The sequence below is a fragment of the Canis aureus genome, unplaced genomic scaffold (assembly GCF_053574225.1).
Source record: "Canis aureus isolate CA01 unplaced genomic scaffold, VMU_Caureus_v.1.0 ptg000212l_RagTag, whole genome shotgun sequence".
Taxonomy (NCBI): Eukaryota; Metazoa; Chordata; class Mammalia; order Carnivora; family Canidae; genus Canis; species Canis aureus.
Genome location: NW_027554483.1, coordinates 85473 through 157561, shown reverse-complemented (window position 1 = coordinate 157561; position 72089 = coordinate 85473). Strand labels below are relative to the sequence as shown.

Genomic DNA, 72089 nt, shown 5'->3' with positions numbered 1-72089 from the left:
CCGCGGAGGAGGGGAGGGCCGCTCGCCACGGACCCAGGGCCTTCGGGAAAGGCCGGCGAGAGTGTCCGCCGCGTCCGAGGACCCCGGTCCCGCCAGCGCCGCGAGGCAAGAAGGCGGGAGGCCGGGGTCGGGCCGGAGTCCGCACCACCCCCAACCCCGGCGCGCGCCCCCCGCGCACCCGCCACGACGGCCGGGCGCGGAGGAGCCGGGGAGGGAGGGGCCCGCGGGCAGAACGAGAAGAGCGGTCGCATCCGCCGTGGACGCCCGTCCCTCGTCTGACGCGGCTTAGGCCCGGCCCAGGAGAGCACGAGATCACCACATCGATCGATCGGCAGCAAGCTGCGGCCCCGAGGGGGCTTCCCGAGGAGCAAAAGCCCAGCGAGGACGGCGACCGGGGGGACCTGCTTCCGCCTCACCGGCAAGCCCCTCGACCCCCGGGGGGGGGGCAGGAGCGACCGGACAACCCCAGACACAGCGGGGGACGCCTGACACGCGGCACGGAGCCTTGCGAGACAGGGGTTGTCACGGCCAACGGCCGGGTGCCCACGGCGTGGAGCGCACGGGGGTAAAAGACCCACCGCCACCTGCCCACACCGCCCTCCCTCGGGTGCCGGAGACCGGAGGGCGACACCGCGACCCGGGCCACCTGGAGTCCAGCACGAGAGCCGGCGCGCAGGCCCAGGCGGACGGCTCAGGCTCCAGCGAGCGAGGACAGGGACCGGCTCGGCCGCGCGGTCAAGCCCGGAACCCCACCCGCGCCCAGAGGCCCACATCTCTAAGGCGAGCGACGGACGGACCGGCTGTCTTTTACGTCTGCCTGTCGTCTGTCTGCCTGTCGCCGAAACACAACGTGTCAGCACCTACCTGGCAACAAAAAATGTTCATCTCGGGCAAGAAAATAACCGCGCCTGCCGGCGGGGACCAGCCACAGGTCACCGCGACCTCCCGGGACCGTGACACGGCCAACTGTCCCCAAAACCTGCCCCACGGCGCCCCCCCACCCCCACCCCACGGAGCCCCCAGGGCTATCTGGTCGACCCAGGGAACGGGGGGGGGGGGGGGGAGGGGAGGAGGGGCGATACGCGGTCGGTGGAGACGCCACGCCGCCACGCCGCCACGCCGCCACGCCGCCACGCCGCCAAGCCAGTGATCTCCGAGAGGAGACTTTGAAAAATCATCAAAGTTCTCCGGAGGCAGGCACCGTGCGGAGGCCGTCCCCCGCGGCCCTCAGGACCGCCCCGTGCCTACCGCCGTCCCCAACCCCGGCTCGGGCCAGGGGAGGTGGAGGGCCACGCGCGGCAGAGGCAGCCTCACCGGGAATCGCCACCGGGGCCGGACGCCCGAACGGACGGCCCGCCCACCCCCGCGTGGCACCCGGTCCGACCGCCCGGGACCCACCTCCGCAGCGGGCCTCGGAAAAAGGGGAGAAAATCGCGTCCGACGCCCGGGACCCCCACACGTGCCCGCAGCCGGGTCTGTCGCGCCACCCACGGGCTTCCCCTCCAGGCTCAGACCGGTCCCCGTCGCCAGGGCGTGACCACGGGAGACAACCGAGTGACACGGAAGGAAGGCCCGAAGATCGCCCGGAGCCACAGGACGGACGGCGGGACACACCCTGTCCCCCGCCCCCGAGGCGGCCCAGGTCGGTCCGCGCGGGCGGAGGAGGAGCCACCGGCGGGTGCTGGTCGACCCACCCAGGCGGCCCGCACGGCCTCCTCCGGGAGCGAGGCGGAGGCGACAGCGGCGACAGCGGCGACGGCGACACTCCCTCGCAGCTCCGGAGGTCCAATCTCCGGCGAGCGCATCGCGCGCCGAGGCCCCGGCGACAGCCGGACGCTCGCGCCGGAGCCGCCCTCCTCCTGGAACTCGGCCCCGGGAAACCGACACCAAAGCTGTTCCTTGCCTGTCGCCGCCGAGCCTCCGGAGGGGACACGCTCTATAAAAGCGGCCGCCAGGTGGCACCCGACAACCGGCGCGAACGACAGCGGGACAGATCCGGGCGGCGAGGCCGTCAGGGCGCCTCGGATCTCGCCTCTCGGCCCGGGGACGGCGGAGGGCCCCGGGAGCACACGGCCGCGCACCGCGCGAACCCCCGTCCTCCCGGGGCGGGGGAGCCTTGGAAAACCCGTCCGTCCGTCCGTCCGTCCGTCCGGGCCCGCTGCCGCCCGGAAAGGGGGTCGCGCTCGCCGCGCGGGGCTCCCGGGACGACTCAGGCACGTTTCCGAGGTCAGGGAGGGAACGTAGAGCCGAAACCAGGCGAGGACTCTTAGGACGGCAACGGATGCACCGTTTTTTCTCGTGTCCTTCCTTTTTTTTTTTTTTTTTTTTTCTTTTTCTTTAGGATTTTATTTATATATTTATAAGACGAAGGAGGGAGGGAGGGAGGGAGGGAGGGAGGTCACGAAGGAGGTCTGAACCAAAGGCGCTGGAGAGGACGGTGTGCCCCCCCCTCCCCCGCACCACCTTCACCTCCACCCTCTCAGCGTCTGGGACCTGACCCCCCCCCCCCCCCAAATACTTGTCTATTGGGTTGAATGAGAAGAGGTCGTGGAAGAGGAACTCAATTCTGGGGAGGAGGGGAGGCTCAAAGAACATAAGGATTTTTTCTTTCTTTCTTTCTTTCTTTCTTTCTTTCTTTCTTTCTTTCTTATAACACAATCTGTTTCTCCAGAATTCTCCTGCTCACGCTCAACTTCCTGTCCTTGAAGAGAAGAATGTCATTCACTCCCCTCCTGGCGCTCTCTTCCAAGGCACCTTCCAGGGGCAGGAGAAAGGGTGTGCTTCTCTTCTCAGAGGAAAAGGAGGGGAGTCAGCGGGACCTTCTTTCACCTGGGGGGGTGGGGGGAGCGGCGGTGTGCGTGTGTTTCTTTGCTGCTGCTGCTACTCTATCAAAGTGTCTCCAGGTAGGGAGGCCGGGGTGGCTCAGCGGTTGAGCGCCTGCCTTTGGCCCAGGGCGTGATCCCTGCATGGATGGAGTCTCCTTCTCCTTCTGCCTGTGTCTCTGCCTCTGTGTGCATCCGTGCGTGCGTCCGTCCGCGTGCGTGCGTGCGTGCGTGCGTCCGTCCGTGTGCGTGCGTGCGTCCGTGTGCGTGCGTGCGTGCGTCCGTCCGTGTGCGTGCGTGCGTGCGCGCGCGCGCGCGTGCGTCTCAGGACTACCTACATAAAATCTTCAATCAATCAACGTGTCTATGGTTCAAAACAGTACTCTGGTTTCCTTCGTATCCAAGTCCTATGTCAGATTGGACTTTTGACAGGAGAAGGGAGGGCGGGCCACATTTTCTTCTGCCCTGGCGGAGGAGAAAGGGAAGATGGGCGGGCACAGACCTGGGCATAGTCTTCTCTGTCGTGGGGGTGAGCGGAGGAGTCGGATTCGGCTCTCACGGGACGGGGTCTAATTTCTCCGTGGACGGACAATTGGGCAGAACGTCAGGCGAACGGAGGACGAGTCATGGTCAGAAGACCATGGACAAGACCGGCTATAGATGCTGGAGTTTCCGGAGCAATGATTTCATCAGAGGCACGCGAAGGCCAAAGACTTCCAGGGAGCGTGTTTATAGACGCCTCGGCCCGTAGGTCCTTCCTTTCGAATGGACAGTGCTCCCATCCGGTCGGTCGGTCGGTCCGGTCGGTCACCTTAGCATATCTTCTCCAGCTCCCGTGAGCCGTGTGGTCGTGCAATTCTACTTTGGGCCTAACGGGGGATGGATGGGACCGACCGTGCCACAGAAAGGGAGACGGCATCGAGTCCTTGAGCCTAAGGCACGTCTAAGACAGTGACTCTCTAAAGTACCGTGGAGGGGATCCCTGGGTGGCGCAGCGGTCGGTTTGGCGCCTGCCTTTGGCCCGGGGCGCGATCCTGGAGACCCGGGATCGAATCCCACGTCGGGCTCCCTCCCTGTGCATGGAGCCTGCTTCTCCCTCTGCCTCTGTCTCTGCCTCTCTCTCTCTCTCTCTCTCTCTCTCTCTCTATGACACACAACCACCCGCCCCCCACCCCACCCCCGAGGAGGAGTACGACCTTGATGGCAGACCGAGGAACTGGGGGGCCAACTACATCAATTGCTAGTCTGGGCTGAGGACTAGTCACATTCATGGTGAAAGTCCGGACCCAGAGTCGATCAGGGCAAGCCAAGAACCCAGACTGGGAGAAACTGGCTTCCCTGGGGCCTGCCGAAGAAGGTGCTCTCCCCTGATCCCGCCTCTCTAGGTCAGGAACAGACCAAGCTACATCGAGCTACATCAGCTTAGAGGAAACGCCATGCAGCCCACGCTCTGGTCTCTTCTCAGGCCCAACGTAGGTGATCTCGAGCAGCATCTGAGGTTATGTCCCTCTCGGTTCTATCTGCAGTGGGGACGTTGGCGGACGACTCCATGGCATACTGGTCTTCTAAAAGCTCTGAGTGGAGAGGAATGCTGGGGTTGCTCAGCTACTGGAATGTGTTGAAGTTGCCAATGCTCTGCCCTGCGTCCCAACCAACCAACGATATTTTGAAGCCTAGAACCTTTTCCTGTGTGGTCCCTGAAGTCCTTTGTCCCACAACACTTCCCGAGGAAATGGGTGTCTCTGGGCTGAGCGCCAGACCCTGTTCTTCCCAGTGGCCCGTGGTTTGGAAGCTGACTACAGTGCCCATCCTCGTGTCTCTGGGGTGGAAAGGAACCGTCCACCCTGACCCCGGGTGAGGCCTGCCCGGACTGTGCTGACGCCTCAGGAAGGCAGAACAACAGATACTTTGGTACAGTCCCCGCTGCGATCCTTCCGGGATAGAAGCGTCTCAGGCGACACAATCGTTTCCCGTCTCTACCTGTCACTCAACACGGCCCGGAGGTGTTCCAGTTCCACGGGCAGTTCCACTGCCCCATACGCAGCACAGGGCCCGAGGCTCGCCTCGACTACTGGCACGTTTTGGGAATGTCACTACTCCTCTCGGAGGAGCTTCCTTTTCCTCCTCTGAGAAGGGCTGTGCGAGAGGATGAACCTCAAGGGGCTACTGTTGGCACTCCTGGCAGAAAACATTGCCTAGACACCTCTGCTGTCTCTCTCTGTCAAAAGGGCTGCTAGGTATCTTCCTGTGGAGCAGCTGTCTCTCCCCAGTGAAGAAGCTCTCCACATCAAGCCTCATGGGCCTGTGGCAACCTCTGTGTACAGAAGCACGTGGAAAGCAGGCCGTTTTCCTCTTTGAAAAAGACTTCTGGGATTCCATCTAACTGGCCCTGCTCCTTGTCCTTCACGTGGCAGAGCAGAAGTCACTGGGGAAGGCAGAGCAGCTCATGGTCCACTCAGTAGATGGAAAGTGCTGGTTGGGATTCCTTTCTCCAAGAATAGAGAGAAAGCGCCTAGGATTGCAGCCACATTTTGAAGCACTAACATCATTGAAAGAATACAGTAGATACACTGTCTCGGTCTCAAGTGTGGTCAGAGTCAGACAGTCAATCACTTGACCTGTCGTAGGCTCGCATGTCCACAGATGGTTAGATGTGACATCTTCATGGCCGCCGCATGGGATGAATGGATCCACCCATTTCAACCACGCGGATAGAAGATAAGATCAAGGAAGGGCACTGGATGTCTCAGTCCGTGAGGTCCCTGCTTTCAGGTCAGGTCATGATCCCAGGGACCTGGCTTTGAGACCTCCTTTGGGCTCCCTGCTCAGTGGGGAGCCTGCTTTGCCCTCTCTGCCTGCACTCACCCTGCTTATTCTCTTTCCCTCTCTCCAAGAATTTAAAAAACTTCTTTAAAAGTGTTTGTAAAATATCAGATAAACCTCGGATTGGTCTTTGGATCCAAAAGGAGAACTTTGATGCCTCCACAGAGCAGGGTGGGAGACTACAGGGGTTTTCGCTGTCGAGCGCCTGTCAGTCCAGGATCACTCGATCTCTTTTTTCCCGTGGGAGGGCTTCATGTCGGGATGTTCTTTTGAAGACACAAATGAGTCAAAGGGAGCGGGATGTGAGGTCCTTAACCTGGATCCGAACTCTGACTCTAGACAAAGCTTATCCCGGACCCGAACCCTAATGCGAAAGCTATACTGAACCCGAACCCTAATCCTAAACCTAACCCTAACTCTAACCTGAATCCTAACTCAAATTCTAACGCCAAACAGAACCCGACCCTCACCCGACCCTAACTTTCCCGAACCTGAACCTGAACCCAAAACTGAACCCCAACCCTAACGCGACACCGCAAATCTAACCCTAATCCCAACCCGAAGCCTAACACAAAGATTAAGCATACTTCCAAATCGAACTTAGGTGTGACATGCCACTGTGTTGGATGTATCGTTTTGGTCAAAACCCATCACGAAACACCTCGCGGTGACACAGGGATATTTATGCCACAGGTCATTATCACTGGGAGCCATTGGGAAGGCTGCGACCCCCAAAGCCCAGAAGAAGGCACCTCGGACTCATTCAAAATAGAAGAGGACACAATTGGACGGTTTGACGACAGAAGATGACCATGGCTGCATCTTGTAGCATTCCCACCCCATTATGCTGTCCCAATTGAAATGAGGCTGGAGGTAAAGTGACCATTGTGATATTACGTTACTTTTACCCCGGTCACTTTCAAATGGTGCCCCATGCTACAACTCACCCCTTCATATCAAAGCACCATCCTTAAAATTGAGGCTCAGATACACAGGGCACCAGCTCACTTGCGTTACAAATATCACCCATAGACCCCTGATGATGTCCCTAGGAAGGAGATTCTGCCTCTTCTATCACCGTGCAGGGTGGGAACCTGGGGACTATATGAGAGACACCGTGTCTTAGATAGGTCACAGATTTGGGAAGGCAAGCACAGAAAGAAAGGTCTGAATTCAGCTCCGTCTCCAGAAAACTAGGACGTTCCTTGCATTTTCAGAGAGTTGTGGCTATGTCATTTTTGGCTCCTGATGTACAGTTAAGGAGATGGCATGGGGTAAGCGGTCATCTGCCAAGAAGGGGCTCTGGATAGGTCTGACTGAAGGGAGGGACCCAAGGGCTGGAATCTTGAAAAAGTGACATCACTTCCTTGGGGACAAGCGTGTAACGGATTTAGAACTCTGGTAACCAGGAAACTGCGATGAACAATGTCCTACTTTCCAGCACACTTAACTGGAGCCGGTCGGGAGAACACCTTCTGTTGCTGTTGCCGTACTTTCAGTGGCTCTGAGCTTAAGAGAGTCCAGACAGAGAGATGTTCATGTCGCTATGGACGACAGTGCGCCCCACTTCGCCCAAGCTTCTGGATATGTGCGGGAGTCCTCAACAGGTACCGCAAGGCACCTGGGGGAAGCCACTGGAGAGCAGGCACACTGTAATCTCAGCTGAGGGGGCCCGCACCTCTATCACCCTCATTTGGTGCATGTCTGTTTGTGTATGTGTAAGAGGGTGTGTTACTGTGAGACTGTGTGTGTGAGTGAGTGTGTGTGTATATGTGTGTGTAGAGGGGACAGAGAAGAGGGACATGCCCTTCCCGGTCAGAAACCAGCTGCCACGGTTTGGAAGCCTGACACATCTTTGCTGTTCAGACGCCAGATCATAGCAAGCAAGATGAGAAGGTGAGTGCTGAGGGCCAAGCTCAACTTCAATATGTAAGTCATGAGCGCAAGAGTGTCTTTCATCAGGCTTCTCGTTGCCAGATGTCCCTTCAGCTGCACCTGTGATGTGAAGCAGAGAACACGGTTTCTAAAGGGGATGTCCCCTTGTTGTGTTGTGGAAGGAGTACCCTAATATCTCTTGGCTCTGTACATATGGGACACTGTATTTGCAGTGCTCCACCCAGGAGATCTTGGAGGAGATGTTCTGTGGCTTCAACTCTTCTAACTCCCTAGACAATGATCGGGTGCTCCAGGCAAACAAGGAGCAGTGCTGTTCTGAGGTGAGAATGGGAAGAGGGTTCTCCACAGAGAGATGGCCCCCACGCAAACATGGAGAGAAACCTGGGGCCCTCCCTTAGTGTTTCCACACGAGTGCTGCACAGGCCCAAACACAAAGAGAACATGAACCTCCCCTCCTAACCTTCGGCTATGTCTTAGGTGATCAGACACTGTTCCCCTAGGTTGGAATGGTGCAGAATAGATTTCCTGTTTTTGAAGAGTGGGGGTGGTTGGTTTTTTTCACTCAGAGCAATGAGTGTCTTTCCGTTTCACTACCATTTTCCTGATTTCACCCACGCGCCCCAGGGATCCTATGTAGAACGCAGCTCTACTGTCTAGCACAACTTCTGCAGGCCTCACAAAAGATCACACTAAAGAGGGTGATTTAAGACAAAAGGAAGGGTGGGATGAAGCCATTGTCTATGTTTATCTCTAAGGTGTCATGTGCCAGAACACATCAGATCTTTGTTGGCCTAACGGGTCATGAGCTGTGTCCGTAGAGGTCCTCGTAGTACTCCATCAGTGGGGCTGCCTGCCACAGTGATTCAGCCATTCAACGCCATTGGCACTTGACATGATGCCATTCTCTTGCCATGTTTGTCGTACTGCAAGGAGCAACTTGGGTGTCCCCACAGACTGTTTAAATTGCTTGATCTGCCATAACCTGGAAACCCAGTTTGGGTGGAAGCCCTCTGATGCCTCCTGACCCAAGTAGCTGGCTCTGTCTTTTTTGTGGAGATCCACACAAGAAATCTAGTATGAGGCCTAACCCTGACTCTGACCCTAACATGACCCCTAACCCTGAGGCCTAATCCTGACCCTATCCCTAAGGCCTAACCCTGAGGCCCAAACCTGACCCTAACCCTAGCCCTAACCCTAACCCTGACCCTAACCCTGAGGCCTAACCCTGACCCAATCCCTGAGGCCTAACCCTGAGGCCAAACCCTGACCCTATCCCTGAGGCCTAACCCTGAGGCCAAACCCTGACCCTAACGCTGACCCTCACCCCGGTCGTTACCCTGAGGCTTAACCCTGAGGCCAACCCTATCCTTAACTCTGACACTAACCCTAACACTAAACCTAACCCTGAGGCCTATACCTGAACCTAACCCCTATTCCTGAAGCCTAACACTACCCCTAATCCTGAGGGCTAACCACTAACCCTGAGGCCAAACCCTGAGGCCTAACCCTAATTCTAACCCTGAGGCCAAACCCCAAAAACCGAGACCTTACCCTAACCCTTTCCCTAACCCCTAACCATGAGGCCTAACCCCTAGGCCTAACCCGAACTCTAACCCTGAGCCCTAACCCCCAACACCGAGGCCTAACCCTAACACTAACCCAAACCCTAACCCTGAGGCCTAAATCCTAGGCTTACCCCTGAGGCCTAAACCTAACCCATAACCCTGAGTCCTAATCCTTACCCTAACCCTGAATCCGAAACCTAACCCTCGGGCCTTAACCTGAAACCTAATCCTGTGGGCTAACCATTTGGCCTAACCCTGAGGCCTAAGACTAACCCTAACCCTGAAGCCTAAACCTAAACCCTAACCCTTAGGCCTAACCATAACAGTGACCCCATGCCTGACCCTAACCCTAACCCTAAACCCTTATCCTAATCCTAATCCCTACATCTAACCCCAAACCCTAACCCCTCGGCCTAACCCCTAACCCTAGCCATTAGGCCCTAACCTAACCCCTAATCCTGAAGCCTGACACTAACCGCTAACCCTGAGGCCTAACCCTAACCCTAAACCTGAGGCCTAACCCTAACACTAACCCCAACCCCTTACTTTAACCCTAACCATGACCCCAAGCCTAACCCCTAACCCTAATTCCTCTGCCTAACCCCTAAGCCTAACCACTCGACCTAACCCGAACCCCTAACCCTGAGGCCTAACCCTAATCCCGAACACTGAGTCTAACCCTAACCCTAACTCTAACCCTAACTCTTACTTGGCCGAACCCTAAACCTTACTTTAACCCTAACTGTGACCCCAAGCCTAACCCCTAACCCTAACCCTAACTCTAACCCTAACTCTAACTCGGCCGAACCCTAAACCTTACTTTAACCCTAACCATGACCCCAAGCCTAACCCCTAACCCTAATTCCTCTGCCTAACCCCTAAGCCTAACCACTCGACCTAACCCGAACCCTTAACCCTGAGGCCTAACCCTAATCCCGAACCCTGAGTCTAACCCTAACCCTAACTCTAACCATAACTCTAACTCGGCCGAACCCTAAACCTAACCCCTCGGCCTAACCCTGAGGCCTAAACAGAAACCCTAACCATGAGGTCTAACCCTAACCCCTAACTCTGAGGCCTAAACATAACCCTGATGCCAAACCCTGAGGCCTAACCCTGAGGCCTACCCTGCAGCCTAACCCTAAGCCTGAGTTCTCACACTGAGTCCTTACCCTGATGCCTAACCCAAACGCCTAACCCTGAGGCCTAATCCTAACCCTAACCCCTAACCCTGAGGCCTAACCCCTAGGCCTAAATCTGAGGCCTAAACCTAAACCTGACTCTAAGGCCCAAACTTAACCCTAACCCTGAGGCCTAAACCTAACCCTGAGGCCTAACCCTGGGTTCTAACCCTGAGACCTAAACTGAAGCCTAAGCCTAACCCTAACCCTGAGACCTAACCCAGACCCTAACCCTGAGGCCTAACCCTGACCCTGACCCTAACCCTAACCCCTAACCCTGAAACCTAAACCTAACCCTAACCCTAACCCAAATGCTGACCCTGACCCTAAACCTGATCATGACCCTAAGTTTAACCCTGACCCTAACCATAACACTAACCCTAACCCTGAACCTGACCTAACCCTAGCCCTAACCCTAACCCTAACCATAACTTTAACCCTGAGGCCTAACCCTGAGGCCTAACCCTGTGGCCTAACCCTAAACCCTAACCCTGAGGCCGAACTCCTAGTCCTAACCCTGAGGCCTAAACCTAAACCCTAACCCTGATGTCTTACTCTAACCCTAACCATGAGGCCTAAACCTCAACATGAGGCCTAAATCTAAACCCTAACCCTGAGTCCTACCTTTACACTAACCCTGAGTCCTAAACTTAACCATGAGACCGAAACCTGAGGCCTAACACTGAGGCCTAACCCTGTGGTCTAAGCCAGAGGCCTAACCCTAACCTTAACCCTGAGGTCTAACCCTGAGGCCTAACACTGCGGCCTAAACCTAAACTCTAAACCTTAGACCTAATGTTAACACTGACCCCAGGCCTAACCCTAACCCTAACCCTAAACCCTGATCCTAACCCTAACCCCTAGGCCTAACTCCTAACCCTACTCCCTCGGGCTAACCCGTAACCCTAACCATGAGGCCAAACCCTAACCCCTAATCCTGAGGCCTCACCCTAACCCTAACCCTCAGGCCAAACCCTAATCCTAACCCTGGGCCCCTGCACTAACCCTAACCCTGAAGCCTAAGTCTTACCCTAACCCTAACCCTAACCCTAACCCAGAACCTGATCCTAACCCTGACCTGACCCTAACACTGACCCTAACCCTAAGCCTGACCCTCACCATGACCATGACCCTAACCCTGACCCTGACTCTAACCTTTACCCTGACACTAACCCTATACCTAATCCAACCTGAACCCTAATTCTGACCCTGACCCTAACCCTAACCCTAACCCAAAGCTCACCCTAACCCTAGCCCTGAGGCCTAACCCTGAGGCCTAAACCTAACCCCTAACCCTGAGGCCTAACCCTAACCTTAACCCCTAACACTGAGGCCTAAACACTAGGCCTAAGCCTGAGGCCTAAACCTAAGCCCTCACCCAGAAGCCTAAACCTAACCCTAACACTGAGGCCTAACCCTAACCCTAAGGCCTAAACCTAAAGCCTAACCCTGAGGCCTAACCCTTACCCTAACCCTGAGTCTTAAACCTAACCCTAACCCTTCACACTGAGACCTAACTTCTAGGCCTAAACCGAAGCCCTAACCCTGAAGCCTAACCCTAACCCTAACCCTGAGGCCTAAACCTAACCCTAAGGCCTAACCCTGTGGCCTAACCATGAGGACTTATCCTGAGGCCTAACCCTAACCCTAACCCTGTGACTTAAACCTGAGGCCTAACCCTGAGGACTAATCCAAAACCCTAACCCTTAGGCTTAACCCTAACACTGACCCCAGGCCTAACCATCACTCTAAACCTAAAACCTAACCCTAACCCTCACCCCTAAGCTTAACCTCTAACCCTAATCCCTTGGCCTAACCCCTAACCGTAACCCTGAGGCCTAAACCTCACCCCTAACCCTGAGGCCTAACGCTAACGCTAACCCTGAGAACTAACCCTAACCCTAACCCTAACCCTAAGCCTAACCCCTTACCCTAACCCTAACCCTGAAGCCTAACGATAACCCTCACCCTAACCTGAACCCTACATCTAACCCTTACCCCTAACCCTAACTATAACCCTGAAGCCTAACCCTAACCCTGATCCTGAGGCCTAACCCTAACCTGAAACATAGATCAGTTTGGAAATTAGATGTGACATGCCATTGAGTTGGATGTATTGCGTTGGTCAGGAACCAGTCATGAGGCACCTCGAGGTGACACAGGGATATTTATGCCACAAGTCATTATCGCTGGGAGCCATGGTGAAGGCTGCGACCCCCAGAGCCCAGAAGGAGGCACCTCTGTCTCATTCAAAATAGAACTGGAAAAATTGGACGGTTTGACTACAGAAGATCACCATGTCTGCACCTTAGAGCATTCCCAACCCATCATGGTGCCCCCATTGAAAGGAGGCCGGAGGTCAAGTGAAAACTGTGGAACCTAGTGCACATTCAACTGGTAATCAGTTGGTACCACTCAACCGGTACTCCACTCCATCTTACCTCTTCATGTCAAACCACCATCCTTAAAATTTGCACCTCAGATACACAGAGCACCAGCTCACGTGCATTGCATATATCATTCATACACCACTGATGATGTCCCTAGGAAGAAGATTCTGACTCTTCTGTCACTGTGCAGGTTGGTAACCTGTGGACTATATGAGAGACACGGTGGGTTAGATAGGTCACAGATCTGGGAAGGCAAGCACAGAAAGAAAGGTCTGAAATCAGCTCCGTCTCAAGAAAAGTAGTACCTTCCTTGCATTTTCAGAGAGTTCTGGCTATGGCATTTTTGACTCCTGATGTACAGTTAAGGAGATGGCATGGGGTAAGCAGTCATCTGCCAAGAAGGGGGTCTGGATAGGTCTGACTGAAGGGAGGGGACCAAGGGCTGGAATCTTGAAAAAGTGATGTCACTTCCTTGGAGACAAGAGTGTAGTGGATTTAGAACTCTGGTAACCAGGAAGCTGCGTTGAACAATGTCCCTCTTTCCAACTCACTTAACTGGAGCCAGTCAAGAGAACAAGATGTTCTTTTGCGGTTGACCTAATTTCAGTGGCTCTGAGCTTAAGAGAGTCCAGACAGAGAGATGTTCATGTCACTATGGACGTCAACTCGGTCCCCTTCGCTGAAGCTTCTGGTTATGTGCAGGAGACCTCAACAGGTACCACAAGGCACCTGGGGGAAGCCACTGGAGAGCAGGCCACACTAATCTCAGCTGAGGGGGCTCGAACCTCTTTCACCCCATTGGGTGTGTGTCCGTTTGTGTATGTGTAAGAGGGTGTGTTACTGTGAGACTGTGTGTGTGAGTGAGTGTGTGTGTGTGTGTGTGTGTGTGTGTAGAGGGGACAGAGGAGAGGAACATGCCCTTCCTGGGCAGAAATCAGCTGCCATGGTTTGGAAGTCTGACACATCTTTGGTGTTCAGACTCCAGGTCATAGCAGGCAAGATGAGAAGGTGAGTGCTGAGGGCCAAGTTCAACTTCAAGTATGTAAGTCATGAGCGCAAGAGTGTCTTTCGTGTGGCTTCTCCTTGCCAGATGTCCCTTCAGCTGCCCCTGTGATGTGAAGCGGAGAACGCGGTTTCTAAAGGGGATGTCTCCTTGTTGTGTTGTGCAGGGAGTACCCTAATGTCTCTAGGCCCTGTTACATACGGGGCACTGTATTTGCAGAGCTGCACCCAGGAGATCTTGGAAGAGATGTTCTGTGGCTTCAACTCTTCTAACTCCCTAGACAATGATCGGGTGCTCCAGGCAAACAAGGAGCAGTGCTGTTCTGAGGTGAGAATGGGAAGAGGGTTCTCCACAGAGAGATGGCCCCCACGCAAACATGGAGAGAAACCTGGGGCCCTCCCTTAGTGTTTCCACACGAGTGCTGCACAGGCCCAAACACAAAGAGAACATGAACCTCCCCTCCTAACCTTCGGCTATGTCTTAGGTGATCAGACACTGTTCCCCTAGGTTGGAATGGTGCAGAATAGATTTCCTGTTTTTGAAGAGTGGGGGTGGTTGGTTTTTTTCACTCAGAGCAATGAGTGTCTTTCCGTTTCACTACCATTTTCCTGATTTCACCCACGCGCCCCAGGGATCCTGTGTAGAACGCAGCTCTACTGTCCTAGCACAACTTCTGCAGGCCTCACAAAAGATCACAATGAAGACGGTGATTTAAGACAAAAGGAAGGGTGGGATGAAGCCATTGTCTATGTTTATCTCTAAGGTGTCATGTGCCAGAACACATCAGATCTTTGTTGGTCCAACGGGTCATGAGCTGTGTCCGTAGAGGTCCTCATAGTACTCTATCAATGGGGCCGTCTGCCACAGTGATTCAGCCATTCAACGCCATTGGCACTTGACATGATGCCATTCTCTTACCAGGACTGCCATGCTGCAAGCAGCACCTTGTGTGTCTCCACAGACTGTTTACCTTGCTTGATCTGCCATAACCTAGAAGCCCAATTTGGGTGGAAGTCCTCTGATGCCTCCTGACCCAAGTAGCTGGCTCTGCCTTTTGTGTAGAGATCCACACAGGAAATCTTGGATGAGTTGTTCCAAGGGTTCAATTACTCCATCTCCCCCTGTGAAGCACAGGTGCATCAGCCCACTGACCACAAGCATGGCCGGTCTGGGCTGAGAACAAGTCCCATTCATGGGGAAAGTCAGGACCCACAGATGATCAGGGCAAGCCAAGAGCACAGACTAGGAAGAACAGGCCCTAGGTTCCCTGGGGCCTGCCGAAGAAGGTGCTCTCCCTGATCCTTCCTCCCTAGGTCAGGAACAGACCAAGGTACATCAGCTTAGGGGAAATGCCACGGAGTCCATGCTTTGGTCTCTTCTCAGGCCCAATCTGTGGGATCTTGAGCAGCATTTGAGGTGCTAACCCTCTGTGTTCTATCTGCAGTGGGATGTTTACGGATGACTCCATGGAATAATGGTCTTCATAAAAGCTCTGAGTTGAGAGAAATGCGGGTGATGCTTAGCTACTGGAATGTGTTGAAGTTGCCAATGCTCTGTCCTGCGTCCCAACCAACTAATGGTATTTTGAAGCATAGAACCCGTTTCTGTGTGGGCCCTAAAGTCCTTTTTTCCTGCACAACTTCCCGAGGGGATGGGTGTCTCTGGGCTGAGCGCCAGACCCTGTTCTTCCCAGTGGCCCGTGGTTTGGAAGCTGACTACAGTGCTCCTCCTTGTGTCTCTGGGGTGGAAAGGAACCATCCACCCTGACTCCGGGTGAGGCCTGGACCATGCGGACACTCCGCGAAGGCAGAATGGATACTTTTGTACAGTCCCTTCTGCGATCCGGCAGGAAAGGAGTCTCTCAGAAAATGAAGTCATTTTCCGTGTCTACCAGGTGTTCAGCACAGCCCAAAGGGTCCTGGGCCAGCAACTCTACAGGTGACTGACCACTCCATACACAGCACAGGGCCTGAGGCTCGCCTCTACTACCGGCATGTTTTGGGAATGTCACTGCACCTCTCTGAGCTTCCTTTTCCTCCTCTGAGAAGGGCTGTGAAGAGGATGAACATCATGGGGCTACTGTGGGCAATCCTGACAGAAAACATGGCCTAGACTTCTCTGCTGTGTGGCCCTGTTCAAAGGGCTGCTGGGCATCTTCCTGTGGAGCAGCTGTCTCTCGCCAGCGAAGAAGCTCTCCACATCAAGCCTCATGGGCCTGTGGCAACCTCGGTGCACAGAAGCACGTGGAAAGCAGGCCGTTTTCCTCTTTGCAAAAGACTTCTGGGATTCCATCTAACTGGCACTGCTCCTTGTCCTTCATGTGTCCAGAGCAGCGGTCAGTGGGGAAGACAGAGCAGCTCATGGTCCACTCAGTAGATGGAAAGTGCTGGTTGGGATTCCTTTCTCCAAGAATAGAGAGAAAGCGCCTAGGATTGCAGCCACATTTCGAAGCACTAACATCATTGAAAGAATACAGTAGATACACTGTCTCGGTCTCAAGTCTAGTCAGAGAGTCAGACAGTCAATCACTCGACCTGTCGTAGGCACGCATGTCCACAGTTGGTTAGATGTGACATCTTCATGGCCGCCGCATGGGAAGAATGGATCCACCCACATTTTGACCACGCGGACGGATGATAAGATCAAGGAAGGGCACTGGGTGGCTCAGTCAGTGAGGCCCCTGCTCTCAGGTCAGGCCATGATCCCAGGGACCTGGTTTTTTTGCCCTCTCCCCCTGCAGCTCACCCTGCTTATTCTCTTTCCCTCTCTCCAAGAATTTAAAAAACTTCCTTAAAAGTGTTTGTAAAATATCAAGTAAACCTCGGATGGTCTGAATCCAGTGCGAGAAATTTGATGCATCAAAGGGTTTCCACCCAAACTGGGTTTCCAGGTGATGGCAGATCAAGCAACTTAAACAGTCTGTGGGGTCACACAAGTTGCTCCTTGCAGCTCGGCAGACATGGCAAGAGAATGGCATCATGTCAAGTGCCCAGGGCCTTGAAAAGCTGAATCACTGTGACAACGGCCCCATTGATGGAGTACTGCAAGGCCCTCTAAGGACACAGCTCATGACCTATTTGGCCTACAACGATCTGATGTATTCTGGCACATGACACCTTAGAGATAAGCATGGAGAATGGCTTCATCCCACCCTTCCTTTTGTCTAAGTCACCGTCTTCAGTGTGATGTTTTGTGTGGTCTGCAGACCTTGTTTAACGACAGAGGTGCTGGGTTCTACACAGGATATTTGGGGCGCATGGGTGAAATAAGGAAAATGGTAGTGAAACGCAAAGACACTCATTGCTCTGAGTGAAACAAGCAAACCGCCCCCGCTCCTCAAAAACATTAAATCTATTCTGCACCATTCCAACCTAGGGGAACAGTGTCTTATCACCTCAGACATCGCTGGAGGTTAGGAGTGGAGGTTCAGATCTCTTTGCGGTTTGGCCTATGAGGCAGTCATGTGGAAACACTAAGGGAGGGCCCCAGGTTTCTCTCCATGTTTGTGCGGGGGCCATCTCTCTGTGGAGAACCCTCTTCCCATTCTCACCTCAGAACAGCACTGCTCCTTGTTTGCCTTGAGCACCCGATCATTGTCTAGGGAGTTTGATATGCTGAAGCCCCAGAACATCTCCTCCAAGATATTCTGGGTGCAGCTCTGCAAATACAGTGCCCCGTATGTGCAGAGCCAGGAGATATTAGGGTACCCCCTGTACAACACCCAATGGGACATCCCCTTTTTAAATCATGTTCTCCGCTTCACATCACAGGGGCACCTGAAGAGACATCTGCCAAGGAGAAGCCAGATGAAAGAGACTCTTGCGCTCATGACTTACATACTCGTAGTTGAGCTTGGCCCTCAGCACTCACCTTCTCTCTCTTTTTTTTAAATATTTTATTTATTTATTCATGAGAGACACACAGAGCGAGGCAGAGACACAGGCAGAGGGAGAAGCAGGCTCCATGCATCGGGATGCCCAATGTGGGATTCGATCCCGGGTCTCCAGGATCGTGCCCTGGGCCAAAGGCAGGCGCCAAACCGCTGCGCCACCCAGGGATCCCAGCACTCACCTTCTCATCTTGCCTGCTATGGCCTGGGGTCTGAACACCAAAGATGTGACAGGCTTCCAAACCATGGCAGCTGGTTTCTGCCCAGGAAGGGCATGTTCCTCTCTGCTGTCCCATCTCCACACAGACAAGCACACAAACACACACACACACACACACACACACACACACAGTCTCACACAAACACACTATTACATACACAAACAGGCACACACACAATGAGCCTGAAGGAGGTTCGAGCCCCCTCAGCTGAGATTACAGTGTGACCTGCTCTCCAGTGGCTTCCCCAGGTGCCTTGTAGTACCTGTTGAGGTTTCCCGCATATAACCAGAAGCTTCGGTGAAGAGGGCCGAGCTGACGTCCATAGCGACATGAACATCTCTCTGTCTGGACTCTCTTTTGCCCAGAGCCACTGAAAGTAGGGCAACAGCAACAGAACATCTTGTTCTCTAGTTAAGTGCGCTGGAAAGAAGGACATTCTTCAATGCAGCATCCTGGTTACCAGAGTTCTAAATCCACTACACTCTTGTCTCCAAGGAAGTGACATCACTTTTTCAAGATTCCAGCCCTTGGGCCCCTCCCTTCAGTCAGACCTATCCAGACCCCCTTCTTGGCAGATGACTGCTTACCCCATGCCATCTCCTTAACTGTACATCAGGAGTCAAAAATGCCATAGCCACAACTCTCTGAAAATGTAAGGAAGGTCTTACTTTTCTGGAGACGGAGCTGAATTCAGACCTTTCTTTCTGTGCTTGCTTTCCCAGATCTGTGACCTATCTAACCCACCATGTCTCTCACATAGTCCCCAGGTTCCCACCCTGCACGGTGATAGAAGAGGCAGAATCTCCTACCTTGGGACTTATCAGGGGTCTATTGATGATCTTTGTAATGCACGTGAGCTGGTGCCCTGTGTATCTGAGGCGCAATTTTAAGGATGGTGCATTGACATGTGGAGGTGAGTTTTGGGGTGGAGTACCACTTGAAAGTGGTCTCGGTTCCAGCAACAGAATATTACAATGATCACTTTACCTCCGGCCTCATTTCAATGGGGGCACCATGATGGGGTGGGAATGCTCCAAAATGCATACATGGTCATCTTCTGTTGTCAAACCCTCCAAATGTGTCCTGTTCTATTTTGAATGAGTCTGAGGTGCCTCCTTCTGGGCTCTGGGGGTCATAGCCTTCACCATGGCTCCCAGCGATAATGACCTGTGGCATAAATATTCCTGTGTCACCCCGAGGTGTTTTGTGACTGGGATCTGAACAACAGGATACATCCAACACAATGACATGTCACATCTAAGTTCCAAATTGAACTATGCTTAGGGTTAGGGCTAGCATTTGGATTGGGGTTAGGGTTAGTTTTACGGTGTAGGGTTAGGTTTATGTTTAGGGTTAGGGTTAGTGTTTAGGGTGAGTGTAAGAGTTACTGTTTAGCTTAGCGATTAGGGTTATGGTTTATGGGTAGAGTTAGGTTTCAATTTTGGCTTCAGGTCCAAGTTCTGGAAGGTTAGCGTTGGGTGAGTGTTCGTGTTCTGGTTGGGGTTAGAATTCCGATTAGCATTCGGGTTAGGGTTAGCGTTAGGTTTAGGGTTAGGGTTCTTGTCCTAGATCGGGTTAGCATTTGGTTTCGATATCAGGATAAGGTTTGTTTAAGGTTAGGGTTCGGGTCTAGGTAACGTAACCCACAAGTGGCTCCCTTTGACTCATTTGTCTCTTCACATGAACACTCCGACATGAAGCCCTCCTAATGGAAATCAAGAGATCTATGTGATCCTGGGCTGACAGTCGCTCTCCAGCGACAACCCTTGTAGTCTCCCAACCTGCTCTGTGGAGGCATCAAGGTTCTCCTTGTGGATCCAAAGACCAATCCGAGGTTTACTTGATATTTTACAAACACTTTTTTTAAATTTTTTATTTATTTGTGATAGTCACAGAGAGAGAGAGAGAATGAGGCAGAGACACAGGCAGAGGGAGAAGCAGGCTCCATGCACCGGGAGCCCGACGTGGGATTCGATCCCGGGTCTCCAGGATCGCGCCCTGGGCCAAAGGCAGGCGCCAAACCGCTGCGCCACCCAGGGATCCCTTTACAAACACTTTTAAGGAAGTTTTTAAATTCTTGGAGAGAGGGAAAGAGAATAAGCAGGGTGAGGTGCAGGGGGAGAGGGCGAAGCAGGCTCCCCAGTGTGCTGGGAGTCCAATGGAGGTCTCAAAGCCAGGTCCAAGGAATCATGGCCTAACCAGAAAGCAGGAGCCTCACTGACTGAGCCACCCAGTGCCCTTCCTTGATCTTATCTTCCATCCGAGTGGTCGAAATGTGGGTGGATCCATTCATCCCATGCGGCGGCCATGAGTTCCTTCAATAATTTGGCTTTTGTGGACATTGCTGCTATAAACATCGGAGTGCATGTGTCCTAGCATTTCCCTGCATCTGTATCTTGGGAAAATCCCCAGCAGTGCAATTGCTGGGTCATAGGGCAGATCTATTTTTACTCTTTGTGGAACCTTCATACTGTTTTCCAGAGTGGCTACACCAATTCACATTCCCACCAACAGTGCAGGAGGGTTCCCCTTTCTCCACATCCTCTCCAAAATTTGTATTTTCCTGCTTTGTTAATTTTCCCAATTCTCACTGGTGTTAGGTGGGATCTCATTGTGGTTTTGATTTGTATTTCCCTGATGGCAAGTGATCCGGAGCATTTCCTCATGTGCTTGTTGGCCATGTCTATGTCTCCCTCTGTGAGACTTCTGTTCATGTCTTTGGGCTGTTTCATGATTGGATTGTTTGTTTCTTTGGTTTTTTTTGTTTTGTTTTGTTTCTTTGGTTTTTTATTTTAATTTAATTTTATTTTTTAAAAGATTTATTTATTTATTTATTTATTTATTTATTTATTTATTTATTTTAGACAAAGAGAGAGAGAGAGAGAGAGAGAGAGGCAGAGACACAGGCGGAGGGAGAAGCAGGCTCCATGCCGGGAGCCCGATGCGGGACTTGATCCCGGGACTCCAGGATCATGGCCTGGGCCAAAGGCAGGCGCTAAACCGCTGAGCCACCCAGGGATCCCCTGTTTGTTTCTTTGCTGCTGAGTTTAATAATTTCTTTGTAGATCTTGGAAATTAGCCCTTTATCTGATACATCATCTGCAAATATCTTCTCCCATTCTGTCCGTTGTCTTTTAGTTTTGTTGACTCTTTCTTCTGCTGTGCAAAACCTTCTTTTTTTATGAAGTCCCAATAGTTCTTTTTGCTTTTGTTTCTCTTGCCTCCATGGATGAATCTTGCAAGAAATTACTGGGGCCAAGTTCAAAAAGTGTTTTGCCTGTGTTCTCCTCTAGGATTTTGATGGAATCTTGTCCCACATTAAGAGCTTTCATCCATTTTGAGTTTAACTTTTTTATGGTACAAGTGAGTTGTCTAGTTTCATGCTTCAGCATGTGGAAGTCCAATTTTCCCAACAACATTTATTAAGTAGACTGTCTTTTTTCCACTGGATAGTCTTTCCTCCTTTGTTGAATACTAGTTGACCATAAAGTTGAGGGTCCACTTCTGGATTCTCTCTTATGTTCCATTGATCTATGTGTCTGTTTTTGTGCCAGTACCACACTGTCTTGTTGACCATAGCGTTGTGGTACAACGTGAAATCTGGCATTGTGATGCCCCCAGCTATGGTTTTGTTTTTTAAAATTCCCCTGGCTATTTGGGGTCTTTTCTGATTCCACACAAATCTTAAGATGATTTGTTCCAACTCTCTGAAGAAAGTCTATGGTATTTTATAAGGATTGCTTTAAATGTGTAAATTGCTCTGGGCTACATTGACGTTTTCACAATATTATTTCTTCCAATCCAGGAGCCTGGAATATTTTTTTCACCTCTTTGTGTCTTTTTCAATTTCTTTCAGAAGTCTTCTGTAGTTTTTAGGGTATAGATCCTTTACCTTTTGGTTAGGTTTATTCCGAGGTATGTTATGTTTTGGGGTGCAATTGTAAATGGGATTGACTCCTTAATTTCTCTTTCTTCAGTCTCATTGTTAGTGTATAGAAATGCCACTGACTTCTCGGCATTGATTTTGTATCCTGCCATGCTGCCCAATTGCTGTATGAGTTCTAGCAACCTTGGGGGTGAGTCTTTTGGGTTTTCTATGTAGAGTATCATGTCAACCGTGAAGAGGGAGAGTTTGACTTCTTTGCCAATTTGAATGCCTTTTATGTCTTTTTGTTGTCTGATTGCTGAGGCTAGGACTTCGAGTACTATATTGAATAGCAGTGGTGAGAGTGGACATCCCTGTCTCTCTCTCTTTTTTTTTTTTTTTTGACATCCCTGTCTTGTTCCTGATCTTAGGGGAAAGGCTCCCAGTGCTTCCCCATTGAGAATATTGGCTGTGGACTTTTCATAGATGGCTTTTAAGATGTTGAGGAATATTCCGCCTATCCTTACACTCTGCAGAGTTTTGATCAGAAACGGATGCTGTATTTTGTCAAATGCTTTCTCTGCATAGATTGAAAGGATCATATTTTCTTGTTTTTTTTCTATTCTTGATATGATCAATCACATTGATTGCTTTATGAGTGTTGAACCAGCCTTGCATCCTGGGGATAAATCCTACTTGGTCATGGTGAATAATCTTCTTAAGGTATTGTTGGATCCGATTGGCTAGTATCTTGTTGAGAATTTTTGCATCCATGTTCATCAGGGATATTGGTCTGTAATTCTCCTTTTTGGTGAGGTCCTTGTCTGGTTTTGGAATTAAGGTGATGCTGGCCTCATAGAATGAATTTGGAAGTACTCCATATCTTTCTATCTTTCCAAACAGCTTTAGTAGAATAGGTATGGTTTCTTCTTTAAACGTTTGATAGAATTCCCCTGGGAAGCCATCTGGCCCTGGACTTTTGAGTCTTGGGAGGTGTTTGATGACTGCTTCAATATCCTCCCTGGATATTGTCCTGTTCAAGTTTTCTATTTCTTCCTGTTCCAGTTTTGGAAATTTGTGGCTTTCTAGGAATGCGTACATTTCTTCTAGATTGCCTAATTTATTGGCGTATAGCTGTTCATAATATGTTTTTAAAATCGTTTGTATTGGGGATCCCTGGGTGGCGCACCGGTTTAGCGCCTGCCTTTGGCCCAAGGCGCGATCCTGGAGACCCGGGATCGAATCCCACGTCGGGCTCCCAGTGCATGGAGCCTGCTTCTCCCTCTGCCTGTGTCTCTGCCTCTCTCTCTCTCTGTGTGACTGTCAAAAATAAATAAAAATTAAAAAAAATCGTTTGTATTTCCTTGGTGTTGGTAGTGATCTCTCCTTTCTCATTCATGATTTTATTAATTTGAGTCTTCTCTCTCTTCTTTTTAATAAGGCTGGCTAATGGTTTATCTGTCTTATTGATTCTTTCAAAGAACCAACTCCTGGTTTTGTTGATCTGTTCCACAGTTCTTCTGGTCTCGATTTCATTGAGTTCTGCTCGAATCTTTATTAACTTTCTTTTTCTTCTGGGCGTAGGATCTATTTGCTGTTTTTTTTCTCTAGCTCCTTTAGGTCTAAGGTTAGCTTTTGTATTTGAGTTCTTTCCAATTTTTGGATGGATGTTTGTATTGCAATGCATTTCCTCCCTCGGGACTGCTTTTGCTGCATCCCAATGATTTTGAACGGTTGTATCTTCATTCTCATTAGTTTTCATGAAACTTTAATTCTTCCTTGATTTCCTGGTTGACCCTTTCATCTTTTAGCACGATGGTCCTTAACCTCCACGTGTTTGAAGTCCTTCCAAGCTTCTTGTTGTGATTTACTTCTAATTTCAAGGCATTGTGGTCTGAGAATATGCAGGGGACAATCCCAATCTTTTGTTATCAGTTCAGACCCAATTTGTGACCCTGTATGTCTTCTATTCTGGAGAAAGTTCCATATGCACTTGAGAAGAATGTGTATTCGGTTGAGTTCGGATGTAAAGTTCTGTAGATATCTGTGAAATCCATCTGGTCCAGTGTATCATTTAAAGCTCTCATTTCTTTGGAGATGTTGGTTTAGAAGACCTATCAAGTGTAGAAAGCGCTAGATTGAAGTCACCAAGTATAACTATATTATTATCTAAGTATGTCTTAATTTTGGTTATTAATTGATATATTTGGGAGCTCCCACATTCGGGGCATATATATTGATGAATGTTAAGTCCTCTTGTTGGATAGATCCTTTAAATATGATATAGTGTCCCTCTTCATCTCTCACTACAGTCTTCAGGGTAAATTTTAGTTTATCTGATATAAGGATGGCTACCCCTGCTTTCTTTTGAGAACCATTTGAATGGTAAATGGTTCTCCAACCATTTTTTTTTCAGGCTGTAGGTGTCCTTCTGTCTAAAATGAGTCTCTTGTAGACAGCAAATACATGGGTCCTGCTTTTTTATCCAGTCTGACACCCTGCGCCTTTTGATGGGGTCATTAAGCCCGTTCACGTTCAGAGTTACGATCGAAAGATATGAGTTTACTATCATCATGATACCTATTCAGTCCCTGTTTATGTGGATTGTTCCATTGGACTTCCTCTTAAAGAGGAATTTAAAGAGTCCCCCTTAAAATTTCTTGCAGAGATCGTTTGGAGGTCACATATTCTTTCAGTTCCTGCCTATCTTGGAAGCTCTTTATCTCTCCTTCTATTCTGAATGAAAGCCTTGCTGGATAAACTATTCTTTGCTGCATGTTCTTCTCATTTAGGACTCTGAATATATCCTGCCATCCCCTTCTGGCCTGCCAGATCTCTCTGGAGAGGTCAGCTGTTAATCTAATATTTCTCCCCATAAAATTTAGAGATGTCTCTTGCTGCTTTAAGGATCTTCTCTTTATCTTTGGAATTTGCAAGTTTCACTATTAAATGCAGAAGATTTAACCGGTTTTTATTGATTTTGGGGTGTGTGTGTGTGTGAATCTATTTCCTGGATGTGAATGCCTGTTTCCCTTCCCATGTTAGGAAAGTTTTCAGCTATGATTTGTTCAAATACATATTCTGGACTTCTGTCTCTTTCAGCGCCCTCAGGAACCCCATTTAAATGTACATTTTTCTTCCTCAGGCTGTCATTTATTTCCCTTAATCTATCCTCGTGATTTTTTAGTTGTTTGTCTCTTTTTTCCTCCGTTTCCCTCTTTGTCATCAACTTGTCTTCTATGTCACTCACTCATTCTTCCACTTCGTTAACCCTCATCGTTAGGACTTCTAGTTTGGAATGCATCTCATGTATTGATTTTTAAAGTCTGTCTGATTAGATCTAAATTCTGCAGTCATGAAGTTTTTTAAGTCCTTTATGCTTTCTTCTAGAGCCACGAGTAGCTTTAAAATAGTGCTTCTGAATTGGCTTTTTGACATTGAATTTTATTTTTTTTTTAATTTTTATTTATTTATGATAGTTACACACAGAGAGAGAGAGAGAGAGGCGCAGAGACATAGGCAGAGGGAGAAGCAGGCTCCATGCACCGGGAGCCCGATGTGGGATTCGATCCCGGGTCTCCAGGATCGAGCCCTGGGCCAAAGGCAGGCGCCAAACCGCTGCGCCACCCAGGGATCCCTTGACATTGAATTTTAATCCAAATTTTGTAACTCTGTGAGTGATGACTGTTTCTGGTTCTTTTTTTGAGGTGAGGTTTTCCTTCTCGTCATTTTGCTCAGTGCAGAGTGGCCAAAAACAAGTTGTATTGGGAAAAGCAGAAAAAGAGAGAAGAGAAAGAAGAAAAGAAAAAGAAAAAAAGAAAAGAGAAGGAAAGAAGAAAGGGGGAAGCAAACAGATAACAAAAAACAAGGGGGAGTGTCCTCTGATTTTATATACTGTAAATCCCTTGACTTCCCCCAGAACTTTCTAGTGCCTCTTGGTCAATAACTTGCTTTTCCTCTGACCTTCTAGCTGGTTTTCTGGGGGAGGGGCCTGCTGTGCCGATTCTTAGGTGTTAGCACTTGGGGGAGCTGCTCAGCCTCCTGCCTTGTGCAGGGCTCAGTGAAAGTTGTTTACCTGTTTATCCCGTGAGGCCACCGTGAAGCTCAGTCGGGGTTGTTTATCCTGTGAAGCCTCAGGAGGTAAAACAACAGTAGCAGCGACCAGCTTTCCAGCCCCAGAGTCACCCCCTAAAGGAAATATGGAGCTCTCAGTCCACTGAGGCCTAGATGCTCCGGGGGCGGGGCCGCTGATCTGCTCAGCTTGGGACAGAAGCGTCCTTGCTGTCCTGTACCCTCCCGGTCTCTGCCTATCCCGTGGGGTGTGCCGGATCTTGGGTTGTGTCCCCAGCCCCCTGTGCTTCCGGGCCTGTGCTGTTGGAATCGCGGTCCTGGCTGCACAGCTCCCTCTGCCCAGAGCCTCTGCCCGAGCTGCCCCCGAGCTGCTCCCGGGTCCAGCCGTGCACGCACTACAGCCCTTTCGGGAGCTCGGCTGCGGGGTTTGGCGTGCTCTCCCTGGGACACAGGTCCTCTGTTAGTGTCCCAGGGAGCCTGAGGGCATCCCCGCCCCTCCTGGGATCCTGCTCCAACTCCCTGCGAGCGCACCTTTCCATCCAGGAGGATTGTTTGAAGCTCCTGCTTCTCCGGGACAGGGCTTTCCTGTCCTGGGTGCACTCGCTGCGGCCTTAGCCTGGCTCCTCGCAGGGCCCCTCCCCCTTGGATGCCTTTTGTTTCTTTATTTCTTTTTTCCCATCTTCCTACCTTGATAGAAGCGTGAACTCTTTTCACTGTAGCATTCCACTTGTTCTCTCTTTAAATCTCAGGCCGAATTCATAGGTTTTCAGGATGATTTGAAGGCTATCTAGGTAATTTGGTGGGGACAGGTGACTTGGGGACCCTACTCTTCTGCCATCTTTCCCGCCTCTATAATGTCTTCCTGACCTTTCTTTTGGGGCAAATTCCTCCATCGTGTCAACTTGGCTAAGTTTTTATCTTTCATATGTTATTAAGGGTTGTTCTGTTTCTTGCACCTCGGAATAGTACTAAATTTAAAAAAGTCATACAGTGTCCAGAGCCTGGCACTTAAGGAAGTGTTTTTGGTGTATGCTGTGTGAATTCTGCTGTTGTGTTTTTTTTTTTAATTTTTATTTATTTATGATAGTCACACACAGAGAGAGAGAGAGAGAGAGGCAGAGACACAGGCAGAGGGAGAAGCAGGCTCCATGCACCAGGAGCCCGACGTGGGATTCGATCCCGGGTCTCCAGGATCGCGCCCTGGGCCAAAGGCAGGCGCCAAACCGCTGCGCCACCCAGGGTTCCCTGCTGTTGTGTTTTGACAGCTCTTTCCCACACGTCCATCCTCTGTAGAGTTCCTCTTTCCTGGCAGTGTGGAGTTTTGGGGACTTTATTGAGGTGTGGTTTGATTTGTTCATTAAAAAATGCCTGAAATAAAAGGAAAGAAAGAAGAAGAAAAAAGGGAGTGGGTGGGAGAAGCCTACTCCAAAAAGAAAGGGAAAGGGAACCAACACAACACAAAAACAATAAAAAAAAGTATAGTCTGATTTCAAAGAAAAAGAAAAAAAGATTCCTGAGTCAAAAAATAAAAATAATAAAAGAGAAGAGAGAAAAGGAAATGTAAAAACAAACAAAGAGAAAACCGTAAGCCCTATTCCAAAGGAAAAAGACTAAAAAGAGTAAGACAAATGAAAAAAAAATGCCACCAGGTCCTATTTCTTTCAGAACTGAAGGGGAGAATATGGGGCACTGTATTCTCAGTAAACTTGTTTCAGGTAGAGTCCTGTCTGTGTGCTCTTCTGGGAGAAAGGATAGCTGAGTTGGCTCTGAGTCACCTGTCCCAGTAAAGAAAAACAGTTGCCTAGCACCAGGGTGCAGGATGTGATGTAAATGGCTTCCACCCCTATTGGGGGGCACTGTGTTGCCCTCTGATGTCCAACAGTGTTTTCAGCCTGGGTAAAATGGTGACACCCCCCTCTGTTCAGGAAGTCCTCAATGAAGCCAAGGCCATCAGGGAGCCAGTGCCAGGTATCTTGCATTTATCTCTGATGAGGCTGGGATTCAAAGCTCCAATTCATAAAGGAGCCACCACCACTTGGATGTGCTTCCTCCTCTGCATTAGAGGCTCCATACACTCTGACTATGTTCTTTGTCACAGAAAACCAGTCTTCTGCCCTTGAAGTGGGCACGTTCTATGCTGTGGCACCTCAAATAGTAGTAACCAGGCTATCCCCTCTCTGCACAGGCCTCTGTCCCTTGCAGATTAAAGCCCATTTGTTGATGCCTACAGTGTCTTTTGTCCTTGGAGACAGTATATATCCTCTTCCCTATGTAATCCAGAAAGGGGAACAATCTCTCCCAGTGTGACCCATGAGAACCCTACACCACTTTGTGCCTGCTCCCCATCCAAAGTCTTCCTTCTCACCAGGAGCACTCACTACAGCTCCATTCTGGAGAAAGTATCACACTTCCCAAAGCTCAGAGTTTGAGCTATGATCACTGTAAAAAACCTGTGCCACTCAGCTCCCCCAACTCCCCAGTCTGTGGTCCAATAGGTTTTCTTTTTTTTTTTTTTTTTGTGAACCTACATCTCCTCTCTCAACCTCTCTTTCTCTTAACTTTCCCTATACAAAGAGTTCCCTCCCCTGTGCAGCAGGGTAGCTCTCTCCCTTAACTCACTTCCACAGACCTCCACCTGCCACATTGTCTCCCAACAACTATGGAAATCCTTCTTCCAATACTCAGATCCATTTCCTGGGTATTTCAAGTGATCAATACAGCTGTGTTCCAGGGATGAGGAAAGCCCAGGTCCCCCTCCTTCTCTGCCATCCTAGCTCCAACCCACCCCAGGTGTTTTTCAAACCGCTGCTTCTCTGCAGGGCTGATTGTTGTGCTTTTTTTAAGGACAGGGGTTCAGCTTTCTATTGCCTTCCAGGTCCACCAATGAGCCACTGATTTTTAAAATTCTAGGCTTTGAGTCCCTCTGTTTGTAAGAAATCATGCAATTCAGCCTCTCTGGTTTTCTGACATCTTTTTTTAAATAAAAAAAATCCCAGAGGGATCCCTGGGTGGCGCAGCGGTTTGGCGCCTGCCTTTGGCCCAGGGCGCGATCCTGGAGACCCGGGATCGAATCCCACATCGGGCTCCCGGTGCATGGAGCCTGCTTCTCCCTCTGCCTGTGTCTCTGCCTCTCTCTCTCTCTCTGTGACTATCATAAATAAAAAAAAAAATCCCAGAGAAAGCTTTTGTTTGTTTTGTTTTGTTTTGTTTTTCTTGCACTCATTTTCAATCAAGAAGGCAAGTGTCCACATTTATCTTTCTTTTGTGAAGATTTATATTTCTTATTCAAGTTTTGAGAGAGATGGTTTATCCTGGTTTAGGCTCAATATATCTACAAGCAACACAAATTATCCACTGTGTATGAACACTGAACTGCTTTGTTACTTAATTGTATAACGTCCAGAAAAATCCAAAACATGGGCCGACACTTCCACTTACCTATGATGATCTGTTTCAGAATTTGTTCACTATTTTTGCCTTTGTAGACATTGTAGATTTTACTTACTTTTCCACCAGTTCAACCACTCATCCTTTCATTTTCTTTTTAAAAATTTTTCAGAACTTTTAGAATTCTTTTACCAGAAGGATCTTTGAAGGATCTGAGTGCCATCTATTAGGAAATGAAGGCTCTTCTTTATGTTCCCAAGGCTTGATTTTTATTACTGTTTTTTTTTTTTTACTATAACTGTATATATTGCCATTTATTTTACTGGACAATGTATTAATTTCCTGTGGATACTGTAATAAATTATGACAAAATAAATTTTTGTTTCTTTCTTCTTTGTTCACTTTTTCTTCTATATTTTTCTTTTTTCTTTTTTCTTTTTCTCTTTTCTTTCCTTCTTTCTCACCTCTTTTTCCCTTTTTCCCAATACAACTTATTTTTCACCACTCTGCACTGAGCAAAATGACTAGAAGGAAACCTCACCTCAAAAGAAAGAATCAGAAACAGTCCTCTCTCCCACAGAGTTACAAAATTTGGATTACACTTCAATGTCAGAAAGCCAGTTCAGAAGCACTATTATAAAGCGACTGGTGGCTCTAGAAAAAAGCACAAAGGACTCAATAGACTTCATGACTGCAGAATTTAGATCTAATCAGGCAGAAATTAAAAATCAATTGAATGAGATGCAATCCAAACTTGTTAGAAGTCCTAACGATGAGGGTTAACGAGGTGGAAGAACGAGGGAGTGACATAGAAGACAAGTTGATGGCAAAGAGGGAATATGAGGAAAAAAGAGACAAACAATTAAAAGACCATGAGGATAGGTTAAGGGAAATAAGTGATAGTCTGAGGAAGAAAAATCTACGTTTATTTGGGGTTCTTGAGGACGTCAAAAGGGACAGAGGTCCAGAATATGTATTTGAACAAATCAGGCTGAAAACTTTCCTAATCTGGGAAGGGAAACAGGCATTCAGATCCAAGAAATAGAGATATCTCCCCCTAAAATCAATAAAAACCATTCAACACCTCGATATTTAATACTTAAACTTGCAAATTCGAAAGATAAAGAGAAGATCCCTAAAGCAGCAAGAGACAAGAAATCCCTGACTTTTATCGGAAGGAGTATTAGGTTAACAGCAGACCTCTCCACAGACCTGGCAGGCCAGAAAGGGCTGGCAGGATATATTCAGGGTCCTAAATGAGAAGAACATGCAACCAAGAATACTGTATGCAGCAAGGCTCTCATTCAGAATGGAAGGAGAGATAAAGAGCTTCCAAGACAGGCAGGAACTGAAAGAATATGTGACCTCCAAAGCAGCTCTGCAAGAAATTTTAGGGGGGACTCTTAAAATTCCCCTTTAAGAAGAAGTCCAGTGGAACAATCCACAAAAACAGACTGAATAGATATTATGATGACACTAAACTCATATCTTTCAATAGTAACTCTGAACGTGAACGGGCTGAATGACCCCATCAAAAGGCGCAGGGTTTCAGACTGGATAAAAAAGCAGGACCCATCTATTTGGTGTCTACAAGAGACTCATTTTAGACAGAAGGACACCTACAGCCTGAAAATAAAATGTTGGAGAACCATTTACCATTCAAAGGGTCCTCAAAAGAAAGCCGGGGTAGCCATCCTTATATCAGATAAACTAAAATTTACCCCGAAGACTGTAGTGAGAGATGAAGAGGGACACTATATCATACTTAAAGGATCTATCCAACAAGAGGACTTAACAAACCTCAATATATATGCCCCAAATGTGGGAGCTGCCAAATATATCAATGAATTAATAACCAAAGTTAATATACTTAGAAAATAATACACTTATACTTGGTGACTTCAATCTAGCGCTTTCTACCCTCGATAGGTCTTCTAAACACAACATCTCCAAAGAAACGAGAGCTTTAAATGATACACCGGACCAGATGGATTTCACAGATATCTACAGAACTTTACATCCAAACTCAAATGAATATACATTCTTCTCAAGTGCACATGGAACTTTCTCCAGAATAGACCACAAACGGGGTCACAAATCAGGTCTGAACCGATACCAAAAGTTTGGGATCGTCCCCTGCATATTCTCCGAAAATAATGCCTTGAAATTAGAACTAAATCATAGCAAGAAGTTTGGATGGACTTCAAACACGTGGAGGTTAAGGACCATCGTGCTAAAAGATGAAAGGGTCAACCAGGAAATTAAGGAAGAATTAAAAAGATTCATGGAAACTAATGAGAATGAAGATACAACCGTTCAAAATCTTTGGGATGCAGCAAAAGCAGTCCTGAGGGGGAAATACGTCACAATACAAGCATCCATTCAAAAACTGGAAAGAACTCAAATACAAAAGCTAACCTTACACCTAAAGGAGCTAGAGATAAAACAGCAGATAGGCCTACACCCAGCAGAAGAAGAGAGTTAATAAAGATTCGAGCAGAACTCACGAAATCGAGACCAGAAGAACAGTGGAACAGATCAACAAAACCAGGAGTTGGTTCTTTGAAAGAATTAATAAGATAGATAAACCATTAGCCAGCCTTATTAAAAAGAAGAGAGAGAAGACTCAAATTAATAAAATCATGAATGAGAAAGGAGAGATCACTACCAACACCAAGGAAATACAAACGATTTTAAAAACATATTATGAACAGCTATAGGCCAATAAATTAGGCAATCTAGAAGAAATGGACGTATTCCTGGAAAGCCACAAACTACCAAACTGGAACAGGAAGAAATAGAAAACCTGAACAGGCCAATAACCAGGGAGGAAATTGAAGCAGTCATCAAAAACCTCCCAAGATACAAGAGTCCAGGGCCAGATGGCTTCCCAGGGGAATTCTATCAAACGTTTAAAGAAGAAACCATACCTATTCTACTAAAGCTGTTTGGAAAGATAGAAAGAGATGGAGTACTTCCAAATTCGTTCTGAGGCCAGCATCCCCTTATTTCCAAAACCAGACAAAGACCCCAGCAAAAAGGAGAATTACAGACCAATATCCCTGATGAACATGGATGCAAAAATTCTCAACAAGATACTAGGCAATAGGATCCAACAGTACATTAAGAAAATTATTCACTATGTATGACCAAGTAAGATTTATTCCCAGGACACAAGGCTGGTTCAATACTCGTCAAACAATGTGATTCCTCATATCAGCAAGAGAAAAACCGAGAACCATATGATGCTCTCATTAGATACAGAGAAAGCATTTGACAAAATACAGCATCCATTCCTGATCAAAACTCTTCAGAGTGTAGGGATAGAGGGAACATTCCTCAACATCTTAAAAGCCATCTATGAAAAGCCCACAGCAAATATAATTCTCAATGGGTAAGCACTGGGAGCCTTTCCCCTAAGATCAGGAACAAGACAGGGATGTCCACTCTCACCACTGCTATTCAACTTAGTACTGGAAGTCCTAGCCTCAGCAATAAGACAACAAAAAGACATTAAAGGCATTCAAATTGGCAAAGAAGTAGTCAAATTCTCCCTCTTCGCCGATGACATGGTACTCTACATAGAAAACCCAAAAGCCTCCACCCCAAGATTGCTAGAACTCATACAGCACTTTGGTAGTGTGGCAGGATACAAAATCAATGCCCAGAAATCAGTGGCATTTCTATACACTAACTGAGACTGAAGAAAGAGAAATTAAGGAGTCAATCCTATTTACAATTGCACCCAAAAGCATAAGATACCTAGGAATAAACCTAACCAAAGAGGTAAAGTTTCTATACCCTAAAAACTATTGAACACTTCTGAAAGAAATTGAGGAAGACACTAAGAGTTGGAAAAATATTCCATGCTCATGGATTGGCAGAATTAATATTGTGAAAATGTCAATGTTACCCAGGGCAATTTACAGGTTTAATGTAACCCCTAGCAAAATACCATGGACTTTCTTCAGAGAGTTAGAACAAATTATTTTAAGATTTGTGTGGAATCAGAAAAGACCCCAAATAGCCAGGGGAATTTTAAAAAAGAAAATCATATCTGGGGGCATCACAATGCCAGATTTCAGGTTGGACTACAAAGCTGTGGTCATCAAGACAGTGTGGTTCTGGCAGAAAAACCGACACATAGATCAATGGAACAGAATAGGGAACCCAGAGGTGGACCCTCAACACTATGGTCAACTAATATTTGATAAAGGAGGAAAGACTATCCATTGGAAGAAAGACAGTCTCTTCAATACATGGTGCTGGGAAAATTGGAATCTGCATGCAGAAGAATGAAAATAGACCACTCTCTTGCTCGAGACACTAAGATAAACTCAAAATGGGTGGAAGATCTTAATGTGAGACAAGATTCCATCAAAATCCTAGAGGAGAACACAGGCAACACTCTTTTCAACACAGCCACACTAACTTCTTGCAGGATACATCCACGAAGGCCAAAGAAACAAACAAACAAAAAATGAACTATTGGGACTTCATCAAGATAAGAAGCTTTTGCACAGCAAAGGATACAGTCAACAAAACTCAAAGACAACCTACAGAATAGGAGAAGATATTTGCAAATGATGTATCAGATAAAGGGCTAGTTTCCAAGATCTATAAAGAACTTATTAAACTCAACACCAAAGAAACAAACCATCCAATCATGAAATGGGCAAAAGACATGAACAGAAATCTCACAGATGAAGACATAGACATGGCCAACATGCACATGAGAAAATGCTCTGCATCACTTGCCATCAGGGAAATACAAATCAAAACCACAATGAGATCCCACCTCACACCAGTGAGAATGGGGAAAATTAATAAGGCAGGAAACCACAAATGTTGGAGAGCATGCGGAGAAAATGGAACCCTCTTACACTGTTGGTGGCAATGTGAACTGGTGTTGTCACTCTGGAAAACTGTGTGGAGATTCCTCAAAGAGTTAAAAATAGACCTGCCCTACGACCCAGCAATTGCACTGCTGGAGATTTACCCCAACGATACAGATGCAGTGAAATGCCGGGACACCTGCACCCTGATGTTTATAGCAGCAATGTCCACAATAGCCAAACTGTTGAAGGAGCCTCGGTGTCCATCGAAAGATGAATGGATAATGAAGATGTGGTTTATGTATTCAATGGAATATTACTCAGCCATTAGAAATGACAAATACCCACCATTTGCTTCAACGTGGATGGAACTGGAGGGTATAATGCTGAGTGAAATAAGTCAATCGGAGAATGACAAACAGTATATGGTCTCATTCATTTGGGGAATATAAATAATAGTGATGGGAATAGAAGGGAAGGGAGAAGAAATGCGTAGGAAACATCAGAAAGGGAGACAGAACATGAAGACTCCTAAGTGTGGGAAACGAACTAGGGGTGGTGGAAGGGGAGGAGGGCGGGGGGTGGGGGTGAATTGGTGATGGGCACTGAGGGGGGCAGTTGATGGAATGAGCACTGGGTGTTATTCTGTATGTTGGCAAGTTGAACACCAATAAAAAACAAATTTACTATTAAAAATAATATATTATGTGTAGCTATTACTAACATTACATAGTGTAATATGAAAATATGTCAGTTGTTAAAATGAAAATAATTTTATGGTTTTTTTGAGTAGAGAAAAGCAAGATAAAAAGATATCCTTAATATCTCTGTGTCTGATGATGAAAATATTAAAAGAAAATTTTAAGGGGCTTATGCATAGCTTATTTGGAAATTTTATTTGCATAAAAACCACAGCATTTATTAAAATAGAGGTATCAATCTAAAAAATGTCAAAAAAATTTCACATTAAATTTTTACCAAATCTGTACAATTTTCTGGCCTCTGTATAAAATATATAGAGAAATAAGACCTTATTCTAAGGGATAACTCATTTATGTGAAATTGGACAGATAAAATGTACATACTTGATATAACTGGAAAACAGTTTGACTTTATTAAGAAGTGTTATGCTGTGGTCAAGTTTAATAAAGAAGAAGAGACAAAATTATTGGTGATTGTGATTATTAGATACAATTTATGAAAAGCTGAGCTTGAGCTGACATTGAAGGAACTATAATTTGCTGATGGGACCTGCGTTCAGCCAGAAAGACCATCAATTATATTTTGAATTTTGCCAAGTACTGACCAATCCACTCATGTATCTATATTAAATGGCGATAGTGTTTATTGAGCCCTTGCCATGAGCCAGGAAAGGTAAGTAGTATGATTCCTAACATTTTATTAACAATTTCGGGGCTGAAGGGCGGGGGCTGGGGGGCTGTAGTGAACACCACAGCCCATGTAGTCCCCAGGCCGGAGGTCTGACCGCAGGTTTAGTCCCCAGCCCGGGGCCCGGCCGCAGGTGCAGCCCCCAGCCCGAGGCACAGACACAGGTGCAGCCCCCAGCCCGAGGCCCGGCCATAGGCGGAGTCCACAGCCCACACCACCTCCTCTACGACCATGCTGCTATTTTTCAACCTCATCCTCTGGGAGCAGCTGATATTTATGCTGTGTGGGCGCCTATGTCCGTGTCACTTGAGATGCCTGTGGCCATTTCCTTGAGGACGTGCCTGCCGTCTGCACACTGAGCTCAGCTATGAGGAGGCTGCTTTCGCCCTTAGCCTGGCTGGCGCTGCCCCCCTGTCTCAGAGAGCTGCCTGCATCTGCACACCTGCCGCCCCCCTCCCCGGGGAGTCTGTACAGCAGCTGCAGTGGCTTTGGGACTGGCTTCCCAGCTCGGCCGGGGGGTGGGGTAGCCGTGCAGCCACTCTCAGGTGAACAGATGGCAGCACCTGCCCCCCACCCCGCCGAGGGCTGCAGGGATGGGGGCCGAGGGGCCGGGCCATTTCAGCCCCGCCTGGGTGGAGAACTCGGCCCAAAGGCTCTCGCAGGAGGAGGAAAGGAGCTGCAGTTGAAGTGGACATCAGATGGTGCCCTCCTCAGCATCATATCTATCTATGTGATAGATGTAGAATTTAAGGAACACAGTTAGTTCCAAGATGAATAAGGAATAGCTGATAAAGCATCAAATGTGATCTCTCTCTCCAGGATGCATTTTATTCTTAATCAAAGTTACTTGATTTAGTACACATACATGAGTCAGTATTTATTTACTTATTTACTTATATGGCATAAAATGTAAAATAAAAATAATATACCATATAATATTTTATTACACTAGCATAGTGGGGTTTTTTCAATTCTCAAGACAAAGGATGATATTGATATTTTAATGTCAACTTCCCACTTTTAAAGATATTTATTTAAAACAGTAGAGAATGTGTATCAGGACATAAAAGCCAAGGAAAAGTAAAATCCCAAGGAAGATATATAATTGTTTCGAACTTATCAAGATTTTGCAGAAAATCAAATATAAGAATAAAATATACCACACAGATATAAAAATAATTAAGTCTCCATGAACTAATATATAAAGTTGACTAAAATAATCTTTCAAGTATTTGCTACATTTAAATGGAAGAAGCAGAGAAGAAATTAGTCAAATTTGAGAATGTTGGGATGCCTGGGTATCTCAGTGGTTGGGCGTCCGCTTTCAGCTCAGGGCATGATCCCGGGGTCCTGGGATCTAGTCCCAAATCAGACTCCCAAAGGGGAGCCTGCTTCTCTCTCTTCCTGTGTCTCTGCCCCTCTCTCTGTGTCTCTCATGAATAAATAAGAAAAATATTTTTTAAAATGTTTTTAAAAATTGAGAATGCTTACAATGGAACAGAAAAATAAAATGCTTGCTTCACCTGCTGTTTCCTTAAAGTATAAATAAAGGGATTCAAAAGTGGAGCAACAGAAGTATTGAGAACTGCCACTCCCTTCATCAAGGATATCCTCTGTTTGACTGAGGGTTTAAGGTACATAAAGATGCAGCTGCCATATGAGAGGGAGATGACAATCATGTGAGAAGAACAGGTGGAGAAAGCTTTTTTCTCTGGTTGGCAGAAGGAATTTTTAAAATTGTCAGGGCAATATATGTGTATGATAGAATTACGAATGCCAAAGTGACCAGCAGAGTCACCAAAGCTAAGATGAAACTCATCATTTCCAACACGTGTCTGTCCGTGCAGGAGATCTGCAGGAGGGGAGCAGTGTCACAGTAGAAATGATCAATGACACTGGAATCACAGAAGTCCAGGCGTAAGCCTAAAATGAGTCCTGGAAAGATGATGAGGAAACCAGTGATCCAAGAGCTAAGGACTAGCTGGATACAGATTTTGCTGCTCATAATGGTTGCGTAATGCAGGGGCTTGCAGATGGCGACATAACGATCGTAGGACATGACAGCCAGGAGGTAACATTCAGATGCTACAAGAAGGAAGGCAAAGCAACTGAGTTGCACAACAGTTATAGGAAATGGTTTTGGGGAACCCTGGGTGGCGCAGCGGTTTGGCGCCTGTCTTTGGCCCAGTGCATGATCCTGCAGACCCGGGATCGAATCCCACATCGGGCTCCCGGCATGGAGCCTGCTTCTCCCTCTGCCTGTGTCTCTGCCTCTCTCTCTCTCTCTGTGTGACTATCATAAATAAATAAAAATTTAAAAAAAAAGGAAATGGTTTTGTCACCAGTTGCCATGCTTACAAGCAATTTGAGGATGCAGACTGTCGTATAAGAAATTTCTAAGAAAGAAAAATTTCGAAGAAAGAAATACATAGGGGTCTTGAGATGTGAGTCCAGCAAAGTGAGGGTAATAACTAAGTTGCCTGAGATGCTTAGCAAGTAGGTGAGGAGCAGGAAGACAAATAGCACAATCTTCAGTTTTGGGTCCTCCGTCAATGCTGCTAAGATATATACTGTCACAGTTGTATGGTTTTCCATCTTGACCTCTTTATATGCTTCTGCTCTGGTAAAAATATTGAGAAAACAATATGCACAGGAACCAATAGTAAATTATGAAGACAATTATGTCAGAATATTAGTAGTTGCTATTGATTATACATACTAATAGGGCACATTTTTGAAATGACTAATGTAAGATAAAGTAACAAAAACTAGTACTTATATTTTTTATTATTTTTATTACTTTATTTTTGAGGAAAGACAAATATTTTCTACAAATCTGATGAATAAAAAACTATCTTATAAATCATCTTTGTAGTCTGGCTTAGATTTATGGTAATGAGGTAAAGAAATTAACAAGCATGTGAAAAAATTATTTCTACTTTTCTCAGTATGTAAGCGCTAAGATGTCACAGTACTACTCAGCCTGATGACTGTATAAATATCATTGCCTCATGGAACTGACCATGAGTGCAACAGAGAAACAAGGTGATATATAAATACTTGTGATGGTTGAAAATAGAAATCAAGCTTAGATTTAAGTTTAATTCTGGAAGTAATTCCGGGTAACAACTGTAACTCTTCCCTGGTTTGGCCTGCGCTGCCTCTACTTAGATAATGAACACTCTATCTTGGTCCTGATTTTTTTATTCCTATAAATCAGTGTTTTGTCCCTATTCCATCTCTTCATTTCTTCACTTTTACTGCCTCCTATGCCAATATTAAACTTATCTGATTGCATACTAAAACTGACTTGAACAGAATTAAACAAATTCAGTGTTTCTTCTGGTTATAGTTCTGAAAACGGGAAGAGAATAAGAATAATGAAGTGAAATGCAAAATAAAGTAAATAAGTGTTCAAAGAGAAGGGAAATAGAGAAGAAAAAGTAAAAAAAGAAGGAAGACAAAAGAAGTAGAAAAGCGGTAAGACACTAAGGGAAGACGATAAAGAGAAAAACTTACCATTAAGATTGGATTTTTCTTCAGATGTGACAGTGACTGGTATTTAGCTCTGGGCCTCTTACCTGATAGATAGAAATGAGTTACATCAAAGCTGTAATTTACCTCCACCAAGGGGAATACAGAGAAAAAACTCTGGCAAATTTTACTCAGATGATCAGTCACTTGGCAAGTGTTTTTAGACGCTTGCAAGTAATGCTGACTGCCCCCAAATAATGTGGTAAGTCCACAGATAAGCCCGTGCAAATGGAGTTGACTATGTGGTTGAATATTACATAAGCTCTCAATAAGCTAAATGTCATGAAAACTCCTAGCTATAAACATTTCATCCCTTGAGGGCAATTTTCTTGTTTGATGACTTCATTATCAGTTACCCTTCTCGAAGGAGTTCATCATCAATATGAATCACTTATTAAACAATTTTTTTAGTTTCATTGGTAGAATTTAGTGTATTCATGTGCTGCATACAGCACCTGATGCTCATTAACATCAAGGGCCGTCCTTAGTGCCCATCCCTGCACCCATCTTCCCTCCAGAAATCCTCAGTTTGCTCCCTGTAGTTAAGTTTCTTATGGTTTGCCCCTCTCTAATTTTTTATCTTATTTTATTTTTCCCTCTACTCCCCTATGTTCATTTGTTTCTTAAATTCCACATGAGTGAAATCATATGATAATTGTCTTTCTCTGACAGATTTATTTCGCTTAGCATAATACCCTCTAGTTCCATCCACGTCATTGCAAATGGCAAGATTTCATTATTATTGTTATTGTTTTTAATAAATTTATTTTTTATTGGTCTTCAATTTGCAACACCAACCCAAAGCCTAACACTAACATTAAGCATAGTTCCATTTGGAACTTAGGTGTGACATGCCATCGTGTTGGATGTATCGTGTTGGTCAAAACCCATCACGAAACACCTCGCGGTGACACAGGGATATTTAAGCCACAGGTCATTATCGCTGGGAGCCATTGTGAAGGCTGCGACCCCCAGGCCCAGAAGGAGGCACCTCTGTCTCATTCAAAATAGAACAGGACACAATTGGACGGTTTGACTACAGAAGATCACCATGTCTGCATCTTAGAGCATTCCCACCCCATCATGGTGCCCCCATTGAAATGAGGCCGGAGGTCAAGTGAAAACTGTCGAATCCAGGCCACTTTCACCTGGTACTCCATGCCACATCTCACCTCTTCATGTCAGTCCACCATCCTTAAAATTTGCGCCTCAGACACACAGGACACCAGCTCACGTGCATTTCAGATATTCATAGACCCCTGATGATGTCCCTAGGAAGAGGATTCTGACTGTTCGATCACTGTGCAGGTTGGGAACCTGTGGACTATATGAGAGACATGGTGGGTTAGATAGGTCACAGATCTGCGAAGCCAAGCACAGAAAGAAAGGTCTGAATTCAGCTCCATCTCCAGAAATGTAGGACCTTCCTTGCATTTTCAGAGAGTTGTGGCTATGGCATTTTTGGCTGCGGATGTAATGTTAACGAGATAACGTGGGGCAAGCAGTCATCTGCCAAGAAGGGGCTCTGGATAGGTCTGACTGAAGGGAGGGGCCCAAGAGCTGGAATCTTGAAAAAGTGACGTCACTACCTTGGGGACAAGCGTGTGACGGATTTAGAACTCTGGTAACCAGGAAGCTGCATTGAACAATGTCCCTCTTTCCAGTGCACTTAACTGGAGCTGGTCAGGAGAACAAGACCTTCTGTTGCTGTTGCCCTACTTTCAGTGGCTCTGGGCTTAAGAGAGTCCAGAAAGAGAGATGTTCATGCCACTATGGACGTCAGTTCGGCCCTCTTTCCGAAGCTTCTGGTGATGTGCGGGAGTCTTCAACAGGTACCACAAGGCACCTTGTGGGAGGCTAATGGAGAGCAGACCACACTGTAATCTCAGCTGAGGGGGATCGCACCTCTTTCACCCTCATTGGTGTGTGTCCCTTTACGTATGTGTAAAAGGGTGTGTTAGTGTGAGATTGTGTGTGTGTGTGTGTGTGTGTGTGTAGAGGGGACAGAGGAGAGGAACATGCCCTTCCTGGGCAGAAATCAGCTGCCATGGTTTGGAAGTCTGACACATCTTTGGTGTTCAGACTCCAGGTCATAGCAGGCAAGATGAGAAGGTGAGTGCTGAGGGCCAAGCTCAACCTCAAGGATGTTAAGTCATGAGCGCAAGAGTGTCTTTCATCTGGCTTCTCCTTGCCAGATGTCCCTTCAGCTGCCCCTGTGCTGTGAAGCAGAGAACACGATTTCTAAAGGGGTGTTCCCTTGTTGTGATGTGGAGGGAGTACCCTAATGTCTCTAGGCCCTGTACATACGGGGCACTGTATTTGCAGAGCTGCACCCAGGAGATCTTGGAGGAGATGTTCTGTGGCTTCAACTCTTCTAACTCCCTAGACAATGATCGGGTGCACCAGGCAAACAAGGAGCAGTGCTGTTCTGAAGTGAGAATGGGAAGAGGGTTCTCCATAGAGAGATGGCCACCACGCACACATGGAGAGAAACCTGGGGCCCTCCCATAGTGGTTACACACCAGTGCCGCACAGGCCCAAATGCAAAGAGACCTGAACCTCCACCCCTAACCTCCGGCTGTGTCTGAGGTGATAAGACTCTATTCCCCTAGGTTGGAGAGGTGCAGAATAGATTTCATGCTTTTGAGGAGTGGGGGTGGTTTGTTTTTTTTCACTCAGAGCACTGAGTGTCTTTGCGTTCAGTATCATTTTCCTTATTGCACCCATGCGCCCCAGGTATCCTGTGTAGAATGCAGCTTCACTGTCGTTGCACAACGTCTGCTGGCCTCAGAAAAGATCACACTGAAGACGGTGATTTAAGACAAAAGGAAGGGTGGGATGAAGCCATTCTCTTTCTTTATCTCTAAGGTGTCATGTGCCAGAACACATCTGATCATTGTAGGCCAAATGGGTCATGAGCAGTGTCCTTAGAGGTCCTCGTAGTACTCTATCAATGATGCCGTCTGCCACAGTGATTCAGCCATTCAAGGCCCTTGGCATTGACATGATGCCTTTCTCTTGCTATGTCTCCTGTGCTGCAAGGAGCACCTTGTGTGTCCCCACAAATTGTTTCAGTTGCTTAATCTGCGATAACCTGGAAGCCCAGTTTGGGTGGAAGCCCTCTGATGCCTCCTGACCCAAGTAGCTGGCCCTGTCTTTTTTGTAGAAATCCACACAGGAAATCTAGGATGAGGCTTAACCCTGACCCTGACCCTAATCCTGACCCTTAAAACTGAGGCCTTACCTGACCCTTTCACTGAGGCCTAACCCTGAGGCCTAACCCTGACACTGACACTAACCCTAACCCTGACCCTATACCTGAGGCCGAACCCTGACCCTATGCCTGAGGTCTAACCCTGAGGCTTAAACCTGACCATAACACTGACCATAACCCTAATCCTGAGGCCTAACCCTGAGGCCTAACGCTCACCTTAACCCTGAGGCTTAACCCCTAACCCTGATGCTAAACCTGAGGCCTAACACTAACCCTATCCCTGAGGCCTAACCCTGACCCTAACCCTAACCCCAAACCTGATGCTAACCCTGAGGCCTAACCCTGAGGCCTAACCCTGACCCTATCCCTGACTCTAACTCTTACCCTGAAGCCTAACTCTGAAGCCTCACCTTAACCCTAACCCTGAGGCCTAACCCCTAACCTTGAGACCTAACTTGGATGCCTACCGCTTACCGTAACACTGAGCACTAACCCCTAAACCTGTGGCCTAACCCTGTCCCTAACCCATAACCCTAACCCTGGGGCCTAAATCCTAACCCTAACCCTGAGGCCTAAACCCTAAACTTAACCCTAAGGCCTACCCTAACCCTAACTCTGAGGCATAACCCCTAACCCTAACCCTGAGGCCTAAACCTAACCCATAACCCAGAGGCCTAATCTTAACAACTAACCCTGAGGCCTAACACTAAACCCTAACTCTGAGACCTAACCCTAACCCTAACCCTGACCCTAAACCTAACCCTAAACCTAACCCTAACCCTGACCCTGACACTAACCCTATCCCTAACCCTAATCCTGAAGCCTAACACTGAGGCCGCACCCTGAGGCCTAACACTGAAGCCTAACCATGATCGCAACCTTAACTCCTAACCCTGAGGCCTAACACCTAGACCTAACCCTGAGGCCTAAACCTAAATCCTAACCTTGAAGCCTAACCCTAACCCTAACCCTGAGGCCTAAACTTAAACCTGAGGCCAAACCCCGAGGCTTAACCTAAACCCTAACCCTTAGGGCTAACCTTAACACTGACCACAGGCCTAACCCTAACCCCTAGGCCTAACATCTAAACCTAAACCTAACCCTAACCCTAACCCTAACAATAACCCTGAGGCCTAACACTAAGCCCTAACTATGAGGCCTAACCCTGACCTCAAACCCTGAGGCCTAACCCTAACCCTAATCCTGATGCCTAATGCTAACCTAAGCCTAACTCTAACCCTGGCCCTATCCCTGAGGCCTAACACTGAGGCCGAACCCTAACCCTAACCCTGACCCTAACCCTAACCCTAACCTTAACCCTGACCCTGACCCTAACGCTGACCCTGACCCTGACCCTAACCCTAAACCTAACCCTGACCCTGACCCTGATGCTAACTTTAAACCTAACCCTAACCCTAACCCTGAGGCCTAACCCCTAGTCCTAACCCTGAGGCCTAAACCTAAACACTAACCCTGATGCCTTACCCTAACCACTAACCCTGAGGCCTAAACCTAACCCTAACCCTAGGGCCTTACCCTGAGGCCTAACTCTGAGGCCTAACCTTGAGGCCTAAACCTAAGCCAAACCCTGAGGCCTAACCATGAGGCCTAACCGTGAGGCCTAAACCTAACCCTAACCCTTAGGCCTAACCCTAACACTGACCCCAGGCCTAACCTTAAACCTAACCCCTAAACCCTAACCCTAACTCTAACCCCTAGGCCTAAACCCTCAACATAACCCATCGGCCTAAACTCTAACAATAATGCTGAGGCCTAACCCTAACCCCTAACCCTGAGGCCTAACCGTAACCACTAACTCTGAGGCTTCGCCCTAACTCTAACTCTGACCCTAACCCTAACCCTCACCTTAACCCTGACCCTGACCCTAAATTTAACCCTGTCCCTATCCCTAATCCTAACTCAAACCCTGACCCTAACCCTAACCCTGACCCTGACCCTAATCCTAACCTTAACATTAACCCTAACCCTAACCTTGAGAACTAACACTGAGACCTAACCCTGAGGCCTATACTTAATCTTAACCCTAACACCTAACCCTGAGACCTAACCTGTAGACCTAACACTGAGGCCTAAACCTAAACCCTAACCCTGCGGCCTAACCCTAACCCTAACCCTGAGGCCTAAACCTAACCCCTAACCCTAAGGCCTAACCCTAACCCCTTACACTAACCCTAACCCTGAAGCCTAACTCTAACCCTAACCCTAATGCTAAATGTGACCCTGACCCTAACCCTAACCTTAACCCTTACCCTAATCCTAACCCTAACACACTGAGGCCTAACCCTGAGGCCTAACCCTGAGGCCGAACCCTAACCCTAACCCTAACCTGTAACCCTAAGGCCAAACCTCTAGGCTTAACCCTGAGGCCTAAACCTAAACCCTAAACCTGAAGCCTAACCCTGAGGCCTAACCGTGAGGCCGAAACCTAAACCTGAACCCTTAGGCCTAACCCTAACACTGAACCCAGGTCTAACCCTAACCCTCAGCATAAACCCTAACTCTAACCCTATTCCCTAGGCCTAACCCCTAACCTTAACCACTCAGCATAACTCATAACACTAACCCTGAGGATTAACCCAAACCCCTAACCCTGTGGCCTAACCCTCACCCCTAACCTTGAGGCCAAATTCTAACCCTAACCCTGAGGCCTAAACATAATCCTAACCCTAACCCCTTACCTTAAACCTAACCCTGACCCTAAGGCCTAACCCATAACCCTAACCCCTCGGCCTAACCGCTAAGCCTAATGCAGAGGTCTAACACTAACCCCTAACCCTGAGGCCTAAACCTCACCCCTAAACCTGAGGCCTAACCCTAACCGTAAACCTGAGGACTAACCCTAACCTTAACCCTGAAGCCTAACTTTAAATATAACCCTAACCCCTAACCCTAACCCTCACCCTGAAGCCTAACCCTAACCCTAATCCTGAAGCCTAACCCTAACCCTAACCCTGAGGCCTAACCCTAACCTGAAACATAGATCAATTTGGAAAGTAGATGTGACATGCCATTGAGTTGGATGTATTGTGTTGCTCAGGAACCGTCACCAAGCACCTCGGGTGACACAGGGATATTTATGCCACAGGTCATTATCGCTAGGAGCCATGGTGAAGGCTGTGACCCCCAGAGCCCAGAAGGAGGCACCTCTGTCTCATTCAAAATAGAACAGGATACAATTGGACGGTTTGACTACAGAAGATCACCATGCCTGCATCTTAGAGCATTCCCACCTCATCATGGTGCCCCCATTGAAATGAGGCCGGAGGTCAAGTGAAAACTGTGGAACCCAGGCCACTTTCAACTGGTACTCCATGCCACATCTCACCTCTTCATGTCAATCCACCATCCTGAAAATTTGTGCCTCAGATACACAGGGCACCAGCTCGCGTGCGTTGCAGATATCATTCATAGACCCACGATGATGTCCCTAGGAAGAAGATTCTGACTCTTCTATCACTGTGCAGGTTGGGAACCTGTGGACTATATGAGAGACACGGTGGGATAGATAGGTCACAGATCTGGGAAGCCAAACACAGAAAGAAAGTTCTGAATTCAGCTCCGTGTCTAGAAAAGTAGGATCTTCCTTGCATTTTCAGAGAGTTGTGGCTATGGCATTTTTGGCTGCGGATGTAAAGTTAACGAGATAACGTGGGGCAAGCAGTCATCTGCCAAGAAGGGGCTCTGGATATATGTGACTGAGGGGAGGGGCCCACGGGCTGGAATCTTGAGAAAGTGACGTCACTACCTTGGGGACAAGCGTGTAACGGATTTAGAACTCTGGTAACCAGGAAGCTGCGTTGAACAATGTCCCTCTTTCCAGCACACTTAACTGGAGCCGGTCAGGAGAACAAGACCTTCTGTTGCTGTTGCCCTACTTTCAGTGGCTCTGGGCTTAGGAGAGTCCAGAAAGAGAGATGTTCATGCCGCTATGGACGTCAGTTTGGCCCTCTTTCCGAAGCTTCTGGTTGTGTGGGGGAGAACTCAACAGGTACCTCAAGGAAGGTACCTTGGGGGAGGCCAATGGAGAGCAGGCCACACTGTAATCTCAGCTGAACGGGGTCGCACCTCTTTCACTGTCATTGAGTGTGTGTACATTTGTGTATGTGCAAGAGGATGTGTGTTTGAGACTACTGTGTTGTGTGTGTGTGTGTGTGTGTGTGTGTGTGTGTGTGTGTGTGTGTATAGGAGACAGAGGAGAGGAACATGCCCTTCCTGGGTATAAACCAGCTGCTACGGATTGGAAGCCTGACACATCTTTGCTGTTCAGACGCCAGGTCATAGCAGGCAAGATGAGAAGGTGAGTGCTGAGGGCCAAGCTCAACCTCAAGGATGTTAAGTCATGAGCGCAAGAGTGTCTTTCATCTGGGTTCTCGTTTCCAGATGTCCCTTCAGCTGCCCCTGTGCTGTGAAGCAGAGAACACGATTTCTAAAGGGGATGTCCCCTTGTTGTGATGTGGAGGGAGTACCCTAATGTCTCTTGGCCCTGTACATACAGGGCACTGTATTTGCAGAGCTGCACCCAGGAGATCTTGGAGGAGATGTTCTGTGGCTTCAACTCTTCTAACTCCCTTGACAATGATTGGGTGCTCCAGGCAAACAAGGAGCAGTGATGTTCTGAGGTGAGAATGGGAAGAGGGTACTCCACAGAGAGATGGCCCCCAACAAATATAGAGAGAAACCTGGAGCCCTCCCGTAGTGGTTACACACGAGTGCTGCACAGGCCCAACCGCAAAGAGACCTGGACCTCCACCCCTAACCTCCGGCTACATCTGAGGTATAAAACACTGTTCTCCTAGGTTAGAATGGTGCAGAATAGATTTCATGCTTTTGAGGAGGGGGTGTGGTTTTTTTTTTCACTCAGAACAATGAGTATTTTGAGATTCACTACCATTTTCCTTATTTCACCCATGCGCCCCAGGGATCCTGTGTAGAACGCAGCTCCACTGTCATTGCACAACGTCTGCAGGCTCACGAGAGATCATACTAAAGAAGGTGATTTAAGACAAAAGCAAGGGTGGGATGAAGCCATTCTCTATGTTTATCTCTAAGCTGTCATGTGTCAGTACACATCAGCCCATTGCCTGCCCAATGGGTCATGATCTGTGTCTTTAGAGGTCCTCGTAATACACCATCAATGGGACCTTCTGCCACAGTGATTCAGGCATTCAAGGCCTTTGGAACTTGACATGATGCCATTCTCTTGCCATGTCTGTCGTGCTGTAAAGAGCACCTTGGGTGTCCCCACAGACAGTTTAATTTGCTAGATCTGCCATTACCTCGAATCCCAGTTTGGCTGGAAGCCCTCAATGCCTCCTGACCTAAGATACTGACTTTGCCTTTTTTTTAGAGATCCACACAGGAAATCTTGCATGAGTTGCTCCAAGGGTTCAATTCTCCATCTACCCCCAAGAAGCACAGGTGCATCAGGCCACCGACTACAAGCATGGCCGGTCTGGGCTGAGAACCAGTCCCATTCATGGGGAAAGTCAGGACCCACAGATGATCAAGGCAATCCAAGGAACGGGACTAATAACAACTGGCTCCCCTGGGGCCTGCTGGAGAAAGTGCTCTCCCCTGATCCTTCCTCCATAGGTCAGGAACAGACCAAGGTACATCAGCTTAGGGGACATGCCAGGGAGCCCATGCTTTGGTCTCTTCTCAGGCCCAATCTGTGGGATTTTGAGCAGCATTTGAGGTGCTAACTCTCTGTGTTCTATGTGCAGTGGGATGCTTACAGATGACTCCATGGAATACTGGTCTTCGTAAAAGCTCTGAGTTGAGAGAAATGTGAGTGTTGTGCAGCTATTCGTGTGTGTTGAAGTTTCCAATGCTGTGCCCTACGTCTGAACCAACCAATGGTACTTTGAAGCCTAAAACCTTTTTCTGTGTGGGCCCTGAAATCCTTTGTCCTGTACAACTTCCTGAGGGGATTGGTGTCTCTGGGCTGAGTGCCAGACCCTGATCTTCCCAGTGGCTTGTGGTTTGGAAGCTGACAACAGTGCCCCTCCTTGTGTCTCTGGTGTGGAAAGGAATCATCCACCCTGACAACAGATGAGTCCTGGGCCATGGGGACGCTCTGGGAGGCCAGAATGGATACTTTTGTACAGTCCCTGCCACGATCCATCCAGGAGAGAAGCCTCTCAGAAAACGCAGTCGTTTCCCATCTCTATCACGTGTTCAGCACAGCTCAAAGGGTCCTGGGCCAGCAGCTCCTCAAGTGAGTGACCACCCCATACACAGCACAGGGCCTGAGGCTCGCCTCTACTACCGGCATGTTTTGGGAATGTCACTGCACCTCTCTGAGCTTCTTTTTCTTCCTCTGAGAAGGGTTGTGGAAGAGGATGAACCTCATGGAGCTACTGTGGGCAATCCTGGCAGAACACATGGCCTAGAATTCTCTGCTGCCTGGCTCTGTTGAAAGGGCTGCTGGGCATCTTCCTGTGGAGCAGCTGTCTCTCGCCAGCGAAGAAGCTCTCCACATCAAGCCTCATGGGCCTGTGGCACCCTGGGTGTACAGAACACTGGAAAGCAGGCCGTTTTCCTGTTTGCAAAAGACTTCTGGGATTCCATCTAACTGGCACTGCTCCTTGTCCTTCATGTGTCCAGAGCAGCGGTCAGTGGGGAAGACAGAGCAGCTCATGGTCCACTCAGTAGACGGAAAGTGCTGGCTGGGATTCCTTTCTCCAAGATTAGAGATAAAGCGCCTAGGATTGCAGCCACATTTCGAAGCACTAACATCATTGGAAGAATACAGTAGATACGCGGTCTCAGTCTCAAGTCTAATCAGAGTGTCAGACAGTCAATCTACCTGTTGTAGGCACGCATGTCCACAGTTGGTTAGATGTGAAATCTTCACGGCCGCCGCATGGGATGAATGATCCCGCCACATTTAGACCACTGGGATGGATGATTAGATCAGGTAAGGGCACTGGGTGACTCAGTCAGTGAGGCCCCTGATTTCAGATCAGGCCATGATCCCAGGGACCTGGCTTTGAGACCTCCATTGGGCTCCCTGCTCAGTGGGGAGCCTGCATTGCCCTCTCCCACTGCAGCTCACCCTGCTTATTCTCTCTTTTTATTAATTTTAATTTTAATTTTTATTATTTTTCACATTACACATACATAATTTATTTATTTTGTTTTATTTTATTATTATTTTTAATAATAAATTTATTTTTTATTTGCCAAGATACAGAATAACACCGAGTTCTCATCTTTTCAAGTGCCCCCCTCAGTGCCCGTCACCCATTCACCCCCACACCCCCTCCCCTTCCACCACCCCTAGTTCTTTTCCAGAGTTAGTACTCTCATGTTCTGTCACTCTTTCTGATATTTCCCACACATTTCTTCTCCCTTCCCTTCTATTCCCTTTCATAATTATTTATATTCCCCAAATGAATGAGAACATATAATGTTTGTCCTTCTCCAATTGACTTACACCACTCAGCATAATACCCTCCAGTTCCATTCACGTTGAAGCAAATGGTGGGTATTTGTCATTTCTAATGGCTGAGTAATATTCCATTGTATACATAAGCCACATCTTCTTTATCCATTCAATTTTCGATGGACACCGAGGTTCCTTCCACAGTTTGGTTATTGTGGACATCGCTGCTATAAACATTGGGGTGCAGGTGTCCCGGCGTTTCATTGCATCTGCATCTTTGGGGTAAATCCCCCTCAGTGCAATTGCTGGGTCGTAGGGCACGTCTATTTTTAACTCTTTGAGGAACCTCAACACAGTTATCCAGAGTGGCTGCACCAGTTCACATTCCCACCAACAGTGTAAGAGGGTTCCCTTTTCTCCGCATGCTCTCCAACATTTGTGGTTTCCTGCCTTGTTAATTCTCCCCATTCTCACTGGCGTGAGGTGGGATCTCATTGTGGTTTTGATTTGTATTTCCCTGATGGCAAGTGATGCAGAGCATTTTCTCATGTGCATGTTGGCCATGTTTATGTCTTCCTCTGTGAGATTTCTGTTCATGTCTTTTGCCCATTTCATGATTGGATGGTTTGTTTCTTTGCTGTTGAGTTTAATAAGTTCTTTATAGATCTTGGACTAGCCCTTTATCTGATACGTCATTTGCAAATATCTTCTCCCATTCTGTAGGTTGTCTTTGAGTTTTGTTGACTGTGTCCTTTGCTGTGCAAAAGCTTCTTATCTTGATGAAGTCCCAATAGTTCATTTTTGCTTTTGTTTATTTTGTCTTGTGGATGTATCTTGCAAGAAATTACTGTGGCTGAGTTCAAAAAGGGTGTTGCCTGTGTTCTCCTCTAGGATTTTGATGGAATCTTGTCTCACATTTAGATCTTTCATCCATTTTGTGTTTGTCTTTGTGTATGGTGAGAGGGGTCTAGTTTAATTCTTCTGCATGTTGATGTCCACTTTTCCCAGCACCATCTATTGAAGAGACTGTCTTTCTTCCAATGGATAGTCTTTCCTCCTTTATCAAATATTAGTTGACCATAATGTTGAGGGTCCACTTCTGGGTTCCCTATTCTGTTCCATTGATCTATGTGTCGGTTTTTCTGCCAGAACCACACTGTCTTGATGACCACAGCTTTGTAGTCCAACCTGTAATCTGGCATTGTGATGCCCCCAGATATGGTTTTCTTTTTTAAAATTCCCCTGGCTATTCTGGGTCTTTTCTGATTCCACACAAATCTTAAAATAATTTGTTCTCTCCGAAGAAAGTCCATGGTATTTTGATAGGGATTGCATTAAATGTGTAATTTCCCTGGGTAACATTGATATTTTCACAATATTAATTCTGCCAATCCATGAGCATGGAATATTTTTCCATCTCTTTGTGTCTTCCTCAATTTCCTTCAGAAGTGCTCAATAGTTTTTAGGGTAGAGAACCTTTACCTCTTTGGTTAGGTTTATTCCTAGGTATCTTATGGTTTTGGGTGCAATTGTAAATGAGATTGACTCCTTAATTTCTTTTTCTTCATTCTCATTGTTAGTGTATAGAAATGCCACTGATTTCTGGGCATTGATTTTGTATCCTGCCACGCTACAAAATTGCTGTATGAGTTCTAGCAATCTTGGGGTGGAGGCTTTTGGGTTTTCTATGTAGAGTGTTATGTCATCGAAGAAGAGGGAGAGTTTGACTTCTTCTTTGCCAATTCGAATGCTTTAATGTCTTTTGGTTGTCTTATTGCTGAGGCTAGGACTTCCAGACTATGTTGAATAGCAGTGGTGAGAGTGGACATCCCTGTCTTGTTCCTGATCTTAGGGGAAAGGCTCCCAGTGTTTCCCCATTGAGAATGATATTTGCTGTGGGCTTTTCATTGATGGCTTTAAAGATGTCGAGGAATGTTCCCTCTATCCCTACGCTCTGAAGAATTTTGATCAGGAATGGATGCTGTATTTTGTCAAATGCTTTCTCCGCATCTAATGAGAGGATCATATGTTTCTTGGTTGTTCTCTGGCTGATATGATGAATCACATTGATTGTTTTACGAGTGTTCAACCAGCCTTGTGTCCCAGAAATAAATCTTAGTTGGTCATGGTGAATAATATTCTTAATGTACTACTGGATCATATTGGCTAGTATCTTCTTGAGAATATTTGCATCCATGTTTATCAAGGATATTGGTCTGTAATTCTCTTTTTGGTGGGGTCTTTGTTTTTTTTTTAATTTTTTAAAATTTATTTATGATACTCACACAGAGAGAGAGAGAGAGAGAGAGAGAGAGGCAGAGACACAGGCAGAGGGAGAAGCAGGCTCCATGCACCGGGAGCCCGACGTGGGACTCGATCCCGGGTCTCCAGGATCGCGCCCTGGGCCAAAGGCAGGCGCCAAACCACTGCGCCACCCAGGGATCCCTGGTTTTGGATATAAGGTGATGCTGGCCTCATAGAACGAATTTGGAAGTATTCCATCTCTTTCTATCTTTCCCAACAGCTTTAGTAGAATAGGTATGGTTTCTTCTTTAAACGTTTGATAGAATTCCCCTGGGAAGCCATCTGGCCCTGGTCTTTTGTGTCTTGGGAGGTTTTGGATGACTGCTTCGATTTCCTCCCTGGTTATTGGCCTGTTCAGGTTTTCTATTTCTTCCTGTTCCAGTTTGGTAGTTTGTGGCTTTCCAGAAATGCGTACATTTCTTCTAGATTGCCTAATTTATTGGTGTACAGCTGTTCATAATATGTTTTAAAATCCTCTGTATTTCCTTGGTGTTGGTAGTGATCTCTCCTTTCTCATTCATGATTTTATTAATTTGAGTCTTCTCTCTCTTCTTTTTAATAAGGCTGGCTAATGGTTTATCTATCTTATTAATTCTTTCAAAGAACCAACTCCAGGTTTTGTTGATCTGTTCCACAGTTCTGGTTTCTGAGTTCTGCTCGAATCTTTATCAACTCTCTTCTTCTGCTGGGTGTAGGATCTATTTGCTCTATTTTCTCTAGCTCCTTTAGGTGTAAGGTTAGCTTTTGTATTTGAGTTCTTTCCAGTTTTTGAATGGATGCTTGTATTGTGACGTATTTCCCCCTCAGGACTGCTTTTGCTGCATCCCAAAGATTTTGAATGGTTGCATCTTCATTCTCATTAGTTTCCATGAAACTTTTTAATTCTTCCTTAATTTCCTGGTTGACCCTTTCATCTTTTAGCACGATGGTCCTTAACCTCCACGTGTTTGAAGTCCATCCAAACTTCTTGCTATGATTTAGTTCTAATTTCAAGGCATTATGGTCTGAGAATATGCAGGGGACGATCCCAAACTTTTGGTGTCAGTTCAGACACTATTTGGGACCCAGTATGTGGCTATTCTGGAGAAAGTTCCATGTGCACTTGAGAAGAATGTGTATTCAGGTGAGTTTGGAAGTAAAGTTCTGTAGATATCTGTGAAATCCATCTGGTCCAGTGTATCATTTAAAGCTCTCGTTTCTTTGGAGATGTTTTATTTAGAAGACCTATCGAGTATAGGAAGATCTAGATTGAAGTCACCAAGGATAAGTGTATTATTATCTAAGTATTTCTTCACTTTGGTTATTAATTGATTGATATATTTGGCAGCTCCCACATTCGGGGCATATATATTGAAGATTGTTAAGTCCTCTTGTTGGATAGATCCTTTAAGTATGATATAGTGTCCCTCTTCATCTCTCACTACAGTCTTTGGGTTAAATTTTAGTTGATCTGATATTCGGATGGCTACACCTGCTTTCTTTTGAAGAGCATTTGAATGGTAAATGGCTCTCCAACCTTTTATTTTCAGGCTGAAAATACAGAAGGCTTTTTTTTCCTTCTGTCTAAAATGAGTCTCTTGTAGACAGCAAATAGATGGGTCCTGCTTTTTTATCCAGTCTGACTCCCTGCACCTTTGATGGGGTCATTAAGGCTGTTCACGTTCAGAGTTACTATTGAAACATGAGTTTAGTATCATCATGATATCTATTCAGTCCTTGTTTTTGTGGATTGTTCCACTGGACTTCTTCTTAAAGGGGAATTTTGAGAGTCCCCCTTAAAATTTCTTGCAGTGCTGGTTTTCAGGTCACATATTCCTTCAGTTCCTGTCTGCCTTGGAAGCTCTGTATCTCTCCTTCCATTCTGAATGAGAGCCTTGTTGGATAAAGTATTCTTGGTTGCATGTTCTTCTCATTTAGGACCCTGAATATATCCTGCCAGCCCTTTTTGGCTTGTCTGGTCTCTGTGGAGATGCCTGCTGTTACCCTCATACTCCTCCTCATAAAAGTCAGGGATCTCTTGTCTCTTGCTGCTTTAAGGATCTTCTCTTTATCTTTGGAATTTGCAAGCTTAATTATTAGATGTCTCGTGTAGAACGGTTTTTATTGATTTTTTTTGGGGGGGATCTCTCTATTTCCTGGATCTGAATGCCTGTTTCCCTTCCCAGATTAGGAACGTTTTCAGGTATGATTTGTTCAAATACATATTTTGAACCTCTGTCCCTTTCAGGGCCCTCAGGAAACCCAATTAAATGTAGGTTTTTCTTCCTCAGGCTGTTGTTTATTTCCCTTAATCTAGCCTCATGGTCTTTTAATTATTTGTCTCTTTTTTCCTCAGTTTCCCTCTTTGCCATCTACTTGTCTTCTATGTCACTCACTCATTCTTCCACCTCCTTAACCCTCGTCGTTAGGACTTCCTGTTTGGATTGCATCTCATTCAATTGATTTTTAATTTCTGCCTGATTAGATCTAAATTCTCCTTTATGCTTTTTCTAGAGCCACCAGTAGCTGTATAATAGTGCTTCTGAATTGGCTTTCTGACATTGAATTGTAATCCCGATTTTGTAACTCTGTGGGAGAGAGGACTGTTTCTGATTCTTTCTTTTGAGGTGATTTTTTTCTTCTAGTTATTTTGCTAAGTGCAGAGTGGCCAAAAACAAGTTGTATTGGGAGAAGGAGAAAAAGAGAGGAGAGAAAGAAGGAAACTAAAGAGAAAAAGAAAAAAGAAGAAGAAAAATAGATAATAAAAAGAGAAAGAAAAAGAAAGAAAGGAAAAAAAGGGTGGGGGAAAGCAAACAGAAATCAAAAAGCAAACCAAACCAAACAAAACAAAACATGGGGAAGTATCTTTTGATTCTGTATACTTTAAGTCCCTTCACTTCCCCTGAACTTCTCCGTCTAGTTGGTCTTCTGGGGAAGGGGACTGTTGTGCTGATTCTCAGGTGTTACCACTTGGGGGGGCTGCTCAGCCCCCTGCCTGGTGCAGGGCTCAGTGGGGGTTGTTTACCCCGTGAGGCCCCAGGAGGAACAACCACAGTGGCGCTGGCCAGCTCTGGAGCCCTGGATTCAGCTCCCGCAGTAACTACGGAGCTCTCTGTCTGCAGGGGCCTGGATGCTCCAGGGGCACGGCCGCTGATCTGCTCAGCTCGGGGCAGGAGCTTCTTTGCTGTCCTGGGCCCTCCTGGCTTCTGCCTGTCCCGGGGGGAGGCCGGATCCTGGGCTGTGTCCCCAGTGCCCTGTGCTCCAGGGCCTGCGCTGTTGGATTCACACTCTCGGTCACGCAGCCCCCTCTCCGCGTAGCTGCCGACGAGCCCCTCTGAGCTGCTCCCAGAGCCGCGCAGCCCCCTCTCTGAAGAGCCGCCCCCCGAGGCCCTCCGAGCTGCTCCCAGGTCATTGGGTGCATGCGCTGCAGTCCTTTGGGAGCTCGGTGCACTCTCCCTGGTGCGCAGGTGCTCTGTTAGTGTCCCAGGGAGCCTGAGGGCATTCCCGCCCTTCCTGGGGTCATGCTCTAACTCCCTGCAAGTGCCTTTCCACCCGGGAAGATTGGTGTAGCTCCTGCTTCTCTGGGACGGAACTTTCCTGTCCTAGGGGCACTCGCCCTGGCCTTAGCCCGGCTCCTCAAAGGGCGCCTCCCCCTCGGATGCCTTTTGTTTCTTTAATTCTCTTTTCCCCTCTCTTCCTACCTTGATAGAAGCGTGAACTCTTCTCACAGTAGCATTCCAGCTGTTCTCTCTTTAAATCTCAGGCTGAATTAGTAGATTTTCAGGATGATTTGAAGGTCACCTAGGTAACTTGGTGGGGACAGGTGATTTGGGGACCCTACTCTTCTGCCATCTTGTTCGTCCCCCTCTCCCTTAATTTGCAATTTTAAAGCTAAGGCATTTTTCGTGTAATAACTACATTAGAAATTTATACGTCATCTAATTTATAAAATTCAAATCAAACTGCCATATTATGATGCAAGCATAAGACGTTTGTTATATAAGACAGAATTATTAATTTCTATGATAGCTTCACATCTAAGTTAATCACTTCAACCTATCCTATTCAAGGTTGAACCTAGTTAAAATCCAAAAATCTCATCCTAGTTCTAGGTCTCAAAATTCAACCCTCTAAAAAATTATTATAATACCACTAGCTTGTGTGCCTTCTTAAAAGACTGTAGCATGAAGGAATAAAAACATTTGTATCTACAGGAGTCTCAAAAAAAAAAAAAAACCTCTTTGTATAGTTTTTTTTTCTGAATGATCAAAATAACTTCTCCAAATGGAATATCTAGCAATTTATACTGGCAATCTAGTTCAACGAGGCTGTGTAAAAGCACAGTAGCAATAATTATATTTGTCAATTTTTTTGGTCAACTATCTCCTCAACAACAGTTGATTAGCACGTATCTGTCAAAATATACTTTGAATCAACATCTTTCCTTTATTTAAAAACCTGAATCTATACTGGAATAATCAGAATGACAGATTGTTTTTTTTAAACATTAATATAAAAGTTGTATCTGCTATTTTCCTAGAGTTGCCCAATGTCCTGTCCTTTATTTTGAAATCCTATTAGTGGGACAGCAGCCAAATATTACCTCAATTCTTATGTTGAAGGTAAAGACAGGGGAAAGACAACTAATGCCTTGTTATAATCAAAAACAGCCAAAACTGTCAGGTGACATGAGGATAAAGGGAAAACAGTTCAAACATTTGGAGAGCTGACCTCCTAAATATTTTTAACACTTCCTGTCTATGCATGCTAAAAGGAAGATAAAATCCTCAAAAGATCTGGGTTAAAATGACATAAGATTGGGTCAGGTAGGGAGGGGATGGATTTAGCTTTTCTGACATACTCTTTTCAACTGAGCACAATGCCACAAACTTTAATAAAAGAAGGAATATATAAAACTACTCAATGTATCAGTGAATAAGGAACAACTGACTGATTACTTCAGCTTTAAAACTCTCTTTTACCAGCATTCTCTAGAGCCAGGTAAATACCTGGAAAATACAGTTAGTACAGTTGTTAAAATCTGTGACTGAACTTAGGTACAGAAAACAATTAAGTTACTGTTTAAATCACCATAATTTGCTACTCAATTGGCCTGTGAAATACGTGCGTTTATAGATAGACTATATTGAGAACGATTTGGCAAAAGTTGAGGATAAAATCCATCTACTACTTATTCTCAATAAGAACTCCAGTTTCCAGTTTGGAACTGTTATTTGTAGTTATTCCACTTTCTTTATCTTTTGGGCGTTTTTGAGGCAAAGTGTCTTACCCAATGAGATGCTTTGAAAATTTCAACTGATAAAAATCTGTACAAGGAAACGATTTAAAAATCACCAAAAAGCCAAAGGACAAGATGTTCAAGACTTTAGACAGTATCTAAGAGAGAATATAGTCAGAGAATGGTTACAATCAGGTGGGCAGAGGTCAGAATGGCAGAATTCCTTCCCTGTTGTAATGAATATACGAAAACCATCAACGGTTTGGTGACTATCACTTTCCACTACTGTTTTACATTTTACGTTTACAGTAGTAAAACAGAAGGGGAAAGCCTGGTACAGAAAGCTGACTGGCTCAGAGAAAACCTAAGTGGTGATAAGAGCCTAAAGGTACATACAGGTACGCATCTTTTATACTGGATGTGATCCATTTACATGGCCCCTGTTGAATCTCTTGGGGACCAACAGTAAAGTAAGTTTAGAACTTCATATCTTGAGACATCTCTAGCAAGATGCTGATCCAATGTGGTTCCAAATATCTTGTGTTTTCCTGGCTCACCTGAAGAGGAAAAAACACTACTGAGGATGTGGGAACTGAATTTCTTGATGTAGTTTCTTCTAGAGAAACTGTCTGAAAGTTTTGGCCCAATCCTTTATGAAGACTGGAGATGAGGCACTTGAGTGACTATTGGAAAACAAAATTCAATTGAAAAGGCGGAGTGAGGCATCTAAATGGGGAATACAAGAGCAAAAGATAACCGACTGTCGTAGGTAAATCAGCATTTCTAATCTGTAAGTGGGAGGAGGCAGAGAAAGGAGAGAAAAAATAGGCACAGATGTTTCTCCCTCCACTCCCTCACCCCAATTGCTACTAAAAATTTCCAAAGTACCTAAACTTTTGGACCACAACTAGGGAGTGAACAAGCAAGGTTAATTGGAAAGGTAAACATTTTGTCAAGTCTCCCTCCCCTGGCTATGTGACATTATTAAGCTGCAGGAGGCCTCTCAGATAATAATTTTTTTCTAAGAACAGATTCTGGTGTAATACAGCTTGAAGCAATAAGAAAGAGAAATATAAACTCAATTTATGCAAAAAGAAGTCACAGGACAATATACCATATTGACAAAGTTTATTTAATTCTGTTTTTCAAAAGGGGAGGGACAGCTTTCATATAGTAAGAAATCAGAACAAAAGTAGTTTTTATGTAATAGAAAATATTTTTAAACTAAGCAAAACAAACTGCATGCTTCATCCCCTTAGGAAATATTATCCTCTGGAAAGATAATCTTAAAAAAAAACTAATATTAGCAAAAGCAAATCTGATGTACATTACCACACAAAAGCATAAAAATGTAGTCCATAATATTTAGATTCAATCTAGTAACTTTTTTCTTTTTTTTTTTTTTTTTTTTTTTTTTTTTTTTTTTTTTTTTTTTTTAGTAGTAACTTTTTTCTTAAAATATTTTACCTAAATATTATATTACAGTTATTCTCCAGCGTTCATGTAATAGCCTAGAACATAAAACAATTTTCTTTCCAAATATCTTCCATTTTAACCAGTTTACTTGAACTATATCTGGTAAAAAATGGCAGAATTTTCTGACATATAGGATTGGAGAACCAATTAGATCTTTACCTGATGTGGCTGCTCATTCATTCGTTGTGGGTCTGATTTCACTTTATTACTAGGGTGAGTTGTGACTTTGGTTACTGGTTGTTTGAAAATTGATATGGTTTGTCTGATTGACAATGTTGTATTCAAGTCTGGTTTACCCGGTGGATCTAAGCATGTTTTCATTAATAAATAATATGTATAAATATAATTTGGTCCATTTTTTATTAATTCATTATCCATTACTTTTAAGTTTTTATTTAAATTCCAGTTAGTTTACATACAGTGTAGTATTAGTTTCAGGTGTGCAACACAGTGATTCAACACTTCCATAAATTACCCACTGCTCATCACTAGTGCACTGCTTCATCCCCATCATGTATTTAACCCACGCCCGAACCCCCTCCCCTCTGGTGTCCATTAGTTCTCTATAACTAAAGAGTCTGTTTCTTGGTTTGCCTCGTTTTTCCCCTTTGATTTTTAAGTTTACCTATTTAAATAATTTCTACATCCAATGTGGGGCTCGAACTCACGACCATGAGATCAAGAGTCACATGCTCCTCTGAGCCAGGAAGGCACCTCTGTTTTGTTTCTTAAATTCCACGTATGAGCAAAATCACATAGATGGAGCTAGAGATTATTGTGCTAAGTGAAATAAGTCAGAGAAATACCATTATCCATTACTTTAAATCATATTATACCAAACTTCTCAATCTCAAGCATTATAAATAATTGAAAGGACACTTTTAGCACTTCATTATACACGACATACATGAAGCTTTCCTATCATAAAAAGCTTTACTTTTTATAAAAAGTTTTCTGTGTATTTTAAAATGTAAGGAAATTATTTATATGTAATGCATGATTAATTTGATTAGCCAGATATTCAGGACTTTTAAATGAATAAATTGTGCTTATGGGTAACACAAAAAGGAGCATTTTCAGAACAATCATCAGGATAGCAATCATCTCAACACTTGAGAATGGAGGAAAATATTGGTATACTTGGTCTTTAAAATGTGAACAACCTGGTCAGCTATTAGGAGGCCAGGTTTACATAAAACCATGTAAGTTAAACTTCACTCTCAAATTAAAAGATAACTAGAGATGGAAGTTCTAACAAATAGAACTCAATTTAGCAACTAACATATCTTTTAATCACCAGTAAATAAAATCTAAGATGTGTTCTAGTAAAGTCCAAATGTGGCAGGTTACCATTAAATTCATTTGTGATGGAGATGCAGAGGGGCAAGGAAGGAGCAGAAGGACAAAAAGAACAAAATGTGATTTAATCATTGTATATTCTGATGCTGGCAAAAATCTATATATACATAAACAGTCATCTGTATCTGCAACAATATACATCTGGTATTTTTGATACACGCACTTGGATAAATCTACAGGAGGATATTCAATGAACTTTTGTCTTTATAACTATCCCCAGATAAAAATAGTGCTATCAACTTCCAGGCTCCAAAATAATGGTTCTCAACTTCAGCACACATCAGTACCACCCAGGGGATTTATTAAACATGATTCTTGGGCCTCAGCCCTAGAGATTCAGATTCAGGAGAGATGAAGTGAGGCCTGGGAACTTGCATTTCTATTAAGGATGCACGTGATGCTGATGCTACTGATCCAGGGACAACCTGGAGAACCACTACTCTATAACAAAGATTGCAAACTTGTTGCAGAAGAACCAAGTTTAACCCATAGGTGTAATTTGTTCAGTTTTTAGTGTATTAAAATGAGCAAACATCTACAAGATCTGGAGATTTCACATAAAATCCATATTCTAGCTTAAAAATTCAAATATCTAGAAACACTGGACTTGATATGGCCACAACAGGCCATAATTAATTAGTAACGGCTGCTCACAAGGGTTTCCCCCACCCGACCCTAACTTTCCCGAATCTGAACCCTAAACTGAACCCTAACCAACCCCTAATCCATAACCCTAATCCGTAAGCTTAACAGTAACACTTACACTCACACTAAACCCAAACCCTAACCCTAACCCTAACCTTAACCCTAACCCTAACCCTAACCCTAACCCTAACGCTACACCGCAAATGTAACCCTACCCCAACCCGAAGCCTAACACTAACATTAAGCATAGTTCCATTTGGAACTTAGGTGTGACATAACATTGTGTTGGATATATCGTGTTGGTCAAAACCCATGACGAAACACCTCGCAGTGACACAGGGATATTTATGCCACAGGTCATTATTGCTGGGAGTCATTGTGAAGGCTGCAACCCCCAGAGCCCAGGAGGAGGCATCTCTGTCTCATTCAAAATAGAACAGGTCACAATTGGACGGTTTGACTACAGAAGATGACCATGGCTGCATCTTGTAGCATTCTCACCCCATCATGCTGCCCCCATTGAAATGAGGCCAGAGGTAAAGTGACCATTGTGATATTACATTGCTGGTACCCAGGCCAATTTCAAGTAGTACCCCATGCCACATCTTACCTATTCATGTCAATGCACCATCCTTAAAATTGCGCCTCAGATACACAGGGCACCAGCTCACGTGCATTACACATATCTTCCAGAGACCCCTGATGATATCCCTAGGAAGGAGATTCTGCCTCTTCTATCACCATGTAGGGTGGGAATCTGCGGACTATGTGAGAGACACGGTGGGTTAGGTAGGTCACAAATCTGGGAAAGCAAGCACAGAAAGAAAGTCTGAAATCAGCTCCGTCTCCAGAAAAGTAGACCTTCCTTGCATTTTCAGAGATTTGTGGCTATTGCATTTTTGGCTCCTGATGTACAGTTAAGGAGATGGCATGGGGTCAGCAGTCATCTGTCAAGAAGGGGTTCTGGATAGGTCTGACTGAAGGCAGGGGCCCAAGGGCTGGAATCTTGAAAAAGTGACGTCACTTCCTTGGGGACAAGCATGTAGCGGATTTAGAACTCTGGTAACCAGGAAGCTGCGTTGAACAATGTCCCTCTTCCAGCTCACTTAACTGGAGCCGGTCAAGAGAACAAGACCTTTTGTTGCTGTTGCCCTACTTTCAGTGACTCTGGGCTTAAGAGAATCCAGACAGAGAGATGTTCATGTTGCCATGGACGTCAACTCGGCCCTCTTTGCCGAAGTCTGGTTATGTGCGGGAGACCTCAACAGGTACCGCAAGGCACCTGGGGGAAGCCACTGGAGAGGAGGCCACACTGTAATCTCAGCTGAGGGGGCTCGCACCTCTTTCACCCTCATTGAGTGTGTGTCCACATGTGTATGTGTAAGAGGGTGTGTTAGTGGGAGACTGTGTGTGTGTGTGTGTGTGTAGAGGGGACAGAGGAGAGGAACATGCCTTTCCTGGGCAGAAACCACCAGCCCCTAACCCTGACCCTAACCCTCACGCTAACCCTGACACTGACTGTAAACCTATACCTGACTCTAACCCTAACCCTAACCCTGACCCAAAACCTAAATCTGACCCTGACCCTAACCCTAAGCCAAACTCTAACCCTAACCCTGAGGCCTAACCCTAACCCTAACCCTAACCCCACTCCCTGAGGCCTAACCCTAACCCTAAACCCTAACCCAGAGGCTTAACCCCTAGTCATAACCCTGAGGCCTAAACCTAAACCCTAAACCTGATGCCTTCCCTAACCCTAACCCTGAGGCCTGAACTATAAACCTAACCCTAAACCTAACCCCTTACCCTAACACTAACCCCGAAGCCACTCAAACTCAAACTCTAACCCTAACCCTAAATCTGACCATGACCCTAACCCTGACCGTGACCCTAACCCTAACCCTCACCCTGATGCTACCCCTAACCCTGACCCTGACCCTCACCCTAACCCTGACCCTGACTCTAACCCTAACCATGACTCTAACCCTAACCCTAAACCTAACCCTGACCCTAATCCTAAATCTGACCATGCCCTAAACCTAACCCTAACTCTAATCCTAACACTAAGGCCTAACCCTAACCCTAACCCCACTCCCTGAAGCCTAACCCTAACCCTTAACCCTAACCCAGAGGCTTAACCCCTAGTCATAACCCTGAGGCCTAAACCTAAACCCTAAACCTGAGGCCTTCCCTAACCCTAACCCTGAGGCCTAACCCTAAACCCTAACCCTGGGGCCTAACCCTAACCCTTAACCTGGAGGGCCTAACCCAGAGTCCTCACCCTGAGGCCAAGACCTAAACCCTAATGCTTAGACCTAATACTAACACTGACCCCAGGCCTAACTCTAACCCTAACACTAAATCCTTATCCTAACCCTAACCTCTAGGCCTCACCCCTAACCCTAACTGATGGGCTAACCACTAACCCTAAACATGAGGCCTAACCCTAACCCCAAAACCCTCGGCCCAACCCTAACCCATAACCCTGAGTCCTAATCCTAACTCTAACCTAGAGGCCTAACCCTAACCCTAACCCTAAACCTGACCCTGACCCTGACCCTAACCCTGACCGTGAGCCTAACCCTAACCCTAACACTGAGGCCTGAACCTAACCCTAACCCTAACCCTGAGGCCGAACACTGAGTCCTAATCCTGAGGCCTAATCCTGAGGCCTAACCCTGAGGCCTAAACCTAACCCTAAACCTGAGGTTTACCCTAACCCTAACCCTGAGGCCTAATCGTAACCCTAACCCTGAGTCTTAAACCTGAGGCCTAACCCTGAGGTCTAACCCATAAGACAAACCATGAGGACTAACCCCTAACCCTAACCCTGAGGCCTGAACCATAAACCTAACCCTAATCCTAACCCCTTACCCTAACACTAACCCCAAAGCCACTCAAAATCTAACTCTAACCCTAACCCTAACTCTGACCATGACCCTAACCCTGACCGTGACCCTAACCCTAACACTCACCCTGACGTTACACCTGACCCTGACCCTAACCCTCACCCTAACCCTGACCCTGACTCTAACCCTAACCATGACTCTAACCCTAACCCTAAACCTAACCCTGACCCTAATCCTAAATCTGACCATACCCTAAACCTAACCCTAACTCTAATCCTAACCCTAAGGCCTAACCCTAACCCTAACCCCAAACCCTGAGGCCTAACCCTAACCCTAACCCTAATCCTAACGCTAAACCTAAACCCTATCGTTGAGGACTAACCCTAACCCTAGCCCTGAGGCCTAAACCTAACCCTGAGGCCTAACCTTGAGGACTAACCCTGAGGCCTAACCCTGAGGCCTAACCCTAAGCCTGAAGCCTAACACTGAGGCCCTACCCTGAGGCCTAACCCTAATCCCTAACCCTGAGGCCTAACCCTAACCCTAACCCTGACCCTAAACCTAAATCTGACCCTGACCCTACACTTAACCCAAACTCTTACCCAAACCCTGAGGCCTAACCATAACCCTAACCCTGAGGCCTAAACCTAACCCTGAGACCTCATCCTCAGGCCTAACCCTGAGGCCTCAGCCTAACCCTAACCAGAAGGCCTAACCGTGACCCTAACCCTGAGGCCTGACCGTGACACTGACCCTAACCCTCAACCCTAACCCTGAAGCCTAACCCTACCCTAACCCTAACCATAACCCTAACGCTGACCCTGACCCTAAACCTAACCGTGACCCAAACCCTAACCCTGACGCTAACCCTGACACTGACCCTAACCCTGACCTTGAAACTAACCATAACCCTGACCCTAACCCTAACCCTGACCTTAAACCTAAAAATGACCCTGACCCTAAACCGAACCCTACTCTTACCTGAACCCTAAGGACTAACTGTAACCCTAACCCTAAAACCTGAGGCCTAAACCTAAACCCTATCCTTGAGGCCTAACCCTAACCCTAACCCTGAGGCCTAACCCTGAAGCCTAAGCCTAACCTTAACCAAAAGGCCTAACCATGACCCTAAACCTGAGGCCTGACCATGACAATGACCCTAACCCTAACCCCTAACCCTGAAGCCTAAACCTAACCTAACCCTAACCCTAAGGTTGACCCTGACCGTAAACCTGACCCTGACCCTAAACCTAACCGTGACCCAAACCCTAACCCTGATGCTAACCCTGACACTGACCCTAACCCTGACCCTGACCCTAACCATAACCCTGAACCTAACCCTAACCCTAAACCAACCACTGACCCTAACTCTGACCTGAACCTAATCCTAACGTTAACCCTAACCCTAACCCTGAGTCCTAACCCTGAGTCCTAACCCTGAGGCCTATCTCTTAGCCCTAACCCTGAGGCCTAAACCAAAACCTTAACCCTGATGCCTTACTGCAACCCCTAACCCTGAGGCCTAAAACTAACCCTGAGGCCTAAACCTGAGGCCTAAACCTAAAACCTAACCCTGAGGCCTAACCCTTTCCCTAACCCAGAGTCGGAAACCTAACCCTGAGACCTAAACCTGAGGCCTCACCCTGAGGCCTAACCCTGCGGCCTAAGCCTGAGGCCTAACTCTAACATAACCGTGAGGCCTAAACCTAACCCCTAACTTTGAGGCCTAACACTATGGCCTAAGCTTGAGGCCTAACATAGACCTAACCCTGAGGCCTAACCCTGAGGCCTAAAGCTAAACTCTAACCCTTAGTTCGAATTCTAATACTGACCCCAGGGCTAATCCTAACCCTAACATTAAACCCAAATCCTAACCCTAACCCCCAGGCCTAACCCCTAACCCTAACGCCTCGAGCTAATGGCTAACCCTAACCATGACGCCTAACCCTAACCCTTAACCCTGAGGCCTAACCCTAACACCTAACCCTGAGGCCTAACCCTAATCCTAACCGTAACCCCTTACCCTAACCTTAAAACTGAAGCCTAACTCTAACCCTAACCCTAACCCTAACCCTGACCCTGATCCTAACCCTGACTCTGACCCTAACCCAAAACCTGACCCTAATCCTGACACTGACTCTAACCCTGAACGTGACCCTAACCCTGACCCTGAACCTAAACCTAACCCTAAACCTACCCGAACCCAAACCCTAACCCCTACGCTGAACCCTGAGGCCTAACCCTAACCCGTAACCCTGAGGCCTAACCCTAACACTAAACCTAACCCCTAACCCTGAAGCCTAACCCCTAGGCCTAACCTTGAGGCCTAAACCTGAAGCCTAACCCTGAGCCTAACCCTAACCCTAACCCCTTGGTCTAAACCTAACCCTAAGACCTAACCCTGAGGCCAAACACTGAGGCCTAATCCTGAGGCCTAATGCTGAGGCCTAACTCTAACACTAACCCTGAGGCCTAACCCTGAGGCTTACCTCTGAGGCCTAAACCTAAACCCTAACCCTTAGGCTTAACCTTAACACTGACCTCAGGCCTAACCCTCACCCTAACCCTAAACCCTAACCCTAACCCTAACTCTGAAGCCTAATCTAACCTTCACCTAAATCCCTAACCCTAACCCTAACCCTGAAGCCTAACCCTAACCGTAACCGTGAGGCCTAACCCTAACCTTAAACAATTGGAAATTAGATGTGATATGCCATTGAGTTGGATGTATTGTGTTGGTCAGGAACCAGTCACCAAGCACCTCGGGGTGACACAGGGATATTTATGCCACAGGTGATTATCGCTGGGAGCCATGGTAAAGGCTGTGACCCCCAGAGCCCAGAAAGAGGCACCTCTGTCTCATTCAAAATAGAACAGGACACAATTGGACGGTTTGACTACAGAAGATCACCATGTCTGATCTTAGAGCATTCCCACCCCATCATGGTGCCCCCATTGAAATGAGGCCGGAGGTCAAGTGAAAACTGTGGAACCCAGGCCACTTTCAACTGGTACTCCATGCCACATCTCACCTCTTCATGTCAATCCATCATCCTGAAAATTTGCGCCTCAGATACACAGGGCACCAGCTCACGTGCGTTGCAGATGTCATTCATAGACCCCTGATGATGTCCCTAAGAAGAAGATTCTGATTCTTCTATCACTGTGCAAGTTGGGAACCTGTGGACTATATGAGACACGGTGGGTTAGATAGGTCACAGATCTGAGAGGCAAGCACAGAAAGAAAGTTCTGAATTCAGCTCCGTGTCCACAAAAGTAGGACCTTCCTTGCATTTTCAGAGAGTTGTGGCTATGGCATTTTTGGCTGCGGATGTAAAGTTAACGAGATAACGTGGGGCAAGCAGTCATATGCCAAGAAGGGGCTCTGGATAGGTCTGACTGAAGGGAGGGGCCCAAGGGCTGGAATCTTGAAAAAGATTGACGTCACGAGACGTCACTTCCTTGGGGACAAGCGTGTAACAGATTTAGAACTCTGGTAACCAGGAAGCTGCGTTGAACAATGTCCCTCTTTCCAGAGCACTTAACTGGAGCCGGTCAGGAGAACAAGACCTTCTGTTGCTGTTGCCCTACTTTCAGCGGCTCTGGGCTTAGGAGAGTCCAGAAAGAGAGATGTTTATGTCGCTATGGACGTCAGTTCGGCCCTCTTTCCAAAGCTTCTGGTTATGTGTGGGAGTCTTCAACAGGTACCACAAGGCACCTTGTGGGAGGCTAATGGAGTGCAGACCACACTGTAATCTCAGCTGAGCGGGCTCGCACCTCTTTCACCCTCATTGGGTGTGTGTCCATTTGTGTATGTGTAAAAGGGTGTGTTAATGTGAGATTGTGCATGTGTGTGTGTGTGTGTGTGTGTGTGTAGAGGGGATAGAGGAGAGGAACATGCCCTTCCTGGGTATAAACCAGCTGCCACGGTTTGGAAGCCTGACACATCTTTCGTTTTCAGACTCCAGGTCATAGCAGGCAAGATGAGAAGATGAGTGCTGAGGGCCAAGCTCAACTACAAGTATGTTAAGTCATGAGCGCAAGAGTGTCTTTCAACTGGCTTCTCCTTGCCAGATGTCCCTCAGCTGCCCCTGTGATGTGAAGCCGAGAACACGATTTCTAAAGGGGATGTTCCCTTGTTGTGTTGTGGAAGGAGTACCCTAATATCTCTTGGCCCTGTACATATGGGGCACTGTATTTGCAGAGCTGCACCCAGGAGATCTTGGAGGAGATGTTCTGTGGCTTCAACTCTTCTAACTCCCTAGACAATGATAGGGTGCTCCAGGCAAACAAGGAGCAGTGCTGTTCTGAGGTGAGAATGGGAAGAGGGTTCTCCACAGAGAGATGGCCACCAACGAACATGGAGATAAACCTGGGGCCCTCCCGTAGTGTTTCCACACGAGTGCCACACAGGCCCAAACGCAAAGAGACCTGAGCATCCACCCCTAACCTCCGGCTGTGCCTGAGGTGATAAGACACTGTTCCCCTAGATTGGAAAGGTGCAGAATAGATTTCATGCTTTTGAGGAGTGGGAGTGGTTTGTTTTTTTCACTCAGAGCACTGAGTGTCTTTGCGTTTCACTACCATTTTCCTTATTTCACACACGTGCCCCAGGTGTCCTGTGTAGAACGCAGCACCACTGTCGTTGCTCAATGTCTGCAGGCCTCACAAAAGATCACACTGAAGACGGTGATTTAAGACAAAAGGAAGAGTGGGATGAAGCCATTCTCTATGTTTATCTGTAAGGTGTCATGTGCCGGAATACATCAGATCATTATAGGTCCAACGGGTCATGAGCTATGTCCTTAGTGGTCCTCGTAGTACTCCATCAATGGGGCCGTCTGCCAGTGATTCAGCCATTCAAGGCCCTTAGCACTTGACATGATGCCATTCTCTTGCCATGTCTCCTGTGCTGCAAGGAGCACCTTGTGTGTCCCCACAGGCTGTTTAAGTTGCTTGATCTGCCATACCTGGAAGCCCAGTTTGGGTGGGAGCCCTCTGAATCCTGACCCAAGTAGCTGGCTCTGTCTTTTTTTGTAGAGATCCGCACAGGAAATCTAGGATGAGGCTAACTACGACCCTGACCCTAACCCTGACACCTAACCCTGAGGCCTAACGCTGACCCTATCTTTGGGGCCTAACCCTGAGAACTAACCCTGACCCTAATCCTAACCCTAACCTGACCCTAACCCTGAGGCCTAACCCTGACCCTATCCCTGAGGCCTTACCTTGAGGCCTAACCCTGACCCTTAACCTAACCCTAACCCTGACCCTAATCCTGAGGCTTAACCCCTAACCCTAACCCTGAGCCTAAGCCTAACCCTAATACTGTGGCCTAACCTATAACCCTAACAATAAGTCCTAAACCTGAGGCCTAACTCTGAGCCCTAACCCCTAACTCAAACCCTGAGTTCAAACCCTAACCCTAACCCCTATCCCTGAGGCCGAACACCTTGGCCTAACACTGAAGACTAAACCTAAACCCTATCCCTGAGGCCTAACACTAACCCTAACCCTGAGGCCTAACCCTGAGGCCTATCCAGGGGCCTAACTCTAACCCGGAGGCCTAACACTGAGGCCTTACCCTGAGGTCTAACCCTGACCCTTACCCTTACCCCTAACCCTGAGGCCTAACCCCTAGGCCAAAACATGAGGCCCAAATCTAAACGCTAACTCTGAGGCCTAACCCTTACCATAACCCTGAGGCCTTGAGCTAACCCTGAAGCCTAACCCTGACCCTAACCCTGGGGACTAACCCTAACCATGACCATAACCCTAACCCTAACCCTAACCGTGATCCTGACCATGACCCTAACCCTGACACTGAAGCCTAACTCTAACCCTAAACCTAACACTAACCCTAACCCTGACTCTGACCTTAAACCTGAATATGACACTAATGCTAACCCTGATCCTGACCCTACCCCTAACCCTGACCCTAACCTTCACCCTATACTTAACCCTAACCCTAAAACTAAATCTGACCCTGACCATAACCCTAACCCCTCGACCTAACCCGAACCATTAACCCTGAGGCGTAACACTAACCCCTAACCCTGAGGTCTAACCCTAACCCTAAGCCTAACTCCTAACCCTGAGGCCTAACTCTTAGGCCTAACCCTGAGGCCTAAACATAAACCCTAATCCTGAGGCCTAACCCTAACCCTAACCCTAACCCTGACCCTGATCCTAACCCTAACCCTGAAGCCTAAAACTAACCCTAACCCTGAGGACTAAACCTAAACCCTAACTATGAGGCCTAAACCTAACCCTAACTGTGAGGCCTAAACCTCACCCTGAGGCCTACCCTGAGGCCTAAACCTGAAGCATTATCCTGAGACCTAAACCTAACCTTAACCCTGACGCCTAATCCTGACCTTGAACATAATCCTGACCCCTAACCCTGAGGCCTAACCCTAACCGAAACCCTAACCCTGACTTTGACCCTAACCCTGACCTTGACCCTAAACCTAACCATGATCTAACCCTAACCCTGACCCTAACCCTGACCCCTACCCTAACCCTGACCCTAACCATAACCCTAAACCTAACACTGACCCTGAACCTAACCCTAACCCTAATCCTAACCATAACCCTAACACTGAGGCCTAACCCTGAGGCCTATCCCTGAGACCTAACTCTAACCCTAATCCTTACCCTAACCCCTAACACTGAATCCTAACCCCTGGGCCTAACCTTGAGGCCTAAACCTAAACCCTAACCCTGAACCCTAACCCTAACCCTAACCCTGAGGCCTGAATCTAACCCTAGGCCAAACCATGAGGCCTAACCCTGAAGCTAACAACTAACCATTCGACCAAACCCTGAGGCCTACCCCTAACTCTAACCCTGAGGACTAAACCTAACCCATAACCCTGAGGCCTAACCCTAACACTAACTCTAACCCCTTACCCTGATGCCTAACCCCTAGGGCTAACCCTGAGGACTATACCTAAACCATAACCCTGAGGCCTAACCATAACCCTAACTGTGAGGTCTATACCTAACCCTGAGGCCTAACCATGAGGCCGAACCATGAGGCTTAACCTGAGGCCTAACCCTAACCCTAACCCAGAGGCCTAACACTAAGGCCTAACCCTGAGTACTAAACCTAAACCCAAACCCTTAGGCCTAACTGTAACACAGACCCCAGGCCTAACCCTAACCCTGACACTAAACCCTAACCCTTACCCCAACCCCTAGGCGTAACCCCTAACCCTAAACCCTTGGCCTAACCCCTAAACCTAACCCTGAGGCCTAACCCTAACCCTAACCCCAAACCCTGAGGCCTAACCCTAACACTAATCACTACTCTGAGGCCTAACCCCAAAGCCTAACACTGAGGCCTAAACCTAAAACCTATCCTTGAGCCCTAACACTAACCCTAACTCTGAAGCCTGAACCCTATCCCTGAGGCCTAACCCTAAGCCTAACACTAAGGCCTAACCCTGAGGACTAACCCTAAACAAAAACCCTTAGGCCTAACCATAACACAAACCCCAGGCCTAACCCTAACCCTGACACTAAACCCTAACCCTTACCCCAACCCCTAGGCCTAACCTCTAACCCTAAACCCTTGGCCTAACCCCTAACCCTAACCCTGAGACCTAACCCTAACCCCTAACACTGAGGCCTAAACCTAACCCCTAAACCTGAGGCCTAACCCTAACTGCTAACACTGAGGCATAACCCTAACCCTAACCTTGAGGCCTGAAACCTAACCCTAATCCTAACCCCTTACCCTAACAGTAACCCTAACCCTAAGCCTAAACATAACCCTCACCCTAACCCTAACTCTGACTTTGACCCTAACCCTAACCCTAACTCTAACCCTAACACTGAGGCCTAACCCTAACCCTAACCCCAAACCCTGAGGCCTAACCCTAACACTAATCACTAACCCTGAGGCCTAACCCCAAAGCCTAACACTGAGGCCTAAACCTAAAACCTATCCCTGAGCCCTAACACTAACCCTAACCCTGAGGCCTGAACCCTATCCCTGAGGCCTAGCCCTAAGCCTAACCCTGAGGCTTAAACTTAACCCTGAGGCCTAACCCTGAGGCCTAACACTGAGGCCTAACACTGAGGCCTAACCCTAAGCCTGAGGCCTAACACTAAGGCCTTACCCCTTGGCCTAACCCGAACCTCTAACCCTGAGGCCTAACCCTACCTTAACCCCAGACCCTGAGGCCTAACCCTAACCCTAACCCCTAACCCTGAGTCTGAACACCTAGGCCTAACACTGAGGCCTAAACCTAAACCCTATCCCTGAGGCCTAACACTAACCCTAACCCTGAGGCCTAAACCTAACCATGAGGCCTAACCCTGAAGCCTTACCCTGAGGCCTAACCCTGACCCTGACACTAACACTAACCCCTAACCCTGAAGCCTAAGCCTAACCCTAACCTTAACCTTAACCCTATCGCTGACCCCGACCCTAACCCAGACCCTTATACTAAACCTAACCATGACCCTAACACTAACCTTGACCCTAACCCTGACCCTGACCCTAATACTGACCCTGAACCTAAGCCTAACACTGAAGCCTAACTCTAACCCTAACACTAACACTAACAATAACCCTGACCCTGAGCCAAAACATGACCATGACCCTGATCCTAACCCTAACCATGACCCTAACCCTAACCCTGAACCTACCCTGACCCTGACCCTTATCTCGACCCTGACCCTAACCCTGACCCTGACCCGGACCCTAACCCTGACCCTAACCCTTTGGCCTTACCG

At 46.9% G+C, this 72089-nt stretch overlaps 1 long non-coding RNA gene and 1 pseudogene across 1 annotated transcript; one reads left to right on the top strand and one right to left on the bottom strand.

Annotated features, from left to right (window-relative positions):
• Nucleotides 1-36774: 36774 nt before the first annotated feature.
• On the bottom strand, nt 36775-37932 carry LOC144309851 (olfactory receptor 6C74-like; annotated as a pseudogene).
• Nucleotides 37933-45913: 7981 nt separating this feature from the next.
• On the top strand, nt 45914-47898 carry LOC144309849 (uncharacterized). Its single transcript, XR_013375743.1, has 5 exons — nt 45914-46403; nt 46602-46725; nt 47025-47098; nt 47454-47715; nt 47830-47898. It is a non-coding gene; the product is annotated as an uncharacterized LOC144309849 (long non-coding RNA).
• Nucleotides 47899-72089: the final 24191 nt, after the last annotated feature.